This window comes from Pinus tabuliformis, chromosome 7 (assembly GCF_031772625.1).
Source record: "Pinus tabuliformis cultivar Carrire ecotype Pingquan chromosome 7, CPIR1, whole genome shotgun sequence".
NCBI lineage: Eukaryota > Viridiplantae > Streptophyta > Pinopsida > Pinales > Pinaceae > Pinus > Pinus tabuliformis.
This window is the reverse complement of record NC_142293.1, coordinates 1,109,652,511-1,109,724,599: the sequence shown is the minus strand read 5'-3', so window position 1 is coordinate 1,109,724,599 and position 72,089 is coordinate 1,109,652,511.

The following is a 72,089-nucleotide window of genomic DNA, read 5'->3' as shown; positions in this document are numbered from 1 at the left end:
TAAGCCATGCAAAAGTTATCTTCTCCCTATCGGAGAAAATATGGACCAAAAAATAACCTTCCAATATATTCAACCATTTACCTACAACATCTACAACTATTTTACCTTCGAATAGGGATATCAAAGTTCACTTGTACCTTGAAGGGGGCGACGTCTCCAAAGTGACTGTTAGATGAATATGCATCGTAGGTGGACATCTATTGAAGGACCTAGGAAATGTTTTCCATCATATCATTCCTTTAACACTTAAGGAATTCTTCGAACATCATAATGAGAGGATATCCTACTCCCTCATATTTTTTTTCTTCCACCATGGGAGGCCATCGATGTCGGCGAGGACAGTCTTGCAAAGGCTCAACTAGTTCAAGTCCCAACTCCTTATACCTCGACCTTGTTGGGGACATGCAAAAAAAGAAGAAGAAGGAGCATACCAATTTGATACCACTGATCCAGATTTATGAAGGAATGAAATGAAATACATATATAAACAAAAACACAAATATACTATGAAAACAAAACCTCAATTCATTAATAACAAAGTACTAAAAATAGTTTACATACAGAATGCAAATAAACTAGCTTAGGTGATGGTAGCTTATCTATGAGAAGAGAAGTGGCTACTACGTGCCTTCTGAATTGTGTTACAATGAGGCTCGAATGCCTATTTATTATTGAGAAACAATGGAAAACCATAAACATCCAAAAAGCTAACCCTAGGATATGAAGCACCAAAATTCAGTGGGCCCCGTTGGGGTAAATTGGTACATCAACTTCCCGGGGTCGTAACTTTGGCATACAATCTCCATTTGATACGTACGATACCTGGTTAGAAATATCTATCCAAGGAATACAAATTTTGATTGAAAACCCATTAAAAAAGCTAAAAGTTTTCCCATTTTCTAAAAAACATCGTTTAGGGTATGAAAACAATTTCGGAGGTTCAAGTCCTGAAAACTGCCAAAAATATTAAACTGTGCTACAATTAAAGAAAATGAAAGAAACAATGGTGGGGGTTAAAGTGGAATAGGAGGGTGGCCACCAATATTCACCTAGGTCAATCCTCCACCCTTAGGAAGTAATGGTCCCAATTTCATTGAGTGCCGCCATGAGATGGGGAAACTTCTAGTGAACTTGGTCCCTGGAGAGCCACTTATCGTGGTGCAAGAGTTGGCTAGCTTTAAAAATATGATTCATTTTGATCTTTTGTTGACAATTTTTCTTGATCTGCATGTCCATGATTTGATTAGTTGTGGCATGTTCCACGTAGTCTAGGTTTAGCTTTGTTGGTGTTAACTTTTATACAATGTCTAATGTGTCTAGTAATGGTAGAAAGTATGGCTAAAGGTAGTCCACATTGAACAATAGGTGTAGGCCAAGGAATGGAGGGAATGTTGAGATCAAAAGAATTGCCTACCACAAGCTTGGTGATGGTGTAAGGACCATATTGGAGTGGTATGAGTTTCTGTTGGGTTTCTGTAAGGAATTATTTAATGCAACCAAACTTTGTCACCCACCTGAAACCTTTGTGGCGCCCAATGTTGATCATGCCATTGCTTGTACTTGGAATTGGACTTATCCAAGATGTCGTGCGCTTGCTGGTGAATGTGTTGGATGTGTTAAATAAACTGGGTTGTTTTATCAACCTCAAAATGTACATGTGTGGATTATGCCTTTGTAGTCGCATGAGGCATGACAACATCAATCAGATACAATGGTTGGAAACCCAGAGCCACTTAGAAAGGACTAAAGCTAGTCGAGAAATGGAGAGATTTTTTACAAATGTGAGGCACATAAGGAAGGTTCTCATCCTAGGTTCATGAATTCTTGGAGTTATACATGCGTAGTATGTGCACTATCATCATTTTGACGATCTCTGTTTGGCCATCAGTCTGGGAATGGAATGCAGTTGACTTGGTGACCTTAATGTTTGATAATGTCCAGAGGCTCGACCAAAATTAGCTCAGGAACTTGCTATCCTGATATGATATAATGGTCTGCGAGATTCCAAAATTTACTGATAGTGGTTCAAAGAAGAGTTTGGAAGTGTCTTTTGTTGTGATACTCTTCTTGCACGCTACCAATATAGCCATCTTAGAAAATATGTCCACGATCACAAATACACAATCATTACCATTCTTTGTAGAAGGGAGGCCCGACAGATAGTCCATGGAGATGGAGTCCTAGGGTTGGCAAGGAGTAGGCAGAGGAGTGTACATGCCTTTCTTCTTGATGGTTGGCTTGACAATGACATAAGAAGTGTAGGATCTGATATATTTTCCAACTTCTTGTTGAATTTTTGGCCAATAAAAATACTTTTGTAGTACGACCAAATTTTTCTCCACACCAAAGTGCCTTATGACCCAACTATAGTGTGCCTCCCTAATCATCTTGGCACGCTTGCTTTAAGTAACAAAAATATGTCCCAGGTTGCATAATAATGCATTATGTAGGTGGAAATATGGAACTTTCTTTCCATCCACTAGAATCTGGTATGTGGTGGTGAACTATGAGTCATTTTTGTACAATTGTGGCCATCCAGAGGTCTTGTGGCAACAAGAGTTGAGAACAATAGTCAATGTTTCAATAGGGGATTGATTGAGGTAATATGCAACATGATTTATGCTATTCTTTTTGTGTTTATTGTTCAAGTGGAATTGTTGTAGATATGTAAACCACTTCTGATGCTAATCATTTTGCTACTTCCCTTGTGCCTGGATAAATTGAAGAGGTCGATGATATGTGTGGATGATCATCTCCTTCCCTAGAATGTAATGTTTCCATTATTAGCACACCTGCACGATGGAATACATCTCTTCATCATAGGTGGGATATTTCCAAATTTTATCAGAAAGTGTCTCACTGTGATAGACCATTAGATGCCCCTGTTGGGTGAGAAATACACCAATAACATAGTCAGAGGCGTTTATCTCAATTCCAAATGGTTGTTGTAGGTCTAGAAATGTGAGTATAGATGCAGAGCAAAGGCAAAATTTCAACTCAATGAACGTCTTCTGTTGGGACTCAAACCAGAAAAACTTTTCTTTCGCTCCACCCTTGGTTACCTGGCTCAGAGGCCAAGTGATATGAGACAATCCCAACAAGAAACTCTAATTAAAATTAGCAAGGCCAAAAAACTTGTGAAGATATATTAGAGTGGTTGGGGCTATCCAATCTTGAAATACTTGGATGTTAGCTGGATCCACATGCACACCTTTCTAATCAATGATGTAGCCCAAATATTTGACCTTGCCCATGCCAAATGTGAATTTATCCAAGTTGGTATATAGTTTGTGCTACTGCAAGGTCTAAAGGACCTGCTGAATGTGTTATAGGTGCTCTTCCCAAATTTTTCTGAAGATGAGGATGTCAGCCATATATACAACTATGAATGAGTTGGTGAAGAACTGTAAGATGTCATCTATCAACCTCATAAAAGTTGCAGGGGCATTTATTAACCTGATTGGCATGACCAACCACTAAAAAATCCCCTCCTCTAATTTGAAGGTGGTCTTCCATACATCTATGAATTCTATCAACACTTGGTGATAACCAAACTTCAAATCAATTTTGCTAAAATACTTGCCCCCCTTGAGCTAGTCAAGAAGGTCATCAATCTGTGGGCTTGGATTCTTGTTCTTGATAGTGATTTTGTTTATTTCCTGATAATCAATGCAAGGTCTCCAGGTCCCATATTTCCTTTGTACAATTACAATCGGGTTCCCACAAAGTGATAAATTTGGTCGGATGTGCCCTTTTTTCAACAACTCTTGGATCTGCTGCTTGATTTATTTATTTTCCAAAATGGAGCAATGATATATTGGCCCATTGGGTAGAGGTGATCTAGGAGTCAGATTGATTGAATGTTTGACTTGATAGTGCAAAGGTACACTTGTGGGTGAGAAGAATATGTCCCTGTATTCTTCCATGACCTTATCCAACTACTTCTGCTGCATGGGGGAACCCTTCTTGGGGGCCATGGTTGTTGCCACTATCTTCCCCTTGATTTGAGAGCTAATTAGAAAGATTTTTTTTTTCCTCGGTCTGGGATATGATCTTATTGAATTTCTTAACAAATATCAAAGAGATAAATGTAGGCGAGGCTACCTATGGTATCCTGTATAACTTATTTTCGAAAGTAATAATAACAGTGTGAGGTCTGGACTAATATAGAACATGATTCTTCCACAAGTATGGGTTGCATAATAACACATCAAAAAATTTAATAGGAGAAACATACACAATATCTCATCCCTGAAGGGGTTGATTCTATAGGGAAGGCGACACCGTTGGATGGCACAAAGATCTCATCCTTGGTGAATCCACCTGATGGTGTATGACTGTGGGTGTGGTGTGGTCGGGAGGCCCAACCACTTCACGTCCTCTATTGAAATGAAGTTATTTTGGCTCTCGCTATTGACAATGAACTACGACAGAGAACCCTTCACCCACATGTGTGAGTGGAAGAGTTGCCCCTCCTCCTCTGGATCTTTGGGTTCAATCTTCTGGACCTTGGTGGTGGAAACAGTGCCATTGAGTTTTGCATCAATAATCCACTTCCCCTTGTTGGGTTTTGGCTCAAAATCAAAACTTACATAGAACTCTGAAGCTTTTAGCTTGGCCACCAATGACTGCTTGGCATGACACTTAGTTGTGTTGTGAGTGGGGTTCTTGTGGAAATCACACTACTTTCCTGTGTCCGTCTTCCTCTTCATAGTCAGTCCAATTTGGATCTATACTTTATTCTATGGTTTGGGGGTGCTCTTTCCTTGATTTTGATTCACAAATTCAAAGTTGCGCTACTTTTGTTTAAATTTTTTTCAATCTCGGTAGCATATCAGTATGTTGCACCAAGTGAGGAGATGTACAGGAACTAAATTTCTTCTTGAAATTTTTTATGCAGAAATTCGTGAAACTGGAGCACTAGATGTCCTATGCTATGATACTTTTCTTGCAATCCACTAATATAATCATCTTAGAAAATTTGTCCACGACCTCAAATACACAATCATTATTGTTCTTGGTAGAAGGGGGGCCCGATAGATAGTCCATGGAGATGGATTCCTAGGGTTGGCTCAGAGTAGGAAAAGGAGTGTGAAGGCCTTGCTTCTTGATGGTTGGCTTGGCAATGACATAGGTAGTGCAAGATCTTATATATTTTCCAACATCTTGTCAAAGTTTTGGCTAGTGAAAATACTTCTTTAGTATGACCACAATTTTCTCCACACCAAAGTGTCCTACAAACTGACTGTAGTGTGCCTCCCAAATAAGCTTCGAACACTCACATGAAGGAACAAAAAGGTGGCCCAGGAGAATAATAATGCTTCTTGGAGGTGGAAATATGGATTTTTCTTGCCATCCACTGGCATTTGGTGTGTGGTGGCGAGCTCTGGATCATTTTTATACAGTTATAGTCATTCAAAGGTATCATGGCCATAAGAGTTGAGAACAATAGTCAATGCTGCAACTGAGGGACGAGTGAGGAAATTTGCAACATGATTGGTGTTTCCATTCTTGTATTTAATGTTCAAGTGGAATTGTTGAATATATGTAGACCACTTCTGATGCCGATCATTTTGTAGCTTCCCTTGTGTCTAGATAAACTAAATAGGTCTGTGATCTGTGTGGATGGTCGTCTCCTTCCCCATAGTGTAATGTTTCCATTGTCTACATGCCTGCATGATGGAATACATATATTTATCATAGGTGGAGTATTTATGAATTGTATCAGAAAGTGACTCACTGTGATAGGCCACCTGATGGCCCTGTTGGGTGAGAACTGCACTAATAGCATAGTCATAGGCATCTGTCTCAATTTCAAATGGTTGTTGCAAGTCTGATAATGTGAGTACAGGTGTAGAAAATAGGAGGTTCTTTAGCTCAACAAACGCCTTCTATTAGGACTTGGACCATAATTTTTTCTCTCTCTCTGCCTTTGGTAGCCTAACTCATAGGTCAAGTGATATCAGAGAATCCTAGCACGAACCTCCAATAAAAAATGGTAGGGCCGAAGAATATGCAAAGCTCTGTTAGAGTGGTTGGGGCTGGCTAATCCCGAATGAGTTGTATCTTAGCTCAATTCACATGCACAACTTTCTCATAAATAATATAGCCTAGATATTGGACCTATCTCATTCCAAATGTGCATTTCTCCAAGTTAGCATATAGTTTTTGCTACCGCAAGGTTTGAAGGACATGTTGAATTTGTTGTAGGCACTCTTCCCAAATTTTGCCAAAGATGAGGATTTTGTATAGATATAAAGCCATGAATGAGTTGGTGAAGGGCCACAATATGTCATCCACCAGCCTCATAAAAGTTGTAAGGGAACTTGTTAACTTGAGAGGCATGAACAACCACTCGAAAAGGTCCTCCTTTGATTTGAAGGTGGTCTTCCATACATCTGTGGGTTCTATCATCACCTGGTGATAGCCAAACTTCAAATCGATATTGTTGAAATAATTGACCCCCTTGAGCTGGTAAAGAAGGTCATTAATCCATGGGATTGGATACCTATTCCTGATAATGATTTCGTTTAGTGCCCAGTAATATATCCAAAGTCTCTAGTTACCATCTTTATTTTGTACAATTACAATCGGGCTCCCACAAGGTGAGGACCTTGGTAGGATGTGAAGTTTTTGTAGCAACTCCTAGATTTATCATTTGATTTCTTAATTTTCCATAATGGAGTAGCAATATATCAACCCATTGTGTAGGGGTGCTCCAGGAGTTAGATCGATCGAATGCTTGATTTGACATTGTAAAGGTACCCCTATGGGTGTGTAGAATGTGCCCTTATATTCTTCCATGACCTTATCAACCTGCTTCTACTACGTGGGGGATCCCTTCCTAGGGGCCATGGATGTGGCCACTATCTTGCCCTTGTTTTGTGAGAAAATAAGAAATAAAACAAATTTCACGGTCTTGGAGATAATTTGACTGCATTTCTTAACAAATATCAAAGAGATGGCAACCAACAGGGCTACCTCCCATATCCTATATAACTTATTTCCCAAAGTAATAATAACAGTGCAAGGCTTAGACTCATACACAACCTGATGATTCCACCAGCATGGTTGGCCTAATAACACACCAAAAAATTCAAGAGGAGAAACATCACACAATACTGCATCCATGAAGGGCTTGATGTTGTAGGGAAGGTGACAATGCTAGATCACGTGGAGATCTCTTCCTTGGTGATGCCACATGATGGTGTATGAACGCGGGTGCGGTGTGGTCGATAGGATCATCCGCTTCATTATCTCTATTAAAATGAGGTTCTTTTGGCTCTCTCTATCGACAATGAACTACAATGGAGAACCCTTCACCCACATCTGTGAGTGGAAGATACACTCCCCCTCATATGGATCTTCAGGATAAATCTTTTGGACCTTGGTGCTTTCAATTGTGGCAATAGGTTATGCATTAATAATCTAGTTCACCTTTTTGGGTTCTAGCTCAGAATTAGAACATGCATTATACTCTGACACTTTTAGCTTTCCCACGAATTACTGCTTGGCATGACAGTCATTTTTGTTGTGAGTGGGGCTCTTGTGGAACTCACACCACTTTCTCAAGTCCTTCTTCCTCTTCATGTTCACTCCACCATGGATCTGTCCTTTGGGGGCACTCTTTCCCTGCTTCTGATTTATAGATTAAAAGTTGTGCTTCTTTTATTTAAAAAATTGTTGAATCTTGGCAGCATAACGATATGTTGCACCAAGCGAGGAGATGCCCGACAACTCCACTTCTTCCCAAATATATTTGTGCAAACAAGCACAATATTTGAGCACTAGATGTCTCTCAGATTATTTGATACCAAAATTTGTGCATAAAGTATGATAAATATTTGTGAACTCATGCAGATTTTAGTCCCTTTGTTGCCATAGTGTGGTCCACTATATGTACTTGTCCTTATTGCTCCCAGTGAGGTAATATTGTTTCTTGACAATGTCTCAAAAAGAGTTCCAAGAGGGGGCAAATGTAAACATAGAGGGTTCCTCGACCCTTTTCTCATAGTAAGTTTCCCACGAGTCCTTGATATGGGGGGCAACCTTATGCAGTGTAAAAGTAATCTTCTCCTTATTGGAGAAACTATTGACTGAAAAATAACCTTCCAATAGATTTAACCATTTATCTAAAACATTTTCATCTATTTGACCTTAAAATATAGGGATATCAATGTTAACTTGTACCTTCAAGGGGGTGATGCCTCTTAAGTGACTTCTAGATGAAGATGCATTACCTATGGGAATTCATTGAAGGATCTCGACAAAGTTGTCCATCATCTCGTTCCTTTGCTACTTGAGGGTTTCTTCTGACAATAATTTGATAGGATTTCATGCTCCCTCGTATTCCTTTTCTTCCACCATGGGAGACTATCAGCGTTTGAAATGATGGTCTTGCAAATGCTCAACCAATTCAAGTCCCAACTCCTTATACCCCAACCTCGTTGGTGACATGCACAAATAAATAGAGAAAGAACAGACTGCTCTGATACCACTAATTTGTATTTATAAAGGTATGAAATGAAATACAAATATAAATAGAAACACATAGATATATCGAAAATATAACTTCAATTTATTAATAACAAAGAACTGAAAACTGATTACATGTAGAATGGAAATAAATTAACTCAGGTGATGGTAGCTTATCTCTGAGAAGAGATGTGGCATCTACATGCCGTTTGAACTATGTTACAATGAGGATCAAAGGCCTATTTATTATTGAGAAACAATGAAAAACCCTTAACATTAAAAAACCTAACCCTAAGAGATGAAGCATCAAAGGTATGTGAACCCCATTGGGGTAAATTGGTACATCAACTTCTTGGGGTTGTAACTTTGGCATACGATATCCGTTTGACGTGTACGATACCTTGTTAGAAATATCTATCCAAGGAATACAACTTCCCAAAGAAAATCTCTATCCAAGGGTATAACTTTGTTTGTTTTTGAAAAAATTCGTTTAGGTCCTAAAAACAACTTCAAAAGTTCAGGACTCGAAAAACCAACAAAAATAGTAAATTGTGCTACAATTAAGGAAATTGAAAAAAATAATGGTGGGTATCGAAGTTTAATAGGTGGGTGGCCACCAATATCCACCTAGAGCAATCCTCCCCCCTTAGAAAGAAATGGTCCCCGTTATGTTGATTGCCTCCATGAGATGGGGAAACTTGGTCCCTAGTGAGCCACTTTCCATGTTGCAGGAGTTGGAAAACTTTGAAAATCCGATACAGTTGGATCTTCTGTTGGTGAGTGTTCTTGAAATGCATGTCCATGATCTGATCAATTGTGTCAAGTTCCATGTAGTCTAGCTTTAGCTCTATTGTTGTTAGTTGTTTTGCAATGTATGATGTGTCTAATAATGGTGGAAAGTATAGTCAAAGGCAGTCCACATTGAACACTCGGTGCATAACAAGGAATGGGGGAATGATGAACTCAAAATCATTATCTCCCACAACCTTGGTGATGATGTTAGGCCCATATCAGAGTGATGTGAGCTTCCGATGGGCTTCAGTAAGACGTTCTTTCTCCAAATGAAACCAAAATTTGTCACCCACTTGAAACTCGTGTGGCACCTGATGTTGATCATGCCACTGCTTGTACTTAGCATTGGAATTATCTAAGATGTCAAGAACCTATCGACGAATGTGTTGAATGCATTCAATAAACAAGGTTTCTTTATCAATATCAAACTGTACATGTGTGGATTTTGTCTGTGTAGTCACATGAGTCATGGAAACATCAATCAAGCACAATGGTTGAAAACCCATACCCACTTGGAATGGACTGCGACCAGTCAAGCTATGGAGAGCTATGTTATAACTATGATGCACATAAGGAAGACTCTCATCCAAGGTTCATGGATTCTTGGAGTTGTACATGCGTAGTATGTGCACTATCATCCTGTTGACAATCTCTGTCTAGCGATCAGTCTAGGGATGGAATGTAGCTGACTTGGTGAGCTTAGTGTCCAATAATGTCTAGAGGCTTGACCAAAATGTACTTAGCAACTTACTATCTCAATATAATATAATGGTTTGTGGGATTCAAAAATGTACCCATACTCGTTCAAAGAAGAGTTTGGTAGTGTCATCTGCTGTGATACTCTTCTTGCAAGCCACCAATATAACCATCTTAGAAAATCTATCCATGACCACAAATACACAGTCATTACCATGATTGGTAGAAGGGAGGCCTGACAGATAGTCCATGGATATGGATTCCCAAGGCTGGATGGGAGTAGACAAAGGAGTGTACAAGCCTTGCTTCTTGATGGTTGGTATGGTGATGACATAGGCAGTGCGGGATTTGATATATTTTCCAACTTCTTGTTAGAGCTTTTTGCCATAAAAATAATTTTGTAGTACAACCACAATTTTCTCCACACCAAAGTGTCCTGCGACCTGATGATAGTGTGCCTCCAAGATCAACTTGGAACACTCACTTTAAAGAACACAAAGGTGGCCTAAGTAGCATAATAATTCATCTTGGAGGTGGAAATATGAAACATTCTTGCCATCCACTAACATCTGGTATGTTGTGGCAAACTCTAGATCATTTTTGTACAATTGCGGTCATCTAGAGGTCTGGTGGCCAGAGTTTAGAGTAGTAGTCAATGCTACAACTGGAGGATGTCTGAGGCAATCTGCAACATTTTGGTGCTACCCTTCTTATATTTAATGTTCAAGTGAAATTGTTGGAGATATATAGACCACTTATGATGTTGATATTTCTGCAACTTTCCTTGTGTGTGGATAAATTGAGGAGGTCAGTGATCTGTGTGGATGACCATTTCCTTCCCCAAAATGTAATGCTTCCATTGTCAACATGCCTGCATGATTGAATACACCTCATTATCATAAGTGGGGTATTTCTAAATTGTATCAGAAAGTGTCTCATTGTGATAGGCCACTAAATGCCCCTGTATAGCATTGTCAGAGGCATCCATATCAATTATAAATGGTTGTTGTAGGTCTAATAATGTGAATATAGGTGCATAGTAGAGGCGGTGCTTCAGCTCAATGAACACCTTTTGTTGGGACTTTGACCCAAAAAAATTTGATTTTTCTCCACGCTTGGTAACCTAACTCAGAGGCCAAGTGATATGAGAGAATCCCAACACAAATCTCCGATAAAAAATGGCAAGGCCCAAAGAGCTACGAGGCTCTATTAGAGTGGTTAGGGATGACCAGTCCTGAATGAATTGGATCTTAGCCAGATTCACATGCATGCCTTTATCATCAATGATGTAGCCCAAATATTTGACCTAACTCATGCCAAATGTGCATTTCTCAAAGTTGGCATACAATTTGTGTTGTCACAAGGTTTGTAAGACCTGTTGAATGTATTGTAGGTGCTCTTCCCAACTTTTATTGAAGATGAGGATGCCGTCCTTATATAAACTCACAAATGAGTTGGTGAAGGGAAAAAATATGTCATACATCAGACTAATAAATTTACAAGGGAAATTGTTAACCCGAAAGGCATGACCAACCACTCGAAAATGGCCTGTTTGATTTGAAGGTAGTCTTCCATACATATGTGGTTTCTGTCGGTACCTAGTGATAGCCAGACTTCAAATTGATCTTGCTAAAAATACTTGTCGCATTTGAGCTATTCAAGAAGGTCATCATGTTGGGTTATGTCATATTCTTTCTACATAGTTAACAGGGGGTTTGAGGGGCACCCATAACTCCACTTTATGGGGCGGACCCACCTATGGTTTTGTGCATGATTTTTGCACATGTTGTTTGGATGCGATGGTTTTCGGTCCATGGTATTGGATGCGATGGTTTTCGGTCCATGGTATTGGATGCTTCGACATGTATAAATATGTATTATAACATTAAAAGGAACATAAGGAAAAATCAAGCTGGTAGTCTCGGTTTTGGGATCCAGGGGAAAATCTCTGTGTATATGTGTTTTATGTGTTTTGCTCTTGCATTATTTATTTTTTGTGTTTTAGAATTCATACGTAGGTAATTTCTGTATGGGGTTAAAACCTACATTTGGTATCAGAGCAGATTTGGCTTCAAGGGGACGCATTTGTTGCTGAGGGGTTTTGCTCGGGCCTGTGGTAGACCCTGTTCAGTGGGAGATCTGCGAGATTGATTCTGGTGGTGAAAGAAGATGGCAAGAAGTGGAAAGATAGAGATCGAGAAATTTAATGGTCAGAGTTTTGAGTTGTGGAAACTCAAGATGGAGGATCTGTTGGTGGATAAATATTAGTGGATTGCGGTAGATCCAGGTACTAAACCAACGAGAGTGTTTGATGAAGAATGGAAGAAGTTGGATCAGAAGGCAAAGAGCACAATACGATTGTGTGTCTTAGATTCAATATTGCTGAATGTATTAGGGGAGGCTACAACAAAGGCTTTGTGGGACAAGTTGGGACTTTGTACCAATCTAAGTCTCTGGTGAATAAACTGTTCCTGCAGAAAAAGCTGTATAACTTGAGGATGAAAGATGGAGAATCGGTGATAGAGCATCTGAACGCATTTAATACTGTGGTAAGTTAGTTAACATCTGTTGATATTAAAATTCAGATGAAGATAAGTGCATCAGTTTGTTGTGGTCTCTACCAGATTTGTGGGATAGTCTGGTTATTGCAATAGGTAGCAATGCAACTACCTTGCAGTTTGATGAAATAGTCTCATCCTTGCTGACAGAGGAGATGAGACGGAAAAATATGGAGAGCCAAAATGGTGATGCCTTGTCTGTACGAGGACGGTCCCAGAACAGAAACAAAAATAAGTCATTGAGTGGGAGATCTAAATCTAGAGGGAGATCTAAATCTCCAGGAAAATCTATAAAGGTGGTGTGCTGGAAATGCGGAAAGGAAGGCCACTTCAAAAGGGACTGTAAATCTAAAGCTCCTGACAAAGGAAAGGATCTGATGAGGCTCCTTCTGCAGAGGCAAAAACCACCTCAGATGAAGGTGGGGATATGTACTTGGCTTCTTCAAGTACACATGTAGATCATGAGGCATGGTTGATTGACTCAGGTGCATCCTTTCACTTCACTCCCCATAGAGAGTGGTTCTGTGAGTATGAGAAATATGATGGTGGTGATGTCTTCTTGGGGAATGACAGGAAGGCTAGAATCATTGGTCGTGGAAAAGTAAAGTTGAAGCTGCAAGGTGGAAGGGTTAGAACACTTCCGGGTGTTCTGCATATTGCTGTATTAGCCAGAAATATGATTTATGTTAGTAAGCTAGATGATGCAGGTGTAAAAATAGTGTTCGAGAAGGATACCTACAAGATGGTTTGGGAAGAACTAGTATTGATGTGGGGAGTTCGGATTGGAACTCTGTACAAGCTGCAAGGTAGCACTATTCTTGATGGGTGCAATAGTTCCGTGGTTCCTGAAAGTGGAGCAAAAAATCTAGTGGTCTCTGGAGAAAAAACCATGCTGTGGCATCAAAGGCTTGGACATATTGGAGAGAAGGGCCTTCGAATACTTCATGGTAAAGGTATGGTATAAGGTATGAGTAATAGCTCTTTGGATTTTGATTTCTACGAAAATTGTGTATACGGGAAGTAGAATCAGGTGAGTTTCCTCTTTGGTGGTAAGAGGTCGAAACATATATTAGAGCTTGTGCACATCGATGTGTTTGGACCTGTGAAGGTTCCATCACTGGGTAAGTCTATGTACTATGTATCATTTATAGATGACTTCTCAAGGAATACATGGATATATTTCCTTAAGAAGAAATCTGAAGTCTTTGATAGGTTTAAAGAATTTAAGGCTCTAGTGGAAAACCAGACAGAGAAGAAGATAAAGGTGCTGAGGATAGATAATGGTGGAGAATTTTGCAGTAAGGAATTTGAAGAATTCTGCAAGAAGTGTGGTATAGCACGACAAAAGACTACTCGATATACACCTCAGCAAAATGGAGTTGCAGAAAGAATGAACAAGATGTTGATGGAAAGGGCAAGAAGAATGCTCAGTGGTGCTGGGTTAGGACATGAATTCTGGGCAGAGGCGGTGGATACTGCATGTTACTTGGTCAACAGGTCACCTTCATCAACGTTGGAGGATAAGAATCCACAAGAGGTATGGACTGGTAAGAAACCCTCTATTTCACATCTGAGGGTATTTGGATGTGATGCATATGTACATGTTCCAAAGGAGAAAAGAAAAAAGTTGGATAGTAAAATTGAAAAGTGCATCTTTATTGGGTATAAGGATGGTTTAAAGGGTTATAAGCTTTGGAAACTAGTAATAAGGAAGGTTATGTGCAGCCGAGATGTGGTGTTTAGAGAGGTGAAAGAGGTTATTAAACATGAAGTCCAACCAAAGGAACCTGAGAAGATAGATTTTGAGCTAAAGGAGGAAGAATCAGACTCTACAGCAGAGGAGGAATCAGAAGATGAAGAGCCACAAACTTCGGCTATGAGAAGATCAGTTTGAGAAAGAAGGCAGCCAGAAAGGTATAGTCCATCTGATTTATGTTCAAATTTTTCTTTGTTTGTTACTGATGATTATCCCAGAACTGTGAAGAAAGCATTGGATTCAAAGGATGGAAAACTCTGGAAAGAGGCCATGGTTGATGAAATGGAATCTTTACACAAAAATGAGGCTTGGGATCTGGTGGAGTTGTCGGCTGGAAGAAAACCCATTGGCAGTAAATGGGTGTTCAAAAAGAAGACAAATGCAAAAGGAAAAGTGGAGAAATACAAAGCTCGGTTGGTAGCAAAAGGTTATTCCCAGGTGCCGGGAATTGATTTTGGTGATATTTTGTCTCCTGTTGCCAAGGTAACTTCTATTAGATTACTTTTATATGTTGCTGCTGCTTTTGATTTTGAGGTATAACAGATGGATGTGAAGACATCATTTCTTCACGGGGATCTAGAAGAGGAGTTCTACATGAAGCAACCTAAATGCTTTGCGATGAAGGGTAAGAAAGAACTGGTATGTAAGTTAAAGAAGTCTTTATATGGGTTAAAACCTACATTTGGTATGACAAAGAAGTTATCCAGGATTTGAAGACCCAATTGTCCTCCAAATTCGACATGAAAGATCTTGGTGCTGCAAACTATATTTTGGGCATGGAAATTAAAAGAGATCGGGCAAAGAGGAAGCTCTAGTCAAACCAGAGGAAGTATGTCGAGACAATATTGCAGAGGTTTAATATGCAGGATAGTAAACCAGTGAAGGTTCTTATTCGTGTAGGTGTGAGGTTATCTGCTAAACAGTGTCCCAAGACACAAGAAGAGGAAGAGGACATGTCCCGTGTTCCATATGCAAGTGCAGTCGGTAGCCTGATGTATGCAATGGTGTGTACTAGACTAGATATTGCACATGCAGTGGGAGTATTGAGAAGGTTTATGTCAAAACCAGGGAAGGAGCACTAGACATCAGTGAAGCAGGTTTTTAGGTATTTGCGTGGCACTAGTGATTATGGTTTGTGCTACCAAGGAAGACCAGGATTGAATAGAGTGTTGGATATTCATGGCTTTGTTGACGCAGACTGGGCTGGAGATCTGGATCAGAGAAGATCTACAAGTGGGTATGTGTTTAACCTATTTGGAGGTGCAGTCGGTTGGATGAGTAAGAAACAATCTGTAGTGGCACTATCAACTATAGAGGCAGAATACATGGTAGCCACTCATTCAAGTAAGGAAGCAGTTTGGTTTCAGAGATTGTGTTCAAGTATGGGGTTAGTACAGGAAGATATAAGGATAGACTATGACAGCCAAAGTGCAATTTTCTTGGCAAAGAACCCCGCATATCATTCAAAGACAAAGCACATTGATGTTCAGTATCACTTTGTGAGGGATATGATAGAAGAAAAAAAAGGTGTTGCTGGTAAAGGTGGACACTTTGAAGAATACTACAGATTCATTAAAAAAATCTGTGAGCTCTGAGAAGTTCTCTTGGTGTAGAGAGACAATGGGCATTTCAGGGCTAGAAAAAAATGACGAAGCTCTCATGTGGCCCCCCGTGGAAAGAAAACAACAAGTGGGAGAATGTTGGGTTATGTTATATTCTTTCCATGTAGTTAACAGGGGGTTTGAGGGGCACCTGTAACCCCACTTTATGGGGTCCAGGGCAGCGCCCCAGAAAATTTTGGTTTTGGACCCTATGTTAGGTTGGGCGGACCCACCTATGGTTTTGTGCATGACTTTTGCACATGTTTTTTGGACACGATGGTTTTCGGTCCATGGTATTGGACACGATGGTTTTTGGACGATGGTATTGGATGCTTCGGTATGTATAAATATGTATTATAACATTGAAAGGGACATAATGAAAAATTAAGTTGGTAGTCTCGGTTTTGGGATCCAGGGGAAAATCTCTGTGTATATATGTTTTATGTGTTATGCTCTTGCATTATTTATTTTTTGTGTTTTAGAATTCATATGCAGGTAATTTCTATACGGGGTTAAAACCTACACATCAATCCGTGGGATTGGATACTTGTTCCTGACAATGCATTTATTTAGTGCTTGATAATCAATGCAGAGTCTCCAGGTCCCATCTTTCTTTTATACAAGTACAATAGGGCTCGCACAAGGTGAGAAACTTGTTGGATGTGCCCTTTTTGCAGCAACTCCTAGATATGCTGATTGATTTCTTCATTTTATAAAAGGGAGTGGTAGTATATCGACCCATTGGGTAGAAATTCTCTGGGAGTTAGATCAATCGAATGCTTAACCTGACAGTGCAAAGGTACCCGTATGGCTAAGGAGAATATGTCAATGTACTCTTCCATGACCTTATCCACTTACTTTTGCTGTGTGGGGGAACCCTTCCTATGGGCCATGGATGTGGCCACTACCTTCCCCTTGATTTGAGAGGGAATCATAAAGAAAAAAAATTTCCCGATCTAGGAGATGATCTTACTACATTGCTTATCAAATATCATAGAGATGCTGGTAGGTGGGGCTACATCCGGTATCCTGTATAACTTATTTCTAAACGTAATAATAACCGTGTGAGGCTTGGAATTATACACAACATGATGCTTCCACAAGTATGGTTGGCCTAATAACACATCACAAACTTCAAGAGAAGAAACATCACACAATACCTCATCCGTGAAGGGCTTGATGCTTTGGGGAAGGAAACACTGTTGGTTGATGCAAATATCTCATCCTTGGTGAAGCCACCGAATGGTGTATGACTGAGGGTGTGGTGTGTTCTGTAGGGCCAACTGCTTCATGAAATCTATTGAAATTAGGTTCTTTTGGCTCCCGCTATCGACAATGAAATGTAATGAAGAACCCTTCACCCACATTTGTGAGTGGAAGATATGCTCCTCCTCCTCTGGATCTTCGAGCTCAATCTTGTAGACCTTGGTGGTGGGAGTGGTGGCACTGGGTTTTGTATCAATAATATGATTCCCCTTGTCGGGTTTTGACTCAGAATCAAAACATGCATCAGAGTCTGAATCTTTCATCCCAACCACCAATGACTGCTTGGTGTAACACTCATTTGTGTTTTGAGTAGGGCTCTTGTGGAACTCACACCACTTCCATATTTCCTTCTTCATCTTCATGGTGCCATTATTTTCTTGTAGTATCAATGGGTTGTCCTGGGTCGTTCCACCCCGTCTCTTTCCTTTGTTCTACGGTTTGGGGTGCTCTTGCCCTGCTTCTAATTCACATATCCAAAGTCGCGCTTCTTGTGTTTAATTTTTATGTTCAATCTTGGCAACATATCGATATGATCCACCATGTGAGGAGATGTCTAGGAAATCAATTTCTTCTTGAATGTATTTTTGTAGATATCTATGGTACTTGTGCACTATATGTTTCTCAAAGTATTTGATATCCAACTTTGTGCATAGAGTGTGAAAAATATTTGTGAACTCATGCACATCTTGGTCCCTTTGGTGCTGTAATGTGGTCCACTATATGTAATTCTCCTCATAGCTCCCCAAGGGGTAATATTATTCCCTGAAAACATCCCGGAAAGAGTTGCGAGAGGGGCCACCTATAAATAGAGAGGGTATCTCGACCATTTTCTCACAGTAAGTCCACTAGTCCTTGACATGGGGGACAACCTTATGCAGTGCAAAAGTAATATTCTCCATATCGGAGAAACTATGGAACAAAAAATAACCTTCCAATAGGTTCAACCATTTATCTACAACATCTTCATCTATTTGACCTTCAAATGTAGGGATATCAAAGTTCAATTGTACGTTGAAGGGGGCGAAACGTTCAAAGATAATGCTATATGAAGATGCATTGCTGGTGGGAAACCATTGAAGGATCTGGGAAAAGTTGTTTATCATCTTGTTCCTTTGCCACTTGAGGGCTTCTTTGAGAAATAATTTGATAGGATCGCCCTCTCCCTCATCTTTCTTTAATTTCGCTATGGGAGGCTGTCGGTGTTGATAGGGATGGTCTTGCAAATGCTCAACCAGTTCAAGTCCCAACTCCTTATACCCCGTGTTATAGACATTTTTGGGCACTGCAACCCCAAGCATAAATTTCCATAAGCCAAGGGCTCCTAAGTCCCTAAAGGTGTTGTTCCAACCCCTAGAAGAACAAGGTCAACTAATTATAGCATCTCCCAGAAGTTCTCCATGAAAAACTACTCAGAATTGGTCAAAACTGGACCATTTCACCTGCTCCATAGGTAAAGTGCGTTGCATCCCACCTAAATACACACAGTAGTTGCGATGAATATCAAAAATCCCTTTTATGGGGTGCGATGGGCGAGAAGGGACAAATGGCAGGGTCAATCCGCAAGGTGGAGAAGATGGAACCTTCCAGAAACTTCTCCTGTGACACTTGCCTCTCTGAATTCGACCAGGGATGAGTCAGAGATCATGAATCTCCAAGTGGAATCAAGAACTATCAGAGGGAAGACACTAATAAAATCTCAAAATCTGACTCACCTCCCTTGCAAACATCTATATATGGATCCCTCATCCCAGTGATCCAGAGGCTGGAATTTTGTATCTTGTAAGGAAGTGCTATTGGTTTCTTGGTACAATATCATAGTGTTGGGTGATCTAAGCTTTTCATGAGGTGAAGAAGGGCTTACTTGCTGAGAGGATGATGTTGGGTCAAAACAATCGGTTGTAATTCTCTTTTCTCTTTCTTGATTATCAGTAAAGCTATTCACGTTTTCCTCCATATTCTTGTATGATTGATGATTTATGCATTTGTGTGGTCAATGTACATCTGATCCTATATTTTTTATGATAATAGATCTATGTTCTTGGATAGTGTTATGTTGTTTTGATTCTACAGGTGCTCTTTGAAGCTAGGTAGATAAGGAAGCGAGTGGCAAAGACCTACCAGAAGAGAGAGGAATCGAGCAAGGAACCAAGCGCAAGACAGAGGTTGGTCTCCTTATTCTTCTCTTATCTATTTCTCATAAAGGAAAATGAAAGTAGTTTTTAGTGTGTTTGTTTCTAAGGTAGCTACCAGCCTTAGTGGGATTAGCAGCTCTACATAGACACTATTCCCGATAACAAAATGGCGACTACGCTGGGGAGCGAGTAGATTGTTTGTTCATCTACATTTTTTTACTTTATAAACTTACAGATGGAGCCTGAGGTCAAGCCAGCTAGCCTTCGAACTGCATTTGCTATGCAAGTGCAAAGTAAATCAACGTTGCTTCAGTCAATCTCCGGGTTTTGTTTATGAATTAAACGATTGATTTAAAAGCTTTCTAATTGCCCTTGTGGTGGCTCTAGTAACCTCCTTAAATCTACCCCTGTGATTGATTTACTGATTACCACTTGCTTGGCCCAAATCCCTGAACTGAACTACAAACTGTGACCTGGAATCCAATTAAAGTCTCGTCCCTGGTCCAGCGCACTTTCTGTTCTGTGAACTTCAAATGCAGCGCACTTCCCGAGTGTAGTAGGTGCGTTGCATTTCAATTCACTTGTGTTACAGGTGCGCTGATTAGACAAGGCCTTGTTACTAAATTTTGGTTTCTGTGTTCACTCTTTTCAGCTCTATTCAGGAGTTTTGCTGCCTGTAGTCAGTACACCTCTGTTTGAAACCCCTTTCCTTGCTGTTATTCTGCCTCCATTGTGCAAAGAACTGTAAATGTTTTTATGTATTTTTGAGTCATTTTCAGTTCTCCTTTACAAAGAAGTAGCGTAATTGTACTGTCGTTTCTTGATTTGAAAGTGTCACAAGTGTCGTTTTCAGTCATAGAAGAGAATATGATTGTTCTTGATAGTCGATTACACTGTTACTCTTGTATTTGATCTGAATTAGTAGTTTTTCTAGTGTCGAAAGAAAGTTTTCAATTCCAAATCGCAAAGTGTTGTCATTGTCCTCATTTTGTTTTGAAAAGAAACTTGTTAGTAATTGTCGCTTTGGAAAATAATTCAGATTTGCACTTAGCTTTCTTTTTATCATTCACACATTAAGAAGGCTGAAAACAAATACTGCATGTGAATTTACATTTAGACTGTTTGTTGGTTTGATTTAGGACAGTGCACATAGTGTGTGCTCTATGCTCTTTGTTGAAAGAATGCCATCTCTCTTTCCTTAGTAGCTAGGATTTTCATTGCAGAAACAAGATTAAACCACTGTTTATCATCTTAGATTGCATTTTAGGAACTGTACATCTACATCATGCGGTGAACCTGAAAGGAAAATTTCTTAAGCAAGATCAACTATAAAATAAATTTAATGAATCTAAAAACGCTTTGGAACCTAACACACAACATCTAGAACTCTAGGCTAGAGACGTATTCCGGCGTTGTAAAGCCTGGTAACTGTTGTTTTCACTGTTGGTTGGGTGATTCCTCCACTTTGAGACGATAAGTGCCAGTACAGACTTGTGCTCCCACGTACCGTCGAGTATATTTTGGGAGACCACAATAGGCTTTATCCTTTATCCATAGGAAGCCGTGTCTGCCACTCTATCGATCGCAATGCACTAAACACAACATTCGGGAAGATTGCTTGCTGTACTGTAAAAAGTATTTTGCAGTTTTGCGATTGGTTTGGTAATCCCTCTGTCTAGATTTCCAGAGCAGTCCCTTTCATTCCTTTTCATACTCCTTAACAGAAAATGTCCATCTAAGCACTTGTCACTTCAGGCTGATTAAAAATCGAAGGCGACTAGAGTCATCTTTTGTTTTCTCTCGACTCTTAAAAATTGAAAAAACAAGTTGTGTCAAAGCGTCTAAAATTTATTTTAAACGGAATAATCATCACCTTTCCTACGTTGATCTTAAGTTGAGAAAAATGGAGTCCACCAACCAAGGAGTTCCCCTTGGAGGAAATCCTAGTCCCTTCTCCTCTTGGGGAGATGTTGGTGCACCCCATATGGCCACATTGCCTCTTCTAGGATTGACAATCGGCTTGCCCGTATGGCTCTTCTCGACTTCTGTCATTCAGAGCACCGTAATTCCTAAACAATCAAGTTAGCAACTAAACGATATTAGAGTTACCCCCCAACCCTCTACTTCGTCCAATTCTTCCTCTCCTCCTTCCTCTTCGCTTGATGAAGCTGGTAAAGCCCAAAATCAAGTAAGTGAGAAGAAGAATGAGAAGAAGAAGAAAGAGAAGAAGAAGAAGGAGCCAAAGGCGAAAAGGGGCAACCAAGCATCGTCTAGCGAAAATCCACACACTACACCGACCAGGGCTAAATCGCCATGTGTCATTTGCAAAGGAGACCACTACCATCGAGATTGTCCTTGCATCCCTCGGATCTTAAGGGACTAGTCTCCTTGTTTGCACAATTCGGTGTCATCAACCTCTGACGATCATGTTGAGAATACACCGTCAAATAGTGAAAGTGAAGCCCCTGGACAAAAAGGAAAGTATAAATTTCCTTGTAAATTGTGTGAAGGCGATCATGCCGTCCACCGTTGTCCCTTCTTAGACGAAGCTAAAAGAGTCTTGGACGACTGTCCGGTTTCACCGTTACGACTTCCTCCTGGATACAAGAAACTCTTGCCGAGTCCGTCACTAGTTGAAAATCCGGCTGACACGCCCTTGTGGTCGGCCGAAGTGTATATCATTGAAGATAAACCATCTGAATCCATACTAGGCGAAATTCAAAAGGTCGAGGCGGCAGTTGACCCAGTTGTGCCTTAAGAGGATCAATATTTAGATGATACAAATGTTATAGACATTTTTGTGCCTTACAGCTCTAAGCATGAAATGTCCATAAACCAAGGGATCCTAAGTCCCTAAAAGTGTTGTTCCGGCCCCTAAAGGAACAAGGTCAACAAATTACAGCTTCTGCCAGAAGTTCTCCACCAGAAACTGCTCAGAATCAGTCAAATCAGGATCATTTCAACTGCTCCACTAGCTAGCTACGTTGCATAGCACCCAAGTACACTAGCTAGGTGCATTGCAACGCACCTAAATGCACTACCAGGGTGCGTTGAACGGGAAATGACAAATGGCAGTGTCATTCCGCGAGGTGGACAGACAATGGAAGCTTCCAGAATCTTCCCCAATGACACTTGCCTCACTGAGTTCGACCAAGGATGAGTAAGAGGCTCTCAGTCTCCAAGTGGAAGCAAGAACTGACAGAGAGAAGCCACTAGTCAGATCATAAGCTGACTCACCCTCTTTGCATACATCTATATATATGGATCCCTCATCCCAGAGATCCAGAGGCTGGAATTTTGTACATTGCAGAGAATTGTTGTTGGTTTTGAGATAGATATCAGAGTATTGGGTGATTTATGCTTTGTTGGAGGTGAAGAGGGGATTCCTTTGCTGGGGGGTTGATGCTGGATCAGGAATCATCGGTTGTAACTCCTCCTAGACCTTCTTGTTATATCAATAAAATAATTTGAGTTTCTCCTACATGCTTGTGTATCAATGATCTTTGTTATATTTGCATGTTTAGCTTAAATCTGATCCTAAGCTATTTATGAATATAAATCCATGTCTTTGTGTAGTTTTCTTCTTTTGTGATCTTGCAGGAACTTGGTGAAGCTGGGAAAGTAAGGGAGCAGGTAGCTGGAAGCTGTCAAAGAGGAGAGAGATTGGATCAAAGGACTAGCGCAAGACACAGGTTGGTTCATCCTATTCCTCTTCGTTTATAGTTCATAAAGAAGAATACAAAAGTAGTTTTCTCTATTTGTTTCTAAGGTACTGTCACGCCTTAGTGGGATAGGGGCGTTCTGAGTAGACACTTTTCCCGTTAACAAAATGGCGACTCCGTTGGGGATCGTGTCTAGTTAGTTTATTTGTGTTTCTCTTGTTGTTTGTTTCATAAACACAGAAGTAGCAATCGAACTGCATTTGCCATTATCAAATGCAAAGTAGACATCTGCTACTTCAATCCATTCACTGGATTTGTTTATGATTTGAACAACTGATTCACAAATGATCTGATTACCCTTTGTGATAGCTCTTAGACCTACTTTAAATCCACCCTCTGATTGTGCATTACTGATTTCTTTTACTCGGCAAAAAACCATAGATTAAACTGCAAACCGTGACCCAGAACCTGGATAGAATTCTCGTTTCTGCCCCAGCGCAGGCTCTGTGAAGAGATTCTGCATTTCAACGCAGTTCCCAAGAGGGCTACCTGCGCTGCAATCCAGTTTCTCTGTGTAACAGGTGCACTGATCAGCCTAGCCCTGTGCAGCTGAGGTTCTTTGCTTCATTTTTTCAGTTTTGTCTCTGATTTTTGCAGCCTGTGATCAATGTGTGTATGTTTAAAAACCCCTTTTCTTTGCCTTAATTCCGCCTCCTTTGTACAAAAAGACTGTAGATGTTCTTTGTGTGTTTGTTACATCATTTACAATTTTCCATTGAAAGAGTAGAATAGTCATACTGTCGTCCTTTGATTTAGATCTGTCGTAAGTGTCGATTTTGATCTTAGGAGAAAGTTTATTTGCCATTGACAGTCGATTATGCTTTTACTTTTTCCTTTGGTTTGAATTTGTGACTTTCTAGTGTTGAAACGAGTATTTATTTCAAAATCATAAAGTGTCGTAATCTTCTCTACCTTTTGATTTCGAAAAGAAGCTTGTTTGTGTTTGTCACTTGAAAGCAAATTCAGATTTGTACATCAACTTTCTTTTTAGGCATCAATATTAAGAAAGTGAAAACAAATACATGCATATGTGCATTTGCATATTGATGGTCTTCTTGGCTTGATTTAGGAAAAGTGCATTTACAGTGTGCTATTTGCTCTTTGAGAAAAGATTGTGTCTTTCTTTTCCCCTTGTAGCTAGGATTTTCATTGCTGAAAAGAGATAAAAGTTTGCTTATCATCTTTAGATTGCATTTTAGGAATTATATCTACATCTCATGGTGATCCCAAAAGGCAAACTTCTAAGAAAGATCAACTTAAAATAAATTGAATGAATCTAACAACGCTTTGGAAGTTAACGCACAACATTTAGAGGTCTAGGCTAGAGGCGTATTCCGACGTCGTAAAGCCTAGTAACTGTTGTCCTCACTGATGGTTGGGTGATTCCTCCACTTTGAGACGATAAGTGCCAGTACAGACTTGTGCTCCCACATACCGTCGAGTATATATTGGGAGACCCCTATAGGCTTAAAACCTTTTATCCATAGGAAGCCGTGTCGGCCACCCTACTGATCGCAATGCACCGAACACAACATTCGGGAAGATTGATTGCTGTACCGTAAAAAGTATTCTGCAGTTTTGCGATTGGTTTGGTACTCCCTCTACCTAGATCTCCAGAGCAGTCCTTTTCGTTCCTTTTCAGACTCCTTAATGGAAAAGGTCCATTTTAGCACTTGTCACTTCAGGCTCATTAAAAATCAAAGGAGACTAGAGTCATCTTTTGTTTTTTCTCGACTCTTTAAAACTGAAAAAACAAGTTGTGTCAAAGCGTCTAAAAATTTATTTTAAACGGAATATTCATACCCTTTTCCTACGTTGATCTTAGGTTGAGAAAATGGAGTCTACCAACCAAGGAATTCCCCTTGGTGGAAATCCTAGTCCCTTCTCCTCTTAGGGAGATGTTGGTGCACCCCATATGGCCACATTGTCGCTTCCGGGACTGACAATTGGCTTGCCAGTATGGCTCTTCTCAACCAATGTCGTTCAGAACACCACTATTCCTGAACAATCAAATCAGCAACCAGACGAGTCCAGAGTTGCCCACCAACCTTCTACTTCCTCTAATTCTTCCTCTCCCCCTTCCTCTTCGCTTGATGGGGCTGGAAAAGCCAAAAGTCAAGTTCCTAAGGAGAAGAAGGAGAATAAAAAGAAAGAGAAGAAGAAGAAGGAGCCAAAGGCAAATGGGGGAAAACGAGTGTCGTCTAACGAAAATCCACACACTGCACCGACCAGGCCTAAATCGCCATGTGTCATTTGCAAAGGAGACCACTTTCACAGAGATTTTCCTTGCATCCCTCAGATACTAAGGGACTGGTCTCCTCGTTTTCACAATCCGGTGTCATCAACCTCTGATGATCATGTTGAAAGCACACCGTCAACTAGCGAAAGTGAAGCCCCAGGACAAAAAGGGAAATTTAGATTTCCCTGTAAACTATGCGAAGGCAATCATGCCGTCCACCGTTGTCCCTTCTTAGATGAAGAGAAAAGAGTTTTGGATGATCGTCCGGTTTCACCGTTACGACTTCCTCCTGGATATAAAAAACTCTTGCTGAGTCCGTCACTAGTTGAGAATCCAGCTGGCCCGCTCAAGTGGTTGGCTGAAGCGCCTATCATCGAAGATAAACCATCTGAATCCATACAAAATGAAAGTCAAAAGGTCGAGGCGGCAGTTGACTTGGTCTTGTCTTCAGAGGTTTTATCTTCGGATGATACAGTCACTGAAGGGAACAAGGATGACACCGTCCAAATTCTCTTCATCAACATAGACTCCGACGAACATGGGGGCAATCTACCCATTCCCTTACCGCAGGAGGGAAGTTCGTCAGAGCCATACCCGGCCGTCTACTCGGTCCCACCTCCAAGCAACCTAGTTGTCTCCTTTGATTGGAATCAACTAGGCAGACCCCGTTTACCAGCAAACATACCATTCCGAATTATCGTTCAAATATATAGAATGGTCATGGTTGGTACCATCATAGATGAGGGGGCTTCTGTGAGTATCCTTTCCTCTACTGCTTGGAAAGCGCTTGGTTCTCCATCACTTTTGCCTGAGATGAGAAATCTGACAGGCTTTGATAAAGGAACCAGTCGACCTTTAGGGATCCTTCCCGATGTGCCCATAACATTGAGAAGGAAGACAGTTCAAATGAACGTAATGGTAGTTCAAGGACCCTTGGATTATAATCTACTCCTTGGACGAGACTATATTTATTGCATGGGAGCCATCGTCTCCTCACTCTTTAGAGTAATGTGTTTTCCGCACGAAGGAAGAGTGGTCAAGCTCGTAGACCAGCTTTCATTTCCCGGATCACGCATAGCAAATAGTCATATACCATCCCTAAATGGTCTCTTCACGCAAGAAATGTCTCAATCCCCAGTCCGTCCTCCCGATGAGCGCGAGTAATTCGGAGGGATATGACTGAAACCCAGGGGGCATGCGTCCTGGTCTGCTTTGGCAGGAAAACTTCGGGTATAAGGTAGGTTCCCATGGGAGAATATGACTAGTCTGTACCCCGTCCGTGATTGGAAGAGGGGTTATTCTAGAATAAGATTCTCTTGTCAAAGTTATGTGAGTAGCGGGCATCGTCGCTCACCTTTGTTTATCTTAGTAGACATCGCCAGATAAGTGTTTTGTTTACACCGTAAATAGAACAATCTTTGGGTAACCTGTAAGAGGTAGTACCCTTCCTGATAAAACGAATGTTTTGTCAGCTCGAATAGAGGGAGACCTCGAAACTCTGTTTTATACCTGGGGGCATGCAAACCTTTTGGAGTGCAAGCAAGGGGCGGCTATTTATTTTTTAATTTTTTAGGACCTCTAACCCTTTAAACTCGTAGGATTATCCGTCACCTAACTTGCATAAAGAAAGGATGTGGGGCAAAAGTCTAAAAGTTTCCGTTTTATATGAGACATTCTTATCATATGACTAGATTAATCGAGCAGTTTTAGCACATAGTTCAAGCTCGTTAAAAAATAAACATAAGACATGAGAAAATGTTTCCACCCGCGTTTAAGCTCGTTAAAAAATGAACTATTCCCCGGTAAATAACCACTATGAATGAAGCATTTTAGCCATTAAAGCCTTGGCCGTGTTTGCACTGTCACCTCCACTTTTCCATTGGCCGATCATTCACCTCCATTTGATTGTTTACCCATTTTGAGGAACAGATGCGAAGAGTGATTTCACTAGCCATCCTTGTGACACTGCCGTGATTGGAAAATTCCAACCCTTACCTGGAATCAGCTGCTACCCATTTTTATCACTCGCTCCTCAAAAGACGAGTCTTCTTTAAGCTCTTTTCAACTGACTCGTAAAATATGAAAAGATTGCCGAGTTTTGGCCTTCCAGCTCATTAAAGCGACCGGAAGTGCTATCCCTCCTCTAGATTTTAATCTTTTTGGACCTGAGGGATTATTGCACAAAAAGATCGAGCGCTTGTTTTGTTCGGCTCGTTACAACTATCGAAAATTCATCCCTTCTGTATTGTTTTATACTTTTTCGGACTTAAGGGATTAGATGACGAAAAAGGAATTTTGGAGTTACCTTTACGTACCTTTTTAGACTCTCTAAAAATGAAAAGGACCGAGTTATCTTTGTCGTTAAACTCGTTAAAAAGATTAATAGCAACAAACTTGTCTTTAGACGAGAACGAGTTTCACTATCGCTAGGCTTGTTCAAACATAGCGATGGGTTTGCATGAAGGGCAAATTATATGTTATGAAACCAGCTCAAGAAAAGATAGAAAAGAAAGATCAACGCCTTAGAATTCAGCCTCTTCGAGGGGGCAACCTCCTTTACATTACATAAATGAACAATTCTTGGATGATACAAATGACAAAACCTCCTTTCTATATATAGGAGTCTAAGGAGTCACAATATAATCCAGCCGACCTAACAATAATAATATAAAGCCACAAAAATAACAATAGAGGGATTCAATGGGGCACTAGAATTACAATATGGGGGTAATAGGGGCACAACAATATAAATAAGGGGTATAGCTACAATAGTAATGGGGTAATCACTAGTATTATAGGGACCCAACATGCCCCTCTCCTTCAAAAAAGTGTTGTCCTCAACGCTTGAGCAGTTCTGGATACTTCTGCATAAAATTCTCATCCTCCCATGTGGAATCTTCAGCGGATAAGTTCTTCCACTTGATAAGATACTCTGAAATTGATCGATTTCGTAGCTGTCGAGTTCTTGTTTCTGTGACTGCTTCCGGTTCCAATATAATTTTTCCTTCCTCGTCAAGTTCTGGCAATATTGTTTGAACTGGGAGCTTGTCGCCTATAACCTTCTTTAAACATGAAACATGGAAAACTGGGTGCAATCGAGAAGCTGCAGGAAGCTCCAATTTGTATGCCATAGTACCAATCTTTTGCAACACCTTGTACGGACCATAATACTTTGGTGATAATTTATTATCCTTCTTAGCTTGCTTTAGGGACATTTGCTTATATGGTTGTAGCCGTAGGAATACCCAATCACCTACATCAAAACTTCTTTCACTGCGATGTTGATCTGCCTGTTGTTTCATTCTATTTTGTGCCAACACGAGGTTATCCTTTAAGAGTTGGAGGACTTGTTGTTGATGTTCGATGTGATGTTCCACTGCCTGAACCTTAGAATTTTCTCTTAAATATGATGTGATGGATGGTGGTTGATACCCATAAAGTGCCATAAATGGGGTCATTTTTGTTGCTGTATGGAAGGAAGTGTTATACCACCATTCAGCCAGAGGCAACCATTTGACCCATTGTGTCTGTTTATCAGATACAAAGCAACGAAGATATCCTTCCAAACATTTGTTTACTATCTCAGTTTGCCCATCAGATTGAGGATGATAAGATGAGCTATGAGCTAACTGAGTACCAAGACAAGAAAATAATTCTGTCCAAAAATTTCCAGTGAAAATGGGATCTCTGTCACTTACAATAATCTTTGGGTTTCCATGTAGCTTTTGAACTGTTTCCATAAATGCAGTAGAAACTGTACTGGCTTTAAATGGATGTGATAATGCACAAAAGTGTGCATACTTGGTAAGTCTGTCAACTACCACCATGATGACACTCTTTCCCTCAGACTTGGGTAAACCTGTGATAAAATCCATTGAAACCTCCTCCCAACGTTGGCTTGGAATGGATAAAGGTTGTAATAGACCCGGTGTCTTAATTGTTTCAACTTTATTTTGTTGGCAAACCAAACATTCCGCCACAAACTTTTGAATATCTGATTTAAGGCCATCCCAAAAAAATTCCTTCTTAACCCTGTGGTAAGTTTTTAAAAATCCTGAGTGCCCTCCTAAGGGAGAAGTGTGCAATTCCATAAGAATCTTTTGTTTTAGCTGGGAATTCTTACAGAGGTATAAGCGATCTTTGTACCATAACGAATCATTTTGCCAGCTAAATGTATCAGAAGTACTGGAATCTTGTTGTAGCTTTCGAATAAGTGCCCACACTTCTTCGTCATTCTTCCATTCCTCCTTTGCTTCGTTTATCCAATCTGGTTGGATAATAGAAATGGCACACAACAATGCTTCCACATCCTCATCCTTTCTTGAGAGTGCATCTGCCACCACATTTTGCTTCCCTTTTTTGTAGATGATTTCAAAGTCATAACCCAACATCTTTGTGACCCACTTTTGTTGCTCTTCAGAGGATAATCTTTGTTCTAAAAAGTATTTAAGGCTATCATGATCCTTTTTTACCTTGAAGTGTCTTCCCATTAGGTAGGGTCGCCATTTCTTAAGTGCATGGAGTATTGCCAACATTTCCTTCTCATAAATAGCTTTGCTTAAAAACTTTCCCTTGATTGGACGACTTTCAAAAGCAATGGGTCTTTCATCTTGCATTAGAACAGCACCAATTCCATTTCCTGAAGCATCACATTCCACAATAAAGGTTTTTGTGAAGTCCGGTGTAGCTAAGACCGGTGCTTGGCACATTGCCTCTTTAAGATGTTCAAAGGCCTTTGTTGCTTCCGGAGTCCATGAAAATGAATCTTTCTTCAATAATGTTGTTAGAGGTGCTGCTATTCTCCCATAATTCTTAACAAACTTGCGATAATACCCTGTCAACCCAAGAAATCCTCGCAGATGCTTTATGGATGTGGGGATTTTCCATTCCTTAATGGCTTTAATTTTGCTAGGGTCTACCTTAACTCCTTCATGAGATACAATATGACCCAAATATTCCACCTCCTGGACTCCAAAGAAACATTTGGATCTTTTTGCATATAATTGTTTCTCCTCCAATAGTTGTAGCACCTTGTCAACATGTTCAACATGATCCTTCCAAGACTTGTTGTAGATTAGTATATCATCAAAAAATACTAACACAAATTTTCTAAGGAATGGTTTGAAAATTGAATTCATCAAACCTTGAAATGTTGAAGGTGCATTGGTAAGGCCAAAAGGCATGACCAAAAATTCATAATGACCCTCATGAGTTCTAAATGCCGTTTTCGGAATGTCTTCAATCTTCATTCTGATTTGATGATATCCCGAACGAAGATCCAACTTGGTGAAGTAAATTGATCCATGCAATTCATCCAGTAATTCATCAATGACAGGAATGGGGAACTTATCTTTAATAGTGAGCTTGTTGAGCTCCCTATAATCTGGACACATGCGCCATGATCCATCCTTCTTGTGCACCAATACTACTGGAGCTGAGAAAGAACTTTGACTCGGTTGAATTATACCAGCCTCTAGCATTTCTGCAACCATACGTTCAATTTCACTTTTTTGGACATATGGATATCTGTACGGCCTGATGTTTGGAGGAACACTTCCTGGAATCAGATGAATAGCATGATCATGATCACGCATAGGTGGGAGACCTTTGGGAGTCTCAAATACCTTGGAATGATTGTCCAGGACTTTTTGGAGATCTGGAGAAATAGATGATTCCAATGTGGAAACATCTAGCGAACATAATTGTGCAATTACACCTCTTTGCTCCTTTTTTAGAAGCTTTGTCATGCCATTAGAGCTGATTATCTTTCCTGGTTTCCCTGCAATACCCCTTAATTCAACTTCCTTTCCTTCCACAGAAAATTTCATGAAAAGTTCTTGAAAATTAAAAGCTATTGTACCCAAGGATTGTAGCCATTGGACTCCTAGTACAACATCAGCACCTCCCATTGGAATGGAAAGCATTGGGCTAGTCAATACATATTCTCCCATGGATAGCTTGATATTATGGCACTTTCCAGAACAATTTATTGTTCCTCCATTTGCAATCATCACTTGACACTCTGGTGCTGGATATAGGAAGCAATTCAATTCTTTTGCTACCCTACAATGAATAAAATTGTGGGTGCTTCCTGAATCAATCAACACTATTACCTTTTTCTTCTTGATTTGTCCTTCTATCTTGATGGTTTGAGGAGTGGTAATTCCCGCCAATGCATTACAAGATATGGTCGGATTTATTTGTTCTTCATCTAGGCTTTGTTCCTGGAATATATCCTCTTCTTTTGACCTTTCTTGCTCCTTTTCTTCTTCCTCTTCACAATCTATGTAGAATAATTTCTTCTCAGCACACTTATGACCTTTGTGTATTTGCTATCACAATTGTAACAAAGCCCTTTTGCTCTTTTTTCTTCCAATTGTTGTGGTGTCAACCTTGTAGGTTGTGGAAGACTATGGGCAACAACACTTCCGTCTTTATAGTTGTGAATGGTATGCTTCCTAGTTGCCATAATTTTGCTTTCCATTTTTCTTGCTAACCTGAATGCCTTCTCTAATGAATCAGGTTCCCAAAGGCGAACATCATGTTGGATATTATCCTTTAAAGACCCTATGAACACATCAATCCTATGCTCCTCTGGAATATCTTTTACCCTTATGTTCAATTTTTGGAACTCCTCAATGTGCTCCATTATTGAACCCTTTTGTTTGAGACTTATCAATTGGCTAAAAAAAGTGTTGCTTTTTGTATCCTCATAATGTGCTATCAATTCTTCCGTAAAAATTGCCCAAGTGATAAATTGTTTACGAGAGCAAAGCCATTGATACCATACAAACTGATTTGGTTCCAAATATAAAGTTGCCATACGTACCTTTTGTGTGTTTTGCACATTATTGAGATCGAAGAACTGCTCCATCTGTAATATCCATGTGGCGGGATCCTTGCCATCAAACTTCCTCATATCGATTTTTGGAATATGGTGGGTCTTCGATCCAACATTAGAGTCTATGGAATCATGATTAACATTTCTTTTGTTCACATCATGAGTTTCCTTTACAACCTTTTCACCATTAGTAAGTATTTCTTGTAGAAAATTTGTCAAATCTGTCTTCAAATCTGCCATGTTTGTCTTCAAATCTGTCCTCAAATCTGTCTTCAGATCATCCATCTTAGCTTCCATGCCCTTTATCTTAGATTCCATGCCATTTATCTTAGATTCCACGCCATTTATCTTAGCATCTGTTAGCTTTTGTGAGCGTGACATTTGTTGCACTTGTTCTTGTAATTTTGATATATCATGTAGCATTTCTTCCTCTTCTTCATGAGTCATGCTAGAGCTTTCAGGTTCCTTACTAGGTGTTTGCATTTTCTTTCCTCGGGGCATCAGTTACCGATAATAATGCTTTACTATGCCCTTTGAATTCCTTCAAACCAAGCTTATGCAAAAATTAAAAAAAAACTACACACCTTTTTTTACTTTGTAGAAGCCTGATATTGAATCTGATGTATCTCTGTAATTTCGAATCATCCAGTTCTAAAATTGTGACCTGTAGTAGCCTTCTATTTCCTCTTTCCAATGCCACTAGTCTGATCCAAATTGGATTCTCCAAGAAAGTGTTATGCACAATCTCCCACAGTGACCTGATTATAGACTATTTCAGTAGAGCGAACTTGTATGAAGTGCCACGTGTCACTGATTCAACCTTTGACTCTAAAACATATATAAAAGAAAACTACAGTCCATCCTCTTTCTTTACCTTCTTACAAAATTTCAATCCGATGCTCAGAAAGAAAGTTATGACGATTTTCCCCAGGTCACCTGTTTTGAGTGTAATTCAGGAGTCTGCAAAAAGACCAACTTCCTCAAATCATATCTCCGCAAATATCGTGCGAAAAGCTTTGAAATTCGGACCCAAGGTTCAGCGTGATTGCTTCTCAAATGGGTTTTTTTTGCGACTTCTGAAACATCACAGAAAAAAAGTTATAGCGAAAATTCCACGATGGCCTGTTTGGAGCAGCGAAACCCTAGAATCCAAAGCTCTGATACCAAATGTTATGAAACCAGCTCAAGAAAAGATAGAAAAGAAAGATCAACGCCTTAGAATTCAGCCTCTTTGAGGGGGAAACCTCCTTTACATTACATAAATGAACAATTCTTGGATGATACAAATGACAAAACCTCCTTTCTATATATAGGAGTCTAAGGAGTCACAATATAATCCAGTCGACCTAACAATAATAATATAAAGCCACAAAAATAACAATAGAGGGATTCTATGGGGCACAGGAATTACAATATGGGGGTAATAGGGGCACAATAATATAAATAAGGGGTATAACTACAATAGTAATGGGGTAATCACTAGTATTATAGGGACCCAACAGAACAAGCATATGTTATCCTCCTCAAGCTTGACAAAAATAAAGAGGTACTGGTCAGCAATGACTGGGGAAAAATTGGGAAGAAACTCAAAGAATCTTTATTGGTAGCAAGTCGCTCTTGAACATGACACTTCCACTCCATTCTTGAGTCGGGTTGGGTTGTTTCATTCACCGGTCACATCACCATGGTCACGCCATACCATCCACATTTGGGGTAAATGCTACCAATCCATCACATAAGTGTCACCGACATGTTCAAGAGAAGTCATCCGTGTCCCATCCACTACCATACATTATACTTCATTCTGTCATGACCACCATCCTGAACCATATATCATCAGATCGTTTTCACCTCCATCAAAATCATTTGCTCCGTTCCGTGTCATTGATGTGGGATTCATCAAGGCCCTCCTTTGACAGATTGCTTCTTGTCGACATCAGCTCATTATCCAAGAAGTTGATCTAGGAACACTCCATTCAGTACTTTGAAGCTTGCATGCCTCAATGGCAAGTTTCTCACTTCCGGCGACAGGTATACATCAATGACCTTCGACCGAAAGATTTTGCATGGTGTTCGACGCCAAGTCCTTTATTCACACCACGTGAATTGTACTGCAGTACCTTGAGTGTCATCATCATTATCGGTGATTCCTCTCGCGCTTGTTAACAATTTACATCATTGACTGGTAATCAAGCGATGTCTTTCCATGTTCGACTTCAAAACATTTCTCACATGGATCGACTTGTACTTCGAGTGAAGATTGGATGAGATTGAAGACCCCGGATCTATTTTCATCCATCCGGGCTGCGATGTATATTCAGGGGAATAAAGACATTGAAATGTACAGCGTTGCAGCACAGATAATCATCCTACCAAAAGGATGATGGCTCTATCAAAATCATCAGTCTACCATCAGACGATTGTCTGTCCTATGTACATGAAAATGAATTTATAAAGCTGAGCATGGGAATGCCCGCCTCAGCTAGATCATGAAAACAGTATGAAGATAATGTATTGTATTGTATCTTATTACAGGTCTCCTTCCAGCATTGAAAGAACTTCGGATCCTCCTAATAAAGCATTTCACCCGATAAACGGCCTCATACTTTAGGGGGCAACTGTTATATACATTTTTGTGCCTTATAGCTCTAAGCATGAAATGTCCATAAACCAAGGGATCCTAAGTCCCTAAAAGTGTTGTTCCGGCCCCTAAAAGAACAAGGTCAACAAATTACAGCTTCTCCCAGAAGTTCTCCACCAGAAACTGCTCAGAATCAGTCAAATCAGGATCATTTCTGCTGCTCCACTAGCTAGCTGCGTTGCATAGCACCCAAGTACACTAGCTAGGTGCGTTGCAACGCACCTAAATGCACTACCAGGGTGCGTTGAGCGGGAAATGACAAATGGCAGTGTCATTCCGCGAGGTGGACATATAATGGAAGCTTCCAAAATCTTCCCCAATGACACTTTCCTCACTGAGTTCGACCAAGGATGAGTAAGAGGCTCTCAGTCTCCAAGTGGAAGCAAGATCTGATAGAGAGAAGCCACTAGTTAGATCATAAGCTGACTCATCCTCTTTGCATACATCTATATATATGGATCCCTCATCCCAGAGATCCAGAGGCTGGAATTTTGTACATTGCAGAGAATTGTTGTTGGTTTTGAGATAGATATCAGAGTACTGGGTGATTTATGCTTTGTTGGAGGTGAAGAGGGGATTCCTTTGCTGGGGGGTTGATGCTGGATTAGGAATCATCGGTTGTAACTCCTCCTGGACCTTCTTGTTATATCAATAAAACTATTTGAGTTTCTCCTACATGCTTGTGTATCAATGATGTTTGTTATATTTGCATGTTTAGCTTAAATCTGATCCTAAGCTATTTATGAATATAAATCCATGTCTTTGTGTAGTTTTCTTCTTCTGTGATCTTGCAGGAACTTGGTGAAGCTGGGCAAGTAAGGGAGCAGGTAGTTGGAAGCTGTCAAAGAGGAGAGAGATTGGATCAAAGGACTAGCGCAGGACACAAGTTGGTTCATCCTATTCCTCTTCGTTTATAGTTCATAAAGAAGAATACAAAAGTAGTTTTCTCTGTTTGTTTCTAAGGTACTGCCATGCCTTAGTGGGATAGGGGCGTTCTGAGTAAACACTTTTCCCGTTAACAACAGCCACCGAAGAGAATAAGAATGACACCGTTCAAATTCTCTTCGTAAACACAGACTCTGATGAAAATGGGGGCAGTCTACCCGTTCCTTTACCACAGGAAGGAAGTTCGTCAGTGTCATACCCGATCGTCTATTCGGTCCCACCTCCAAGCAACCTGGTTGTTTCCTTTGACTGGAATCTACTAGGCAGACCCTGTTTACCGGCTAGTGTACTGTTTCGAATCATCGCTCAAGTATATTAAATGGTTATGGCCGGTACCATCATAGATGAGGGGGCTTTTGTGAGTATCCTTTCCTCATCTGCTTGGAAAGCGCTTGGTTCACCATCGCTTTTGACTGAGATGAGAAATCTAACAGGCTTTGACAAAGGAACCAGTAGACCGTTAGGGATCCTTCTCGATGTGCCAATAACATTGAGAAGGAAAACTATTCACATGAATGTAATGGTAGTCCAAGGACCCCTGGATTATAATCTACTCCTTGGATGAGACTATATTTATTGCATGGGAGCCATTGTCTCCTCACTCTTTAGAGTAATGTGTTTTCCACACGAAGGAAGAGTGGTCAAGCTCGTAGACCAACTTTCATTCCCCGGTTCACACATAGCAAATAGTCATATACCAACCCTGAATGGTCTTTTCACGCAAGGAATGTATCATCAATCCCCAGTCCTTCCTCCTGATGAGCGCAAGTGATTTGGAGGGCATGACTGAAACCCAGGGGCATGCACCCTGGCTTGTTTCGATAGGAAAACTTTAGGTATAGGGTAGGTTTTCCACGAAGGATATCTGACTAGTATGACACACCCATCCATTTAGGAAAAGGGGATTAGATTAGAATAAGATTCCTTCGTCAAAGTTATGTGAGTGGAGGCGTCTGCGCCACTCACCTTTGTCTATTTCGGTAGACATCGCCGAAGAAGTGCTTTGTTTGTGACACAAATAGAACAATATTTGGTAACCTGAAAAAGGTAGGCCTTTCCCTATAAAACAAATGTTTTTTCTGCAAATTGAGGGGTAACTTGAAAAGGTAGGCCTTTCCTGATAAAACAAATGTTTTGTCTGCAAATTGAGGGGTAACCTTGAAACTCTATTTCACTATACCTGGGGGCATGCAAACCTTTTGGCATGCAAGCGAAGAGCGACCATTTATTTTTTAAATTTATAGGCCCTCTAACCCTTTAAACTTGTAGGATTGGTCGTTTCCTAACTTGCATAAAAAAATGATGTGGGGCAAAGCTTTGAAATAATGCCGTTTTTATATATGAGACATCCTTATTATGCGACTGGATTAATTGAGCAGTTTTAATGTGGAATTCAAGCTCGTTAAAAAATAAACAGAAGCAATGAGCAAGTGTTTCCCCCAGCATTTAAGCTCATTAAAAAATGAACCAATTTCTGGTAAATAACCAACGTGAATGTATTACTTCAGCCTTTGAAGCCTTGGTCGTGTTCTCATCATCACTTCCACTCTATATTGGCCGATCATTCACCTCCACTTGATTTTTTACTCCTTTTGAAGAACAGCTGCGAAGAGTGATCTTGTTAGCCATCCTTGTGACACTGCCATGATTGGAAAATTCCAAACCTTACCTGGAATCAGATGCTACCCGAATCTATCACTCGTTCCTCAAAAAACGAGTCTCCTTTAAGATGTTTTCAACTGACTCGTAAAATATGAAAAGATTGCCGAGCCATTGGCCTCTCCAGCTCATTAAAGTGACTGGAAGTGCTATCCCCCCTTTAGATTTTAATCTTTTTGGACCTGAGGGATTATTACACAAAAAGATCGAGCGCTTGTTTTGTTCGGCTCGTTAAAAGTACCGAAAATTCATCCCTTCTGTATTATTTTTGGAGTTTCCTTTACGTTCCGTTTCAGACTCTCTAAAATTGAAAAGGACCGAGTTATCTTTGTCATTAAACTCGTTAAAACCTAATAGCGACAAACTTGTCAATAACAGACAAGAACGAGTTTCACTATCGCTAGGCTCGTTAAAACATAGTGATGGGTTTGCCCGAAGGGCAAATTATAGAACAAGCATATGTTATCCTCCTCAAGCTTGACAAAAATAAAGAGGTACTGGTCAGCAATGACTGGGGAAAAAATTGGGAAGAAAACTTGAAGAAACTTTGTTGGTAGCAAGTCTCTCTTGAACATGACACTTTTACTCCGCATCCGAGTCGGGTTGGGTTGTTCCATTCACTGGTCACATCACCATGGTTCCATCACACCATCCACATTTGGGGTTAATGCTACCAATCCATCATGTCAGTGTTGCCGATATGTTCAAGAGAAGTCGCTCAGAGAATTCACCTGTGTCTCACCCACTATAATACATTTTCGCTCCATTCTTTCATGACCGCCACCCTGAACCGTATATCACCAGATCGTTTTCACCTCCATTAAAATCATTTGCTCCGTTCTGTGTCATTGATGTGGGATTCACTAAGGCCCTCCTATGACAGATCGCTTCTTGTCGACATCAGCTCATTATCCAAGAAGTCGATCTAGGAACAACCCTTTTAGTACTTTGAAGCTTGCATGCCTTAATGGCAAGTTTCTCACTTCCGGTGACAAGTTTACATCAATGGCCTTCGACTGAAAGATTTTGTGTGGTGTTCGACACCAAGTCCTTTATTCACACCACGTGAATTGTACTGTAGTACCTTGAGGGTTATCATCATTATCGGTGATTCCTCTCGCGCCTGTTAATGGCTTACATCATTGGCTGGTAATCAGGCGATGTCTTTCCATGTTTGACTCCAAAACATCTCTCACATGGATCGACTTGTACTTTGAGTGAAGATCGAACGAGATTGAAGACCCCGGATCTAGTTTCATCCATCCGGGCTGTGATATATATTCAGGAAAATAAAGACATCAAATGTACATCATTGCTGCACAGATAATCATCCAATCTAAGGGATGATGGATCTACCAGAATCATCAGTCTACACTCAGACGATTGTCTGTCCTATGTACATGAAAATGAATTTATAAAGCTGAGCATGGGAATGCCCGCCTCAGCTAGATCATGAAAATAAAATGAAGATAATGTATTGTATTGTATCTTATTACAGGTCGCCTCCAAGCTCGAAGAAACTTCGGGTCCTCATGATAAAGCATTTCACCCGACATCAAAAGATTAACGACCTCATGCTTTAGGGGGCAACTGTTATAGACATTTTTGGGCACTGCAACCCCAAGCATAAATGTCCATAAACCAAGGGCTCCTAAGTCCCTAAAGGTGTTGTTCCAACCCCTAGAAGAACAAGGTCAACTAATTACAACATCTCCTAGAAGTTCTCCATGAAAAACTACTCAAAACTGGTCAAAACTGGACCATTTCACCTGCTCCATAGGCAAAGTGCATTGCATCCCACCTAAATACACACAGTAGGTGCGATGCATATAAAAAATCCCTTCTATGGGGTGCGATGGGTGAGAAGGGACAAATGGCAAGGTCAATCTGTAAGGTGGAGAAGCATGGAATCTTCCAGAAACTTCTCCTGTGACACTTGCCTCTCTGAATTCGACCAGGGATGAGTAAGAGATCATCAATCTCCAAGTGGAATCAAGAACTATCAGAGGGAAGACACTAATCAAATCTCAAAACAGACTCACCTCCCTTGCAAACATCTATATATGGATCCCTCATCCGAGAGATCCAGAGGCTGGAATTTCGTATCTTGTAAGGAAGTGCTGTTGGTTTCTTGGTGCAATATCATAGTGTTGGGTGATCTAAGCTTTTCATGAGGTGAAGAAGGGCTTACTTGCTGAGAGGATGATGCTGGGTTAGAACAATCGGTTGTAATTCTCTTTGCTCTTTCTTGATTATCAATAAATCTATTCAAGTTTTCCTCCATATTCTTGTATGATTGATGATTTATGCATTTGTGTGGTCAATGTACATCTGATCCTATATTGTTTATGATAATAGATCTATGTTCTTGGATAGTGTTATGCTGCTTTGATTCTACAGGTGCTCTTTGAAGCTGGGTAGACAAGGAAGTGAGTGGCAAAGACCTACCAGAAGAGAGTGGAATCGAGCAAGGAACCAAGCGCAAGACAGAGGTTGGTCTCCTTATTCTTCTCTTATCTATTTATCATAAAGGAAAACGAAAGTAGTTTTTAGTGTGTTTGTTTCTAAGGTAGCTACTAGCCTTAGTGGGATTAGCAGCTCTACATAGACACTATTCCTGATAACACCCCGACCTTGTTTGGGACATGCACAAAAAAATAGAAAAAGAGTAGACTCCTATGATACCAATGATCTAGATTTATGAAGGAATGAAATGAAATACATATATAAACATAAAAACATATATACAACGAAAACAAAACTTCAATTCATTAACAACAAAGTACTAGAAATTGTTTATATGCATAATGGAAATTAACTTGCTCAGGCGATTGTAGCTTATCTATGTGAAGAGATGTGGTGACTACATGCCTTTTCAACTACATTAGAATGAGGCTTGTGGACCTATTTATTATTGAGAGATAATGAAAACCCTTAACATCCAAAAACCTAACCCTAGGTGATAAAGTGCCAAAAGTTTGTGGTCTCCGTTGGGGTAAATTGGTACATCAACGTTCCAAGGTCATAACTTTGACATACGATCTCCTTTTGACGTGTACAATACCTTGTTAGAAATATCTATCTAAAGAATACAACTTTTGATTAAAAACTTGATCAATATATAATGTGTAATTGCATATATGTATATACTATTAGTAAATATTATATTATATTTTTAATCTATTTATTTATTTTTGGAATAGAAACAGAGTTAATCAGTAATATTAATTTGTTTTAGTAATAAAAATTGGTTATTAAAATCAATAATTCATATATAATTATTTAATATTATTAATCAATAATTGAATATGATTAAGAAATAATTCCTTATTTGGTTAATATATATATATATATATATATATATAATTTTATTATTATTAATGAATAATTCTATTTTTATTAATCTATTTATTGATTTATTTGTTAGTTATGATATGAAATAGGGTTAGTTCATATAATTTAATATTATTAATAATTTCTTATTTGGTTATTATAATAATTACTATAACAATTTTATATTATTAACAAATAATTAAATATTTATATAAACAATTAACGACTAGTTTATAACAGCTAGTTTTTAATTTGAATTTAAAAATAAAAAATATATTAATTTGTTAATTAAATAACTAATTTCCTAACGGCTAATTCTGGACCCTGATGCTTCCTTGCTATTTATTCTTTAGGATCTATGGAGTTTTTCACCTTTGTCCTGAAGATGAACCACATTAGCTGGTTCAAAACGTCGACCAAATAATGCTGATGTGATTAATCCGAAAGACTTGCTTACTATAATATATAATGGGTTTGATCGTTTTTCAAAAAAAACATTGTTTAGGGCCTCAAAATGGCTCCAAAAATTCAGGATATGAAAAAACTGCTAAAAATAGTAAACTGTAATATAATTATGGAAACTAAAAGAAACAATGGTGGGGGTCCAAGTGGAATAGGTGGGTGGCCACCAATATCCACCTCGATCAATCCTCCCCCCTTAGGAATCCATAGTCCCCATTACGCTGAGTGCCTCCATGAGATGGGAAAACTTATGTTGAACTTGGTCCAGCCACTTGCCATAGCGCAGGAGTTGGCCAAATTTGAAAATTTGATACAGTTGGATATTTTGCTGGCGAGTGTTCTTAATATGTGTGTCCATGTTTCGATCGATTGTGGCTTGTTACATGTAGTCTGGGTTTAGCTTTGTTGGTGTTAGCTATTTTGCAATGTCTGACGTGTCTAGTAATGGTGGAATGTATGGCCGAAGGCAGTCCACATTGAAAAATGGGTGCAGAATAAGGAATGGGGGAATGTTGAACTCAAAATAAGTGTCTCCATAGCCTTGGTGATGGTGTAAGGCCCATATCAGAGAGGAATGAGATTCCGATGGGATTTGATAAGAATTTTTTCTACAAATGCAACAAAACTTTGTCGCGCGCCTGAAACTTGTGTGGCACCCGATGCTGATCATGCAAATGCTTGTAATTGGCATTGGAATTATCCGAGATATCATGTACATGTTGGAGGATGCGTTGGATGCGCTCAATAAACTGGGTTTTTTATCAGCCTCAAACTCTAAATGTGTGGATTTTGTCTATGCAGTCACATGAGGAATGTTAACATCATTCAGGCACAATGGCTGAAAAAATAGACCCACTTGGAAAGTAGTGCAACTAGTATAGACATGGAGAGCTTTGTTATAATTGTGCTGCACATAAGGAAGACTCTCATGCCAGTTTCGTGGATGCTTGGAGTTGTACATGCGTAGTATGTGCACTATCATCATGTTGACGACCTATATCTTGCCATCAATATGTGGATGGAATATAGTCGACCTGATGAGCTTAGTGTCCAGTAATGTCCAGAGCTCGACTAGAATGTGCTCAAAAACCTGCTATCCCGATATGATATAATGGTTTACGAGATTCCAAAATGTACCCATACTCGTTCAAAGAAGAGTTTGATAGTGTCCTCTGCTGTGATACTCTTCTTGCAATCCACCAATATATACATCTTAGAAAATCTGTCCATGACCTCAAATACATAGTTATTAATATGCTTAGTAGAAAGGAGGCTCAACAGATAGTCCATTGAAATGGATTCCCAGGGCTAGCTGGGAGTAGGAAGAGGAGTGTTCAAGCATTGTTTCTTGATGGTTGGTTTGGTAGTGGCATAGACAATGTAGGATCTTATATATTTTGGAATGTCCTCTCGGATTTTTGGCAAATAAAAATACTTTTGTAGTATGGCCACAATTTTATCCACACCAAAGTGGCTTGTGACTTGACTGTAGTGCGCTTCCCAAATCCACTTGGTATGCTTGCTTGAAGGAACACAAAGGTGGCCCAGGCGAAAATATGGAACTTGCTTGCCATCCACTAGCATTAGGTATGTGGTGGCAAAATCTGGATCATTTTAGTACAATTATGACCATCAGTATGTGTCATGGCCACAAGAGTTGAGAACAATAGTCAATGCTGCAACTGAGAGCTGACTGAGGAAATCTACCTCATGATTGGTGTTGCCCTTCTTGTATTTAATGTTCAAGTGGAATTGTTGCAGATATGTAGACCACTTCTAATGTCTATCATTCTGCAAATTCCCTTGTGTCTGGATAAAATAAAGAGGTCGGTGATCTGTGTGGATGTCCGTTTCCTTCCCCATAATGTAATGTTTCCATTGTTGTCATGCCTGCATGATGGAATACATCTGTTTATCATAGGTGGAATATTTCTGAATTGTATCAAAAAGTGTCTCACTATGATAGGCCATTGAATGCCCCTATTGGGTGAGAATTGCACCAATAACATAGTCGGAGGCATCTACCTCAATTTCTAATGGTTTTTGCAGATACAGAAATGTGAGTACAGGGGTAGAGCAAAGGCGGGTCTTCAGCGCAATGAACTTCTTCTGTTGGGACTTGGACAATAATTTTTTTTCTTACACTTCACCCTTGGTAACCTGACTCAAAGGCTAAGTGATATGAGAGAATCCCAACATGAACCTCCGATAAAAATTGGCAAGGCCCAAAAAGATGCGAAGCTTTATTCGAGTGGTCGGGGTTTGTCAATCCCAAATGGCTTGGATCTTAGTCGGATCCACGTGCATGCCTTGCTCATCAATGATGTAGCCAAGATTTTGGACCTAGCACATACCAAATGTGTATTTCTCCAAGTTGGCATATAGTTTTTGCTACCACAAGGTTTGAAGGACGTATTGAATGTGTTGTAGGTGATCTTCCCAACTTTTGTTGAAGATGAGGATGTCGTACATATATAAAACCACGAATGAGTTGGTGAAGGGCCAAAAGATATCATCCATTAGCCTCATAAAAGTTGTAGGGGAATTTTTTTACCTCGAAACGCATGACCAACAACTTGAAATGTCCCTCCTTTTATTTGAAGGCGGTCTTCCATACATCTATGGGTTCTGTCAACAGCTAGTGATATCTAGAATTAAAATCAATCTTGCTGAAATACTTGTCCCCCTTGAGCTAGTCAAGAAGGTCATCAATCCGTGGGATTGGATACCTATTCCTGATAGTGATTTTGTTTACTGCTCGATAATCAATACACAATATATAGTTTCCATCTTTCTTTTGCACAAGTTCAATCAAGCTCCCACAAGGTGAGGAACTTGGTCAAATGTGCCCTTTTTCTAGAAACTACTGGATCTACCACTTGATTTCTTCACTTTCCAAAATGGAGCAACAATATATCAATCCATTGTGTAGAGGTGCTCCAAGAGTCAGATTGATCGAATGATTGACCTGATAGTGCAAAGGTACCCCTGTGGGTGAGGAGAATATGTCCTTATATACTTCCACGACCTTATCAACCTACTTCTTTTTCATGGAGGAACCCTTCCTGGGGGCCATGGATGCGGCCACTATCTTCCCCTTGATTTGAGAGCGAATTAGAAAGAAAGAAAATTTCCTAGTCTGGAAGATGGTCTTACTATATTGTTTAACAGAGATCAAAACAATGGTGGTCGGCGAGGCTACCTCTGGTATCCTGTATAAATTATTTCCCAAAGTAATAATAACAATGCAAGGCCTAGAATTATACAAAACATGATGCTTCCACAAGTATGGTTGGCCTAATAACACATCAAAAATTTCAAGAGGAGCAACATCACACAATACCTCATGCATGAAGGGCTTGATGCTGTAGGGAAGGTGACATTGCGGGCTGACACAAAGATTTCTTCCTTGGTGAAGCCACTTGATGGTGTATTGTTGTAGGTGTGATGTGTTTGGTAGGCCCAACCGCTTTATGACCTCTGCTGAAATGAGGTTCTTTTGGCTCACGTTATTGAAAATGAACTACAGTGGAGAACCCTTCACCCACATGTGTGAGTGGAAGAGACACTCACCCTCCTCTAGAACTTTGGGCTCAATCTTCTGGACCTTGGTGGTGGTAACGGTAGCACTAGGTTCTACATCAATAATCTACTTCCCCTTGTTGAGTTCTGGCTCAGAATCAGAACATGCATTGGACTCTGAAGCTTTTAGTTCGACCACCAATTACTGCTTGGAACGACACTAATTGTTGTTGTGAGTGGGGCTACGATAGAACTCACACCACTTTCTTGTGTCCTTCTTCCTATTTGTGGTCACTCCAACTTGTCTCTACCCTTTTTTCTATGATTTGGGGGTGCTCTTGCCCTACTTATGATTCACAAATTCAAAGTCACACTTCTTTTGTTAAATGTTTTGATTAATCTTGGTATCATATCGGTATGCTGCACCAAGTGAGGAGATGTACAGGAACTCGATTTCTTCCTAAACGCATTTATGTAGACATCCGTAGTAGTTGAGAACTATATGTCACTCAGAGCCTTTGATACCCAAATTTGTGCATAGAGTATGAAAAATATTTGTGAACTCATGCACATTTGGGTCCCTTTGCTGCCATAGTGTGGTCCACTATCTGTACTTGTCCTCATAGATCCCCACGGGGTAACATTGTTCCTAGACAGTGTCTTGGAAAGAGTTATAAGAGGGGGTAGATATAAACAGAGAGGGTTCTTCGGCCCTTTTCTCATAGTAAGTTTCCCACTAGTCCTTTACATGGGGGGAAACCTTAAGCAGTGAAAAAGTAATCTGCTCCATATAAGAGAAACTATGGACTGCAAAATAACCTTCCAATAGATTTAACCATTTATATACAACATATTCATCTATTTGACCTTCGAATATAGGGATATTGATGTTCACTTGTACCTTGAAAGGGGTAACACCTCCGAAGTGACTGTTGGATGAAGATGCATCGTTAGTGGGGATCCGCAAAAGGATCTGGGAAAAGTTGTCCATCATCTCGTTCCTTTGCTGCTCTATGACTTCTTTGAGCGATAGTTTGATAGGATCTTATAGTCCCTCTCCCTTATTTTTTTTAACCATGGGAGATCGTCGGTGTTGGTAGAGAAAATCTTGCAAAGGCTAAACCAGTTCAAGTCCCAACTCTTTATACCCCGACCTCGTTGGGGATATGCATAGAAAAACAAAGAAAGAGAAAAGATATCTAATACCAATGATCCATATTTATGAAGAAACGAAATGAAATACAAATATAAATAGAAACACAAAGATACAACGAAAACATAGCTTCAATTCATTAGTAACAAAGTATTGAAAACTGTTTACACGCAGAATGGAAATAAACTAGCTCAGGTAATGGTATCTTATCTCTGAGAAGAGATGTGGTGGCTACATGCCTTATGAAATACGTTACAATGATGCTTGAAGGCCTTTTTATTATTGATAAACAACGGAAAACCCTTAACATCCAAAAACATAACCCTAGGAGATGAAGTGCCAAAAGTCTGTGGACCTTGTTGGCGTAAATTGGTACATCAACTTCCTAGGGTTGTAACTTTGGCATACAATCTCCATTTGACGTGTACGATACCTCATGAGAAAGATCTATTGTAGGAATACAAATTTCAATTTCAAATCCATTCCATAATCCATAGTATTGTTTATTTTCCAAAAAAATGTGGTTTGGGGCCTCGAAATGGCTCCAAAAGTTCAGGACCCCAAAAACTATGAAAAATAGTAAACTGTGCTACAATTAAGGAAATTGAAAGAAAAAATGGTGGGGATCCAAGTGGAACAGGAGGGTAGCCACCAATATCCACCTAGATTATTCCTCCCCCCCTTAAGAAGCAATGGTCCCCATTGCATTGAGTGCCTCCATGAGATGGGGAAACTTTTATTGAACTTGGTCCCTAGTGAGCCACTTGCCCTCGAGTAGGAGTTGGACAACTTTGACAATTTGATATGGATGGATTATTTTCTATGAGTGTTCTTGATCTACGTGTCCATGATCTGATCAGTTGTGGCCTATTCCATGCAGTATGGGTTTAACTCTATTGGTGTTAGCAGTTCAACAGTGTTTGATGTGTCTAGTAATGGTGGAAAGTATGGTTGAAGGTGGTCCACATTGAACACGAGGTGCATGCCAAGAAATGGGGTAATGATGAGCTCAAAATTATTGTCTCCCACATCCTTGGTGATGGTGTATGGCCCATATCAAAGTTGTTTGAGATTTTGATGGGCTTTGGTAAAGCGTTATTTCTCCAAATGCAACCAAACTTTGTTTCCCACCTGAAACTTGTGTGACACCCGATGTTGATCATGCCACTGCTTATACTTGGCATTGGGCTTATCTAATATGTCATGCACCTGCTAGTGCATGAATTTGATGCATTCAATAATCCATGTTTCTTTAGTAGCCTTAGACTGTACATGTGTGGATTCTGTCTATGTAGTCGCATGAGGCATGGAAACATTAATAAGACACAATCGTTGAAAACCAAAACCCACTTGGAAAGAACTATGAAAAATCAAGTTATGGAGATCTCTGTTATAAATCTACTATACATAAGGAATGTTCTCATCCCAGGTTCATGGATTCTTGGAGTTTTACATGCGTAGTATGTGCACTATCATCTTGTTGATGACCTCGGTTTGGCCATAAGTCTAGGGATGGAATGTAGTTGAATTGGTGAGCTTAGTGTCTAATAATGTCTAGAGGCTCTACCAGAATGTGCTCAGGAACTTGGCATCCTAATCTGATATAATGGTTTGTGGGATTCCAAAGTGTACCCATACTTGTTCAAAGAAGATTTTGGTAGTGTCCTCTTCTACAATACCCTTCTTGCAAGCTACCAATATATCCATTTATAAAATTTGTCCATGACCATAAATATATAGTCATTACCATGCTTGGTGGAAGGGAGGCCTGATAGATATTCCATGGAGATGGATTCTCGGGGATGGCTGTGAATAGGAAGAAGAGTGTACATGACTTGATTCTTGATGATTGGCTTGGCGATGGCATAGGTAGTGCAAGATCTGATATATTTTCCAACATCTTGTCGAAGTTTTGGCTAATAAAAATTCTTTTGTAGTATGGCCATAATTTTCTCCACACCAAAGTGTCCTGTGACCCGACTGTAATGTGCCTCCCAAATCAGCTTGGTACGCTTGCTTGAAGGAAAACAAACGTGACCTAGGTAGCATAATAATGTGTTATGGAGGTTTAAATCTGGAACTTTCTTGCCATCCACTAGCATCTGGTATGTGATGGCATACTTTGGATCATTTTTCTACAATTGCGGCCATCCAAAGGTCTCGTGGCCATAAGAGTTGAGAAAAATAGTCAGTGTTGCAACTTAAGGATGACCAAGTCAATCTACGACATGATTGGTGGTGACCTTATTGTATTTAATGTTCAAGTGGAGTTGTTGCAATTATATAGACCACTTCTGATGTTGATATTCTGCAACTTCCCTTATGTCTAGATAAACTGAAGATGTTAGTGATATGTGTGGATGACCTTCTCCTTCCCCAAAATGTAATGTTTCCATTGTTAGCATTCTTGCAATATGGAATACATATCGTTATCATAGGTGGGGTATTTCTGAATTATATTAGAAAGTGTCTCATTGTGATAGGCCACCAAATGCCACTTTTGGGTGAGAACTACACCAATAGCATAGTCGAAGGCGTCTATCTCAATTTCAAATGGTTGTTGCAGGTATGACAATGTGAGTACATGTGTATAGAAGAGGTGGTGCTTTAGCTCAAAGAACACCTTCTATTGGGACTTGAACCATTAAACTTTGCTTTTGCTTTACCCTTGGTAACCTCACTTAGAGGTCAAGTGATATGAGAGAATCCCAACATGAACCTCCAATAATAATTGGAAAGTCCCAAAAAATTGCGAAGACTTGTTAGTGTGATTAGGTTTGGCCAATACTGAATGGCTTAGATATTAGCTAGATCCACAGGTGCACCTTTCTCATCAATTGATGTAGCCGAGATATTAGATCTGACTCATGCCAAATGTGCATTTCTCCAAGTTGGCATATAGTTTTTACTGCTACAAGGTTTTAAGGACCTAATGAATGTGTTGTAGGTGGTATTCCCAACTTTTTCTAAATATGAGGATGTTGTCTAGATATACAACCAAACATGAGTTGGTGAAGGAACACAAGATTTCATCCATCAACCTCATAAAAGTTGCAGGGACATTTTTTTAACCTGAAAGGCATGAACAAACACTAGAAAAGTCCCTCCTTTGATTTGAAGGAGGTCTTCCATACATCTATGGGTTCTATTAATACCTAGTGGTAGGAAAATTTCAAATCGATTTTGCTGAAATACTTGTCCCCCTTGTGCTGGTCAAGAAGGTCATCAATCCAGGGGATTGGATACTTGTTACTGACAGTGATTTTGTTTAGTTCCCGATAATCAATGTAGAGTCTCCAGGTCCCATGTTTATTTTGTAAAAGTACAATTGGGTTCCCACAAGGTGAGGAACTTGGTCAGATGTGTGCTTTTTGCAACAATTGTTGGATATGCCGCTTGATTTCTTCATTTTCCATAATGGAGGAGCGATATATTGACGCATTCGGTAGAGGTGCTGTAGGAGTCATATTTATCGAATGCAGGACCTGACAATGCAAAGGTACACATATGGGTGAGGGGAATATGTCCTTGTATTCTTCTACGACCTTAGCCACCCACTTCTTCTACATGGGGGAACCCTTCCTGGGGGCCATGGATGTGGTCACTACCTTTCCATTGATTTGAGAGCTAATTAGAAAGAAAAAAATTCTTGGTCTAGAAGATGATCTTACTGCATTACTTAACAAAGATCAAAGAGATGGATGTAGGTGGAACTACCTCCAATATATTGCACAACTTATTTCCTAAAGTAGTAATAATAATGCGAGGCCTAGACTCATACACATCATGACGCTCCATAAGTATGGTTGGCCTAATAACACACCACAAACTTTAGGAGGAGCAACATTACACAATACCTTAATCATGAAGGGTTTGATGCTGTAGGGAAGGCGACACTGCTGGCTGGCACAAAGATATCTTCCTTGGTGAAGCCACGCGATGGTATATGATTGCGGGTGTGGTGTGGTCGATAGGCCCAACCGCTCTAAGCCATCTATTGAAATGAGGTTCTTTTGGCTCCTTCTATTGACAATGAACAACAATGGAGAGCCCTTCACCCACATATATGAGTGGAAGAGACACTCCCCCTCATATGGATATTCGGGCTCAATCTTCTAGACCTTGGTGGTGGCAATGATATCAATTGGTTGCCTTCAATAATTTGCTTCCTCTTTTCGTTCCCCTTGTCGGGTTCTGGCTTAGAATCAGAACATGCATTGGACTCTAAAGCTTTCATCTCAACCACCAATGACTACTTAGCATGATACTTATTTATGTTGTGAGTGGAGCTCTTATGGAACTCACACCACTTTCTTGTGTCCTTCTTCATCTTTGTGGTGCCATTATTTTCTTACGTCTTTGATTAGTTGTCTTGGGTCGCTCGAACTTGGCTCTTTTTTGTGTGTGCTGCAATTTGGTGGTGCTCTTGCCTTGCTTCAATCTTGGCAACATATCAGTATGTTGAACCAAGTGAGGAGATGTCTAGGAACTCCATTTCCTCTTGAATTTATTTATGTAGATATACATGGTACTTGTGCACTAGATGTCGCTTAGAGTCTTTGATACCCAACTTTGTGCGTAGATTATGAAAAATATTTGTGAACTCATGCACATCTTGGGCCCTTTTCTGTTGTAGTGTGGTCCACTATATGCACTTTTCCTCATAGCTCCCCACAGGGTAATACTGTTCCTTGATAGCATCTAGGAAAGATTTCTAAGAGGGGCTAGCTATAAATAGAGAGGGTTCCTTGACCCTTTTCTCTTAGTAAGTTTCCCACCAGTCCTTGACATGGGGGGAAACCTCAAGCGATGCAAAAGTAATCTTCATCCTATTAGAGAAACTATGGACCAAAAAATAACCTTCCAACATATTAAACCATTTATCTACAACATATTCATCTATTTGACCTTCGAGTATAGGGATATCGAATTCACTTGTACCTTAAAGTGGTTATTTCTTCCTAAGTGAATGCCGGATGAAGATGCGTCACTAGTGAGCATCTGCCAAAGCATTTGGGAAAAGTTTTCCATCATCTCATTCCTTTGCCACTCGAGGGATTCTTCGAGCAATAGTTTGATAATATATCCTTGTCCCTCTTCTTTTTTTTCTTCCACCATGGGAGTCTTTCAGTGTCAGTAGGGACGGTCTTACAAAGGCTCAACCAGTTCAAGTCCCAACTCCTTATACCCCATCCTCATTGGGGACATGCATAGAAAAATAGAGAAAGAGAAAAAAAAACTATGATATCTTTGATCTAGATTTATGAAGGAACAAAATGAAATACAAATATAAACAAAAACACAAATATACTGTTAGGATATTCCGACACATAGGAAATATTAGATATCATTTTGGGATTCAACTGCGTTAAGTAAGTCATTAACGTATGACCATTTCCATGAGAGGTAGTCGTAACTGACTAATTTCTCATGATTTTTGAATTGTTCATTTAGCACTCATTGCATCGGGTGATGCTCACAAGGGTGAAGAAGTGGGATTGAAACTAGTGAAAATCGTTAAGTACAACTTGGTCTAGTATAGGTTAGGTAAAGTGCGTTTATTTACTATGTACGTTTTGTAACTTACAATCCGACGGTCACGATATGTAGTGATCCGACGGTTCATTCTCTCCTCGGTATTACCGACACTTGATCCGTGGCTTAACACCCGATTGGTCCATGATCTCTATTTAAAGAGCATGGAGGGTCATTTGTAGGTTAACCGTTCATGAGAGAAGCTTATGTAAATTTTCATTCTTTTATTAATAAATTGCCTGAAGTGGTCGCGTTGGCTCAGGCCGTGGACTGTTTCCCTCTTTGAGGGTTTTAACCACGTCAAAAATACTGGTGTATTGATCTACGATCTGTTTTTGAGCGGTGTCCTTTGGTGTTATGTCTGAGGAACTTACCCTGTAAATTCCTACATGGTATCGGAGCTATTTGAGGGCCACGTCCGTTGGTGATCCAAATCTGAATCTGGTAGAACTGCATCCGACTACTGTTTCCTAGATCTACTATTTCTAACTGCTTTCGGGCCGAGAGGACTGCTCTGTTGTGTTGGGAGCATCTGTTCCAGTGAGGAACCCCTTTCGTTTCACGCGAAAAGGTTTCTGGTAGCCCTAGCTGCGTCATTTTTAAGATCTGGAGGTATACAATGTTTATTTGCAGTTTACAGTTATTTTCTCTCTGTTTATTTCGGTTTTCGCTTTATTTATATTTTTTTTATTACTGGATCTATACCTTTCATTTCTGTGTATGGTCTTTGCCCTGCGACTCTGTGCGATCTGGGCAAATCAGAAACAGAAAGGAAGGATTTTTCTCATGCGTATGCTCTTTTCCGCTGCGCCTTAGTGTGATCTCAGAAAATCAAAAACATTGAGGAAAATATTTAGTTTCTGGCTAAAGCTAACTTCGAGCCGCAAGGTTTGTTTTTGAAAATATTTAGTTTCCAGCTAAAGCTAACTTCGAGCCACAAGGTTCGTTTTTTTTGTATGTCCGTGCTGGGTTTTGTGTTTTTTGTTTTGTAGGGAAAAAGAGCTTTCTCAAAGCAAGCACGCAACCCAAAGCATCAACCCCCCCGCTCTCTCTCTCTCTCTCTAACTTTTTGTATAGCTCACTTGGTGCAAAGCTAATTTATGATCAAATTTTCTTCAAAAAGTCATAACTTCTTCATCCAGAAACCGTTTTCAGAACCGTTTTTTTTGACACAGCCTAATTTTTTGAGATATTTCCATTGAAATACTTAGTTTCAGCATCTATAGCTTCAGTTTTTTTTAAAAAATGGAAATTCCATGCCAAGTTATTCTTGACAGCACCAACTACTTCCAATGGTGGTCCTACATTGTGGATTTACTTAGAAGTAAAGGTCTTTACTGAATAGCCACAGGCCAAGAGACCAAACCAAAAGATGAAGACAAGGCAGCTAAATGGGAAAATAGGCAATACCAAGCACGTGGGTTGATAGGGATGTCTATTTCTCCAGATCTTAGATTCCATATTGCAGAACTTGATACTCCTGATGAAGCAATGAAACAGATTACTAAAGTCTTTGGAATTAAAAATGAACTTAAAGCCCATCAACTTGAAAATTAATTGCTTACATTGGACCCCAATAATTTTTCTTGCATTGAAGATTTTTTGTCCAAGTTCAAGACCCTTAGACTCCTCTTGGAAGGTGTTAAGGTTAAGAAAGAAGATAGTAGCCTTATCTACTCCATTCTTACTAAGTTGGGATCAGCCTATTCTGTGTTTGTTTCCACCTTCCATTCTACAAGAGAAGCCTTAATTTCTCAAGGACAAGCCTACAAGTCCCCTTCCTTTGATTCCTTTTGTGATTCTTTAATAAGAGAACAAGAAAAACTCTTACACCTTGGTCTTCTTCATCTTGGAAACTCTTCTAAGAAAGTGTTAGTTGCCCAGCAGCAACCAAATTCAAAGAATCCTAAGAAGTCGTATCCTAAAAGGAATGGTCCTAAACCAAACAAGGGTCCTAAGCAATTCCCGCCTCAAAATGAAAAATCATTTCAACAAAATGATAAGACAAATAAAAACAAATGGAAGAAGACTGATAGACATTGCAACTTTTGTAATCGAGATGGACATTTAGAATCCAAATGCTTTAAGAAGATGGAAGCCTTGGAAGCGGCAATGAAGAAGCATAACATCCATTTGGAGCAATCTTCAACTTCAACTTCATCTTCAAGAATGGCACTTTCTACATGTGGTTGTCGAGCATCTCGGTCTGGCTATGCATTAAATGTATCTTCTTCTTCTCATTCTCATGAGTGGCTCATTGATTATGGAGCTTCTTATCACATGGCAAAAAACAAAGCCATGTTTTCTTCTTTAAATGATTGTAACACCAAAAATATATATGTTGGTGATGATAGATCTCTTAGTGTTGTAGGGAATGGAACTGTTCATCTAGACAATGGTCAGTTTAATGATGTATTATGTGTTCCAACCTTATCCTGCAACCTTCTATCTGTATATCAGATAACCCATTCAGGTGAAGGTAAAATCGTTGAATTTTCACCTCACGATGTTGTAATTAAGGACCTAAGAGATCCTAGACAGATTTTAGCTACTGGCATTGCTGATGATTCTACAAGGTTGTATAAGTTTCACAACTTTGGGTCATCAAATCTTCCCTCAGTATTTGTTGCTCATAATGATGAAGTGAGCAAACTTTGGCATGAGCGATTTGGTCACTTAAACTATCGCTCTCTTCAGAATCTATGTAAAGAAAATATGGTGACAGGTCTTCCAATGGTATCTTGCAGAGATGGTGTTTGTTCCGGATGTGTACTCGGAAAACATCATCGAGACAGTTTTGAAAAACGTGCCTCTTGGCACGCCTCAGCCCTTTTACAGCTCGTACATAGTGATTTATGTGGTCCACTTCCATTTGCTTCATTCTCTGGCTACAAATATTTCTTAACTTTCATTGATGATTTCTCCAGATGCACTTGGGTATACTTCTTAAAACTCAAGAGTGAAGTATTTAACATGTTCTTGGCCTTTAAGGTCTTTGTTGAAAAACAATTTGGACATCAAATTCTTAAGCTAAGATCTGATAATGGCGGAGAATATGTTAAAAACACATTCATCAACTTTTGCACTGAGAATGGAATTCAAATGCAACATACTGTTCCATATACTCCACAACAAAGTGGTGTAGCTGAAAGGAAGAATCACACCTTAAAGGAAATGGCTAATTGTATGCTTCAATCTAAAGGACTTAGTCTTAATTATTAGGCAGAAGCAATTAACTATGCAAATTACATAATAAATCGCACTCCTACTAAGGTTTTAAAGAATATCACTCCAGAAGAAACATGGAGCTCAATCAAACCAGATGTAAGTCACTTTTGTGTTTTTGGAAGTGAAGCATGGGCCCATATTCCAGATGAGAAACATAAAGCTTTAGAACCTAAGAGTGAAAAATGTATTTTTGTTGGATTTTCTGAAGATGTCAAAGGATATAGACTTATTCCAGTTAAGTCCAAAAATGTTATCATTAGAAGAGATGTAAAGTTTGCTGAAAATATATCGGGCTTCGAGCCTAGTTCGACGTATATGGCACCTCTCCCTATCTCTTCTACTTTTGAAAATATTTCTTCTTCAGATGATGAAAGCGAGGATGAAAATCCTCCCCCACCTTCTCAGGATCCTCCTTCAGCTCCTCAGCTTCCAAAATGGGTCCGTGCTACTCGGGATGTAGCAGGTGATCTTGCCGGTGATCCTACAGATCAACGACGTACACGTTCTCTGTTCTAGACAACCTCTTCTTTACTGGCTCAAGCTTCAGTGAATTATGATCCTGACACCTTTGCAGAAGCTTCAGGCCATCCAGATTGGGAAGCAGCTATGAATGAAGAATATCATTCATTATTGGCAAATGATACATGGGATCTTGTTCCTCTACCAAAGGGACGAAAACTTGTTAGATGCAAATGGGTTTACAGAACCAAGTATGGACCAGATGGGAAAGTTGATAAGCATAAAGCTTGTCTTGTTGCTAAGGGTTTTTCACAAGTTGAAGGCATTGACTATACTGAAACCTTCTCCCCTGTTGCCAAAATGAACTCTATACGCCTTGTTCTTTCCCTTGCTGCCTCTTTCAAATGGGAAGTCCATCAGATGGATGTTAAATCCGCCTTCTTGCATGGGGACTTGCATGAAGAAATCTATATGGAACAAACTATTGGCTTTATACAAACAGACTCCAGCCTTGTATGTCGGCTTAAGAAATCCCTTTATGGTCTCAAGCAAGCTCCTCGAGCTTGGTATGCCAAAATGGATAACTTTCTTTTAGAAAATGGCTTTTCTAGGTGTCATTCTGACAATACTGTCTACACCAAGAAAGTGGGCAAGTCTCTTATCATTCTTGTTCTTTATGTTGATGATCTTATCCTGACTGGTAGTGATCCCAACCTTATAAACCATGTGAAGTCTAGCCTTAAAAGGAAGTTTGAAATGACAGACTTAGGACACTTACATTATTTTCTTGGTCTTCAAGTCTTGCAATCCAAGGAGGGTATTTCCCTTTCCCAATCCAAGTATGCCTGTGATATTCTACGCCATTTTCACATGGAAGACTGTAAGCCAGCCCCTTCTCCCTTTCAGTCTGGAGTCAAACTTTCAGTCACTTGTACTTCTCCTGAAGTTGATGCTACCTTATACCGTTAACTTGTAGGAAAACTTTTGTATCTAACCCATACTCGTCCTGACCTTTCCTTTGCTGTTGGCCTTATTGCTCGGTTTATGCAAAACCCACGTGAAAGTCATTGGAAAGCAGCTAAAAGAATACTTCGTTATGTTCGAGGTACAATTCAGTTTGGGATTCATTACAGTGTCGAAGCATCTCCTCTATTGGTTGGTTTCACTGATTCCGATTGGGCTGGTGACCCTGATGATCGGAAGTCTACTGCAGGTTATGTGTTCACTCTTGGTTCAGGACCTATTACATGGGCTTGCAAGAAACAAGGTGCCATTTCTCTTTCTTCAGTAGAAGCAGAGTATCGTGGTGCCGTAGAAGCTAGTAAGGAAGCCTTGTGGCTTCGTTAGATCCTGTCAGAGTTTGGCTTTCAGCAGTAGCATCCGACTACACTTTGGTGTGATAATAAAAGTGCCATTCAACTATGCAAAGATCCACTCCAACATTAGCGCAGCAAACACATTGAACTGCACATGCACTTCATCAGAAAGCTCCTTCATGACCATGTTCTTGAAGTGCAATATTGTTCAATAGATGATCAAGTTGCAGACATCTTTACAAAGGCTCTCACAGAGGCGAAGTTCACTAAACTTCGATTTATGGTTGGAGTTTAGGAAGTTGTCACTAAGGGGGGATAGGCTATAGTGCCTCCTTCCTTCTCCTATTGCGTCATATTTGTAAATCCTTCAATCCTATCCCAAGTTGTTCTTAAGGGGGGATGTTAGGATATTCCGACACATAGGAAATAGTTAAGTACAACTTGGTCTAGTATAGAGTTAGGTAAAGTGTGTTTCTTTACTATGTACATTTTGTAACTTACAATCCAACGGTCATGATATGTAGTGATCCGACGGTTCATTCTCTCCTCGGTATTACCGACACTTGATCCGTGGCTTAACACCCGATTGGTCCACGATCTCTATTTAAAGAGCATGGAGGGTCATTTGTAGGTTAACTGTTCATGAGAGAAGCTTATGTAAATTTTCATTCTTTTATTGATAAATTGCTTGAAGTGGCCGCGTTGGCTCAGGCCATGGACTGTTTCCCTATTTGAGGGTTTTAACCACGTCAAAAATACTGGTGTATTGATCTGCGATCTGTTTGTGAGTGGTGTCCTTTGGTGTTCTGTCTGAGGAACTTACCCTGTAAATTCCTACATATACAATGAAAATATAACTTCAATTTATTAATAACAAAGTACTGAAAATTGCTTACATGCAGAATGGAGATAAACTAGATTAGGTGATGGTAGCTTATCTTTGAGAAGCAATGTGATGACTACATGCCTTCTAAAATTTGTTACAATGAGGCTTGAAGGCCTATTTATTATTGAGAAACAATGGAAAACCCTAAACATCTAAAAACCCAAGCCTAGGAGATGAAGCGCCAAATGTCTGTGGGCCCCATTGGGGTAAATTGGTACATCAAATTTCATGGGGTCGTAACTTTAACATACGATCTTTGTTTGATGTGTATGATACCTCGTTAGAAATATATACTTGAGGACTACAAATTTAAAATTAAAATCCATACCATAGGCTATGGGTTTGGTTTTTTTCCAAACAAATGTTGTTTAGGGCCTCAAAACAACTCCATAAGGCTAGGACCCGAAAAACTGCCAAAAATAGTAAACTGTGCTATAATTAAGGACACTGAAAGAAACAATGGTGGGGGTCCAAGTGGAATAGGCGGGTGGCCACCAATATCCACCTAGATCAAAATTTTTTCTCACCATTGTCCAATGAATTAGAGATGAAATTGCCACTTTGATTTTGAGCATGCAAATGAAGAGCTAGAAATTTATCCACTAGAAAATATTGAAAATTTTATGGAAGGAATGACTAATACCTAACACAATTAGTGAGATTGTAATGGAATAATTGGAAATTGATAAAATTGGCTAAATACTGACTGAAGTGAAACATAATGAATGAATTTTTGGTTGGTGACATATAAGTTAAGAACGTTAAGGCAATATCATCTACAGTCTGGTCATCATCATATCTTAATAAACAACATATCATTGATATACTTTTCCTTGACATTTCAAGGAATATAGTAGAGTGATAAGGGGAGCACTTTCTGGTAACAAAGACTTTAGAGGCAATAAGGTCTCTAGAACAATGGCTTTATCTTTTGGGGTTTAATTATTATAAGACTGACTTAGGAAGTCTTCATTCATAAGCTAGGTTTGATTTGACGTCACTATATTAAGAATTTATTGAATGGCTCTAGAATTAATATGAAATATAATAATTCCATTCATTGACATAATAGCTTGTTTACTACGAACATAATTTTCCACACACCAAAAAATGAATGATGGGTAAGAATGTGTTTGAGGGGAAATTGTGCCAAATAAGATTTGCAGGTCAAGGAAATGTCTTGTTGATCCTTGAAATTTTGGAAAACCCACACTCCAAGCTCATAAAGATTGAGTTTACAATGGGTTTCATGTGAATTTTCTTCCTTGTCTATGAATGGAAAATCCTCAAAATTAACAGGGCAGGAAGAATATGTAGTTTGGGGTTTTGTAACTTTAATATTCATCTTGATTGAATAAGGAATAATATGAACTTGAAGAATTACCCAATAGCTAGCTACAACTACCTATGTGAGCTCTGTAGACTGTCAACGATTTCTCCAGCAAACAAATTGCTTGGTGCGTTTGAAGGTACAAAAGATAAGAAACCCTTTTTCTAGTGTAACGACTACTCTAACCATTGATACACACAACAAAATTTTACTAGGCATAAGTCTATTATTTGAAAAACATAACGAACACCTGCTTATTGATTGTGCTGACATTGTTCCCATGCTTTTGACACGTGGACTAGTACATTTACACCACTTAAACGTCAGCCATATGCCATAGGGTACCAAACCTATTCCATTTCTTGAAGTTAAACTTAGTTGTCTAGTAGGGGTCCCGATAGTCACGTCAAAAGGTGGTATCATGGGTGGATGGGTTGTGCTTGACATGCATTTCTAACTGACACATTTCCTGACGGTAAACTACTCAAGCATGATTTTGACCCTCACTCCCTTCATTGTTTCTAAAAGTTTATAGCTAGCCAATATTATTTTTATCCATTCATATGCCAATTTATAATCATAAGCAACATCAAATTCGAAATAAGAAAGACTTATGAAAGTTTGATATTAGTTGAAATAACCAAGTTTATTCACATACCAAATAAGCAATGGTTACCATCTAAAAAATGTAAAGGTGCCCCAAATAGGAGCCACTCTTGTAAATAATATTAGCACTAGAGTTGGATCAAGGAGTTAAAAAAAAGAAGAGATTAAATATCATGGTAAATAAAATTATTGTCAAATTTGTACATATATAAATATGAAAATTTCTTTAACAAACCCATATAATAGGATGAAGTTGTAGATTTAATTTACAAAGCATTCCATAGTATTAGATATATATAGTCATGCTCAATGAGTGAAATATTGATTTAGTAACAAAAACCCAATCTATATATTTGAACATGAGTAAATGTGCAAGGATCAAACACATAACCATTACTAGAGGTTTAAAATGATTACATAGTTTAAATTATAAAACTAATCAATTATGTTCCATTTCCATAGTTAAAAATTTCATTTTTTTCATAATATAATTTGATGTTTCTAATATACATTGTCGTCACTTCCAACTTATTGTTTTATGCAAATTTGAGTAAAGCTTCTAACCACACTAAATACTCGTGCCCATTTTATTAACCTGCATATATTCTATAAAACTTTTAATTTATTTTTGAAATTATATAAAATGAAGATTTGGTAACCTTTAACCTAATGAATTTTTGTGTCTTCAATAAAAATAAAATAAAATAAAATGATTTTTGTGTCTTCAATAAAAATAAAATAAAATGAAATGATTTTATTTTATTTTATAAATATTAAAAAATAACAATTTTATTTCTTATGAAACTATATAAGAAAATTGAGAGCTTTTAACTTAAATAAGCAGTTAATGAAATTTTAAGGTAAGGCAAAATATTCTCCATTCTAAATAATATAAAAAGCTCCTAAATTAAAATTAAAAGCTCCTAGGAAACCAAAATTAAAAGCTCCTAGGCAGTGAATTTTTAACTTTAGTGCCTTGAGAGTAAAAAAATAAATAAATGGAAAGTGTTATCTTTCATTTCATGACAATGTTTAATCGTACTTCAGTTTCACTCCCGCGTACTTTTCAAGTATTCATATTATATTTTCCCCTTTGTTTATCATGTTGTAACAAAAATCAACTTGTGATGTGCACAATTTGTTTATTTATTTAAACAAAAATATATTTTGAATAAACGACTACTTATTTTACTTATGCGGACTAGTTTTAACTCTCGTGCAACTTTTGGAGCGCTAATTGAAGCTTGATCAGATGGGCATCAAAAGAGTTATGTCATGTCCCCCGAAGTGTCCTAAGTTTAATGGAAGGGGGCGGTGCTCAAAATCATGTTCGAGCGATTTACCAACCGGAATTCAAGAATTCACAATCCGTTTCCACATTGATGCACCTTACACAATAATATGGTAATAGTGTTGACGTTGACCTATAAAGATCCATTATTTAATTAAACAAACTAGTATGGTATAGTTTGAGTGAATAGATCAAAATGGTTGATATAGGTAAAAGTTGTCTTAATTCGTATAACCTTGAAAAAAATAATGCTTGATTTATACATTGGCATGAATTTATACATTCCATGGACCCATGTTGCCCTCGGATTTCCCAAAAAACGTCGTTTAGGGCCTCAAAACGGCTCCGGAAGTTTAGGACCCGAAAACTGCTAAAAATAGTAAGTTGTGCTACAATTAAGGAAACTGAAAATGCTGAGAAAGACAATGGTGGGGGTCCAGGTGGACTTGGCAGGTGGCCACCAATATCCACCTGAATCATTCCTCCCCCCTTAGGAAGCAATGGTCCCCATTGCGTTGAGCTCCTCCATGAGATGAGGAAACTTTTGCTGAACTTGTTCCCAGGTGAGCCACTTGCCCTGCTGAAGGAGTTGGCCTGCTTTGACAACTCGATACCGTCGGATATTCTGTTGGCGAGTGTTCTTGATCTGTGTGTCCATGATCCGATCAGTTGCAGCTTGTTCCATGCAATCTGGATTTAACTCTGTGGATTTGAGCTGTTCTGCAATGTCGGATGTGTCTAGCAATGGTGGAAAGTATGGCCGAAGGCGGTCCACATTGAACACTGGGTGCAGGCCAAGGAATGGGGGAATGCTGAGCTCAAATGCATTGTCTCCCATAGCCTTAGTGATGGTGAAGGACCATATCGGAGTGGTATCAATTTCCGATAGGCTCCAGTAAGGCGTTCCTTTTGCAAATGCAACCAGACTTTGTCGCACACCTGAAACTTGTGTGGCACCCGATGTTGATTATGTCGCTGCTTGTACTTGGCATTTGATTTCTCAAGAATGTCATGGACCTGCTGGCGAATATGTTGGATGCGCTCAATGAAGCTGGTGGCCTTATCTGTTTCGAACTCGACATGAGCTGAATTCATGTGAGTAGCTGCAAGTGGCATGGCCACATCAATGGGGCATAGTGGCTGGAATCCCAAACCCACCTGAAAAGGGCTATGGCCAGTGGAGCTGTGAAGAGCTCGGTTGTAGCTGTGCTGAACATAGGGGAGGCTCTCGTCCCATGTGCGTGGATGCTTTGAGTTATACATGCGCAGAATGTGCACAATCATCCTATTGACAACCTCTGTCTGGCCATCAGTTTGAGGATGGAAGGCTGTGGACTTCTTGAGTTTGGTGTCCAGCATTGACCAGAGACTGGACCAAAATGTGCTGAGAAACCGACTGTCCCGATCTGAGATGATAGACTGTGGGATCGCAAAGTGCACCCACACTCGTTCAAAGAAGAGTTTAGAAGTGACTTCTGCTGTGATATTCTTCTTGCAGGCCACCATAATGGCCATCTTCGAGAACCTGTCGACGACCACAAAAACACAGTCATTTCCATGCTTAGTGGAAGGAAGGCCTGACATGTAATCCATGGAGATGGATTCCCAAGGTCGACTAGGGATAGGCAACGGGGTATAGAGGCCGTGCTTCTTAATGGTCGGTTTGGCAATGGCACAGGCAGTACATGATCGGATGTACTTCCCAACATCCTGTCGAAGATTCGGCCAATAGAAATAATTTTTCAGTACTGCGACTATTTTCTCGACCCCGAAATGCCTAGCAGCCCGACTGTAATGTGCTTCCCAAATCATCTTGGCACGCTCGCTTGAAGGAACACAAAGGTGACCGAGGTGGCATAATAGGGCATCCTGGAGGTGAAAATCTGCAACATGCCGACCCTCCAAGAGTGTCTGGTATGTGTGGCCGAATTCTGGGTCGCTTTTGTAGAGAAGTGGCCAATCAGAAGTCTCGTGCCCACAAGAGTTGAGCACGGTGGTTAACACCATGATCGGTGGTCGACTGACGCAATCTGCAACATTATTGGTGCTGCCCTTCTTATACTTGATATTCAAGTGGAACTGTTGCAGGTATGTAGACCACTTCTGATGGCGATCATTCAACAACTTCCCTTGGGTCTGTATGAACTGCAGGGGTCGGTGGTCTGTGTGGATGACCGTTTCCTTCCCCAAAAGGTAATGCTTCCATTGTCGGCAGGCCTGTACAATGGAATACATCTCTTTGTCATAAGTGGGGTACTTCCGGACTGTGTCTGAAAGTGTTTCACTGTGATATGCCACTGGATGTCCATGTTGAGTAAGGACTGCCCCAATAGCATAGTCAGAGGCATCTGTCTCGACCTCAAATGGTTGTTGTAAATCTGATAATGCGAGCACTGGTGCCGTGCAGAGGCGATCCTTCAACTCCCTGAATGCCTTCTGTTGAGATTCAGACCAAAAGAATTTTGCTTTCGCCCCTCCCTTGGTGACTTGACTCAAGGGCCAAGAAATATGAGAAAACCCCAACACAAACCTGTGGTAGAAGTTGGCAAGACCTAGAAAGCTGCGGAGCTCTGTTAGAGTGGTTGGAGAGGGCCAATCCAGAATGACTTGGATCTTGGCTGGATCGACATGCACCCCCTGTTCATCAATGATGTATCCCAGACACTGAACCTGGGTCATGCCAAAAGTGCATTTCTCCAAATTGGCACATAGCTTGTGTTGCCGCAGTGTTTGGAGAACCTGTCGGATGTGATGGAGGTGCTTTTCCCAACTCTGGCTGAAGATCAGAATGTCATCCAAGTATACTACTACAAAGGAGTTGGTGAATGGCCGCAAGATGTCATCCATTAGCCTCATAAAGGTTGTAGGAGCATTCGTCAATCCGAAAGGCATGACCAACCATTTGAAGAGGCCCTCCTTGGATTTGAAGGCAGTCTTCCATACATCAGAGGGTTCGATTGGTCCCTGGTGATATCCTGACTTCAGATCGATCTTGCTGAAATATTTCGCCCCCTTTAGTTGGTCTAGGAGGTCATCAATCCGCGGGATCGGGTACCTATTACGGACAGTGATCTTGTTCAGCGCCCGATAGTCAATACAGAGTCTCCACCTCCCATCCTTCTTCTGTACCAACACGATCGGGCTCCCACAGGGCGATGAACTCGGAAGGATGTGACCTTTCTGCAGGAACTCCTGAATCTGCCTCTTGATTTCATCGTTCTCCAGAACGGAGCGCCGATAAATTGGTCCATTGGGTAGCGGCACACCTGGGGTCAGATCGATGGAGTGCTTGACTTGACAGTGCAGAGGAACCCCTGCCGGAGAGGTGAAGATGTCCTCGTACTCCTCCACAATCTTGTCCATCTGTAGTTGTCGTGCAGAGGGACCCCGTCTGGAGGCCGCTGCCACTGTCTTCTTCTTTCCTTGAGGGCGTATCATCAGGAAAACAAATTTCCTGGTTTTGGAAATGATCTTACTGCATTGTTTTGCAGTAATCAAAGAGATGGCGGCAGGTGGTGCTACCTCTGGTATCCTGAACAACTTATTTCCCAATGTAATAATAACAGCACGGGGCCTTGATTCATACACAGCATGTCGCTTCCACAAGTATGGTTGTCCTAGTAATACATCACAAACTTCAAGGGGAGCAATGTCACACAATACCTCATCCGTGAAGGGCTTGATGTTGTATGGAAGGCGACACTGCTGGCTCACGCGAAGATCTCGTCCTTGGTGAAGCCACCCAATGGTGTATGGTTGTGGATGTGCTGTGGTCGGTAAGCCCAACCGCTTCACGACCTCTGCCGAAATGAGGTTCTTTTGACTCCCGCTATCAACAATGAACTGTATCGGGGAGCCCTTTACCCACATCTGGGAGTGGAAGAGACGCTCCTCCTCCTCTGGATCTTGGGTTCATTTTCTGGATCTTTGCGGTAGCAACAGTGGCGCTGGGATCCGCATCAATGATCTGCTTCCCTTTTTCATACCCCTTATCGGGTTCTGACTCAGAGTCGGAACATGCATCTGATTCTGAAACCTTTAGCTCAGCCACCAGTGACTGCTTGGCCCGACACTCACTTTTGTTGTGAGTGGAGCTCTTATGGAACTCGCACCATTTTCCAGTGTCCTTTCTCGGCTTTGCGGCGCTGTTCTTTGCTTGCAGCTTCGGCTGGTTGTCTTGGGCTGTCCCGCCTTGGCTTTGTCCTTTGTTCTGTGGTTTAGGGGCACCTTTCCCCTGCTTTGGATTCGCAGATCCAAAGTCTCGCTTCTTTTGTTTAAACTTCTGCTCGACCTTGACGGCATATCGGTATGCTGCGCCGAGCGAGGGGATGTTTAGGAATTGTATTTCTTCCTGGATGTACTTGTGCAGGCAGCCACGGTATTTGAGTATCAAATGTTGCTCCGAATCCTTGATACCCAACTTTGTGCGAAGGGTATGGAAAAGATTGGTGAACTCCGGCACGTCTTGGTCCCTTCCCTGCCGCAGCGTGGTCCACTTTATGTATTCATCCTCATAGCTTCCGACAGGGTAGTACTGCTCCTTGATGGCATCCCGGAATGAATCCCAGGTGGGTGCGGCTGAAAATAGTGAGCCAGTACTTTCATCCTTCTGCTCGCAGTAGGTTTCCCACCAGTCCTTGACGTGGGGGGCTGCTTTGAGAAGAGCAAAAACAATCTTTTCCCGACTCGAAAATTCATGAAAAGAAAAATAACCCTCTAGCAGATTTAACCATTTATCTACGACATCTGCGCTTATCTGAACCTCGAATATGGGGATTTCAAAATTAACTTGTACCTTAAAGGGTGTGGCGTTTCCAGAGTAGCTGCTGGAAGCCGATGCGTTGCTTCTGGGTAGCCGCTGAAGGATCTGGGCAAAGCTGTCCATCATCGCGTTCCGTTGTCGCTCGAGGGCTTCTTCGAGCAAGATTTTGATGGGATCTCCTGCCCCCTCGTCTTTCTTCTCGTCCGCCATGGGAGGCCGTCGGGATTTGCGAGGCTGGTCTTGCAAAGGTTCAACCAGTTCAAGCCCTAACTCCTTATATCCCGACCTTGTTGGGGACATGCAAAGAAAAACAGAGAAAAAGCAGACCGCTCTGATACCACTGATCCGGATTTAAACAGGAACGCAACAAATTACAGAGATAACCATATACACAAAGATGCAGCGGAAATAATACTTCATTTCATTAATGGAAAATACTGAAATATGCTTACAACCAGAAATGGAAATAAACCAGCTAGGGCGATGGTAGCTTATCTCTGAGAAGAGATGTGATGGCTACATGCCTCTGAACTGTGTTACAATGAGGCTCGAAGGCCTATTTATTGTTGAGAAACAATGGAAAACCCTTAACATTCCAAAACCTAACCCTAGGAGATGAAACGCCAAACTGTGGGCCCCGTTTGGGGTAAATTGGTACATCAACTTCCCGGGGTCGTAACTTTGGCATATGATCTCCGTTTGACGCGTACAATAGCTCATTAGAAAGATCTATCCGAGTACTATCATTGTTGGAACAGGCAACATCGGTCCATTCTATGGACCCATGTTGCCCCGGATTCCCCAAAAAACGTCGTTTAGGGCCTCAAAACGGCTCCGGAAGTTCAGGACCCGAAAAACTGCTAAAAATAGTAAGTTGTGCTACAATTAAGGAAACTGAAAATGCTGAGAAAGACAATGGTGGGGGTCCAGGTGGACTTGGCAGGTGGCCACCAATATCCACCTGGATCATTCCTCCCCCCTTAGGAAGCAATGGTCCCCATTGCGTTGAGCTCCTCCATGAGATGAGGAAACTTTTGCTGAACTTGTTCCCTGGTGAGCCACTTGCCCTGCTGAAGGAGTTGGCCTGCTTTGACAACTCGATACAGTTGGATATTCTGTTGGCGAGTGTTCTTGATCTGTGTGTCCATGATCCGATCAGTTGCAGCTTGTTCCATGCAATCTGGATTTAATTCTGTGGGTTTGAGCTGTTCTGCAATGTCGGATGTGTCTAGCAATGGTGGAAAGTATGGCCGAAGGCGGTCCACATTGAACACTGGGTGCAGGCCAAGGAATGGGGGAATGCTGAGCTCAAATGCATTGTCTCCCATAGCCTTAGTAATGGTGTAAGGACCATATCGGAGTGGTCTCAATTTCCGATAGGCTCCAGTAAGGCGTTCCTTTTGCAAATGCAACCAGACTTTGTCGCCCACCTGAAACTTGTGTGGCACCCGATGTTGATCATGTCGCTGCTTGTACTTGGCATTTGATTTCTCAAGAATGTCATGGACCTGCTGGCGAATATGTTGGATGCGCTCAATGAAGCTGGTGGCCTTATCTGTTTCGGACTGGACATGAGCTGAATTCATGTGAGTAGCTGCAAGTGGCATGGCCACATCAATGGGGCATAGTGGCTGGAATCCCAAACCCACCTGAAAAGGGCTATGGCCAGTGGAGCTGTGAAGAGCTCGGTTGTAGCTGTGCTGAACATAGGGGAGGCTCTCGTCCCATGTGCGTGGATGCTTTGAGTTATACATGCGCAGAATGTGCACAATCATCCTATTGACAACCTCTGTCTGGCCATCAGTTTGAGGATGGAAGGCTGTGGACTTCGTGAGTTTGGTGTCCAGCATTGACCAGAGACTGGACCAAAATGTGCTGAGAAACCGACTGTCCCGATCTGAGATGATAGACTGTGGGATCCCAAAGTGCACCCACACTCGTTCAAAGAAGAGTTTAGCAGTGGCTTCTGCTGTGATATTCTTCTTGCAGGCCATCATAATGGCCATCTTCGAGAACCTGTCGACGACCACAAAAACACAGTCATTTCCATGCTTAGTGGAAGGAAGGCCTGACATGTAATCCATGGAGATGGATTCCCAAGGTCGACTAGGGGTAGGCAACGGGGTATAGAGGCCGTGCTTCTTAATGGTCGGTTTGGCAATGGCACAGGCAGTACATGATCGGATGTACTTCCCAACATCCTGTCGAAGATTCGGCCAATAGAAATAATTTTGCAGTACTGCCACTGTTTTCTCGACCCCGAAATGCCCAGCAGCCCGACTGTAGTGTGCTTCCCAAATCATCTTGGCACGCTCGCTTGAAGGAACACAAAGGTGACCGAGGTGGCATAATAGGGCATCCTGGAGGTGAAAATCTGCAACATGCCGACCCTCCAAGAGTGTCTGGTATGTGTGGCCGAATTCTGGGTCGCTTTTGTAGAGAAGTGGCCAATCAGAAGTCTCGTGCCCACAAGAGTTGAGCACGGTGGTTAGCGCCATGATCGGTGGTCGACTGAGGCAATCTGCAACATTATTGGTGCTGCCCTTTTTATACTTGATATTCAAGTGAAACTGTTGCAGGTATGTAGACCACTTCTGATGGCGATCATTCTGCAATTTCCCTTGGGTCTGTATGAACTGCAGAGGTCGGTGGTCTGTGTGGATGACCGTTTCCTTCCCCAAAATGTAATGCTTCCATTGTCGGCAGGCCTGTACAATGGAATACATCTCTTTATCATAAGTGGGGTACTTCCGGACTGTGTCTGAAAGTGTTTCACTGTGATATGCCACTGGATGTCCATGTTGAGTAAGGACTGCCCCAATAGCATAGTCAGAGGCATCTGTCTCGACCTCAAATGGTTGTTGTAAATCTGGTAACGCGAGCACTGGTGCCGTGCAGAGGCGATCCTTCAACTCCCTGAATGCCTTCTGTTGAGATTCAGACCAAAAGAATTTTGCTTTCGCCCCGCCCTTGGTGACTTGACTCAAGGGCCAAGAAATATGAGAAAACCCCAACACAAACCTGCGGTAGAAGTTGGCAAGACCTAGAAAGCTGCGGAGCTCTGTTAGAGTGGTTGGAGAGGGCCAATCCCGAATGACTTGGATCTTGGCTGGATCGACATGCACCCCCTGTTCATCAATGATGTATCCCAGATACTGAACCTGGGTCATGCCAAAAGTGCATTTCTCCAAATTGGCACATAGCTTGTGTTGCCGCAGTGTTTGGAGAACCTGTCGGATGTGGTGGAGGTGCTCTTCCCAACTCTGGCTGAAGATCAGAATGTCATCCAAGTATACTACTACAAAGGAGTTGGTGAATGGCCGCAAGATGTCATCCATTAGCCTCATAAAGGTTGCAGGAGCATTCGTCAATCCGAAAGGCATGACCAACCATTCGAAGAGGCCCTCCTTGGATTTGAAGGCAGTCTTCCACACATCTGAGGGTTCGATTGGTACCTGGTGATATCCTGACTTCAGATCGATCTTGCTGAAATATTTCGCCCCCTTTAGTTGGTCTAGGAGGTCATCAATCCGCGGGATCGGGTACCTATTACGGACAGTGATCTTGTTCAGCGCCCGATAGTCAATACAGAGTCTCCACGTCCCATCCTTCTTCTGTACCAACACGATCGGGCTCCCACAGGGCGATGAACTCGGACGGATGTGACCTTTCTGCAGGAGCTCCTGAATCTGCCTCTTGATTTCATTGTTCTCCAGAACGGAGCGCCGATAAATTGGTCCATTGGGTAGCGGCGCACCTGGGGTCAGATCGATGGAGTGCTTGACTTGACAGTGCAGAGGAACCCCTGCCGGGGAGGTGAAGATGTCCTCGTACTCCTCCACAATCTTGTCCATCTGTAGTTGTCGTGCAGAGGGACCCCGTTTGGAGGCCGCGGCCACTGTCTTCTTCTTTCCTTGAGGGCGTATCATCAGGAAAACAAATTTCCTGGTTTTGGAAATGATCTTACTGCATTGTTTTGCAGTAATCAAAGAGATGGCGGCAGGTGGTGCTACCTCTGGTATCCTGAACAACTTATTTCCCAATGTAATAATAACAGCACGGGGCCTTGATTCATACACAGCATGTCGCTTCCACAAGTATGGTTGTCCTAGTAATACATCACAAACTTCAAGGGGAGCAATGTCACACAATACCTCATCCGTGAAGGGCTTGATGTTGTATGGAAGGCGACACTGCTGGCTCACGCGAAGATCTCGTCCTTGGTGAAGCCACCCAATGGTGTATGGTTGTGGATGTGCTGTGGTCGGTAAGCCCAACCGCTTCACGACCTCTGCCGAAATGAGGTTCTTTTGACTCCCGCTATCAACAATGAACTGTATCGGGGAGCCCTTTACCCACATCTGGGAGTGGAAGAGACGCTCCTCCTCCTCTGGATCTTCGGGTTCATTTTTCTGGATCTTTGCGGTAGCAACAGTGGCGCTGGGATCCGCATCAATGATCTGCTTCCCTTTTTCATACCCCTTATCGGGTTCTGACTCAGAGTCGGAACATGCATCTGATTCTGAAACCTTTAGCTCAGCCACCAGTGACTGCTTGGCCCGACACTCACTTGTGTTGTGAGTGGAGCTCTTATGGAACTCGCACCATTTTCCAGTGTCCTTTCTCGGCTTCGCGGCGCTGTTCTTTGCTTGCAGCTTCAGCTGGTTGTCTTGGGCTGTCCCGCCTTGGCTTTGTCCTTTGTTCTGTGGTTTAGGGGCACCTTTCCCCTGCTTTGGATTCGCAGATCCAAAGTCTCGCTTCTTTTGTTTAAACTTCTGCTCGACCTTGACGGCATATCGGTATGCTGCGCCGAGCGAGGGGATGTTTAGGAATTGTATTTCTTCCTGGATGTACTTGTGCAGGCAGCCACGGTATTTGAGTATCAAATGTTGCTCCGAATCCTTGATACCCAACTTTGTGCGAAGGGTATGGAAAAGATTGGTGAACTCCGGCACGTCTTGGTCCCTTCCCTGCCGCAGCGTGGTCCACTTTATGTATTCATCCTCATAGCTTCCGACAGGGTAGTACTGCTCCTTGATGGCATCCCGGAACGAATCCCAGGTGGGTGCGGCTGAAAATAGTGAGCCAGTACTTTCATCCTTCTGCTCGCAGTAGGTTTCCCACCAGTCCTTGACGTGGGGGGCTGCTTTGAGAAGAGCAAAAACAATCTTTTCCCGACTCGAAAATTCATGAACAGAAAAATAACCCTCTAGCAGATTTAACCATTTATCTACGGCATCTGCGTCTATCTGACCCTCGAATATGGGGATTTCAAAATTAACTTGTACCTTAAAGGGTGTGGCGTTTCCAGAGTAGCTGCTGGAAGCCGATGCGTTGCTTCTGGGTAGCCGCTGAAGGATCTCGGCAAAGCTGTCCATCATCGCGTTCCGTTGTCGCTCGAGGGCTTCTTCGAGCAAGATTTTGATGGGATCTCCTGCCCCCTCGTCTTTCTTCTCGTCCGCCATGGGAGGCCGTCGGGATTTGCGAGGCTGGTCTTGCAAAGGTTCAACCAGTTCAAGCCCTAACTCCTTATATCCCGACCTTGTTGGGGACATGCAAAGAAAAACAGAGAAAAAGCAGACCGCTCTGATACCACTGATCCGGATTTAAACAGGAACGCAACAAATTACAGAGATAACCATATACACAAAGATGCAGCGGAAATAATACTTCATTTCATTAATGGAAAATACTGAAATATGCTTACAACCAGAAATGGAAATAAACCAGCTAGGGCGATGGTAGCTTATCTCTGAGAAGAGATGTGATGGCTACATGCCTCTGAACTGTGTTACAATGAGGCTCGAAGGCCTATTTATTGTTGAGAAACAATGGAAAACCCTTAACATTCCAAAACCTAACCCTAGGAGATGAAACGCCAAACTGTGGGCCCCGTTTGGGGTAAATTGGTACATCAACTTCCCGGGGTCGTAACTTTGGCATATGATCTCCGTTTGACGCGTACAATAGCTCGTTAGAAAGATCTATCCGAGCACTATCATTGTTGGAACAGGCAACATCGATCCATTCTATGGACCCATGTTGCCCCAGATTCCCCAAAAAACGTCGTTTAGGGCCTCAAAACGGCTCCGGAAGTTCAGGACCCGAAAAACTGCTAAAAATAGTAAGTTGTGCTACAATTAAGGAAACTGAAAATGCTGAGAAAGACAATGGTGGGGGTCCAGGTGGACTTGGCAGGTGGCCACCAATATCCACCTGGATCATTCCTCCCCCCTTAGGAAGCAATGGTCCCCATTGCGTTGAGCTCCTCCATGAGATGAGGAAACTTTGCTGAACTTGTTCCCTGGTGAGCCACTTGCCCTGCTGAAGGAGTTGGCCTGCTTTGACAACTCGATACAGTTGGATATTCTGTTGGCGAGTGTTCTTGATCTGTGTGTCCATGATCCGATCAGTTGCAGCTTGTTCCATGCAATCTGGATTTAATTCTGTGGGTTTGAGCTGTTCTGCAATGTCGGATGTGTCTAGCAATGGTGGAAAGTATGGCCGAAGGCGGTCCACATTGAACACTGGGTGCAGGCCAAGGAATGGGGGAATGCTGAGCTCAAATGCATTGTCTCCCATAGCCTTAGTAATGGTGTAAGGACCATATCGGAGTGGTCTCAATTTCCGATAGGCTCCAGTAAGGCGTTCCTTTTGCAAATGCAACCAGACTTTGTCGCCCACCTGAAACTTGTGTGGCACCCGATGTTGATCATGTCGCTGCTTGTACTTGGCATTTGATTTCTCAAGAATGTCATGGACCTGCTGGCGAATATGTTGGATGCGCTCAATGAAGCTGGTGGCCTTATCTGTTTCGGACTGGACATGAGCTGAATTCATGTGAGTAGCTGCAAGTGGCATGGCCACATCAATGGGGCATAGT